At 41.8% G+C, this 72,089-nt stretch overlaps 2 protein-coding genes across 3 annotated transcripts; both read left to right on the top strand.

Annotated features, from left to right (window-relative positions):
- The first annotated feature begins 8,654 nt into the window (after positions 1–8,654).
- On the top strand, positions 8,655–10,091 carry LOC139916275 (shaker-related potassium channel tsha2). The gene has a single exon (XM_071905088.1). It carries the CDS (start codon positions 8,655–8,657, stop codon positions 10,089–10,091), a length of 1,437 nt encoding a protein of 478 aa, XP_071761189.1.
- Positions 10,092–51,554: 41,463 nt separating this feature from the next.
- Positions 51,555–53,039, top strand: kcna1b (potassium voltage-gated channel, shaker-related subfamily, member 1b). Of its 2 annotated transcripts, XM_071905091.1 has the most exons (2): positions 51,555–52,712; positions 52,804–52,836. In XM_071905091.1, exons 1-2 carry the CDS (start codon positions 51,555–51,557, stop codon positions 52,834–52,836), a joined length of 1,191 nt encoding a protein of 396 aa, XP_071761192.1. The 2 variants fall into 2 exon arrangements, with proteins under 2 accessions (XP_071761192.1, XP_071761190.2); XM_071905089.2 differs by having other exon boundaries at positions 51,555–53,039.
- Positions 53,040–72,089: the final 19,050 nt, after the last annotated feature.

Here is a 72,089-nt window from a genome sequence, read left to right as displayed (position 1 = left end):
ATGTTGATATTTTTCATATTTTACAAATATATTGTCCATATTTATACACATATATATAGCAAATGTGAATAAACTATTGACAGCTTCAAAATACATTGTACTCAATAGCTGTCATATGCTGTCAGTGTTTGTGTCAAGAACTCTGTAAATCCGTGATTGTGAAAAAATGTCAATGGAACAAAATAAACATAAAGAGAGCCAGTGGTGGGGCGATCTTTCTGCTCGAGGCAATACATTAAATTCTAGAGGTGTCAAAATATGTGACAAGTGAGAAACACATCATTAGCCTATTTAGGAACTGAGATTATGACTAATCAGTGTCCAATAATAAATAATTTAAATACAAAAAAATCCCTTTTAGGAAAATGTTATGTGATTTTGTTTATGTTATGCATTTTAAGGTTTATGTACTGTAAATTGTATTATTATAGATTCCTTAATTGCATAATTGTGTGTTACATACAATTACATCAATGCTTAATTTTTATTTAGGGCTTTCCTCAAGAGTCCCAAGAAATTATCAACCACATAACATGGTAACAGATTTTCTTTTCCTTTTCCTTCCTTGTCCTAATCCCAACCTTTGCTCCTGCCATAAAACTGATTACTGGAAACACATTTTCTTTCTTTCACAGCTCTTTGATTGGATCTGGCCGCGTTGTTATTGCAGTGCAGTTAATGTTCATAAGGAGGAGTACAAAGGTCTTTAATGAATCCAAACATGTCAGTGACTTTAATTAAAGATTAAGGCCAGGTAGTGATGGAGTTCCTCCAGATTAAACAGGGTCTCTGTTCCCCGCCAAGATAGCAGGGAATCCCTCTGATGCGTAGAAGCAATTATTTAGAGATATGAAAGTCTTTCACATAATACCTAGAACTAATAACATTTACAACATCTTATTTTACATCTTCGAATCCCTTCAAGAATCTTTCCACAACTGAGATCTTAAAATACAATCACAGATTTGGGCTGCAAGTAAATCAGCGAGTGAGGCCAATGATATTAACCTGGGTATTACCTTCTCTTCACTTAAGCTTTCTAACTATATGTCATTTACAAAATAAACAATGTCTATTCTACAACCCAAAACACCTTTACAAAACACTCTTCAACAAAAAGTTTCTTCAGACTTTTTACATTTAGAACCAAGCTACTTAACGAAGTCAAGGCACCACAGGTGAAATTGATGATTTTGGATTGGTCAAATTTGAGATATTATAATATTTTGCTTGTATAACTTATGTGAGTTCATAAAATATACAAAACAATCATCAAACAGAACTATAAATAGTTAATTTATACATTTTAATACCAGCTGGTTGAGGTACACCAAGCACAAAATTTGCCTTTTTCTCAAAATTATGTTTTTTTTCAACTTAACTTAAAGATATGGCCACCAAATTTGACCTGCAGCTTCTTAACAAAAATAGCTTGTAATTTATGAAGGCTTTTCTTTGTTATATGTTTTGTCATTTCTATTTCATGTGGCATTTTACATGAAACAAACAACAAATAAATCTGAGATGTGTGCCATTTACCTAGCATTTTGTAAATAATTAATCAAGAAACACTATTTTTGCAAATCCCTCTGTAAACTACCAGCTATTTGTTTATTCATCAGAATGATGAATGCACTCTGCCTTCATCCACTGAGAAAGCATTTTTTTTTAATGAAATATTATCTCATTTGAATATGTTAATCATCAAATAAATAAAAGTCATAATACAAAGATTGTTTGTATTTGTGTTTTACCTACTCACCTGTGGTACCTCACCTTAAGATCAATTTCTGAATTCACATGTTCTTAAACTGTACACTAACTGACTCTGAATGAAACTAAATGTAACTCAAAATATTAAGTCATTATCAGTCATTAAATGCACATCCTAGACCACACTTAACACAATACAATACTCTGAAGGTTAACAGTATGCAAAATTAAATTTTACACACAAAACACAAGTGACTGAGCTCATACAGTACATCTCAACACATTTCAGACATTGCTCTATCTATTTCAGCGTTTCCCCTTGAAGTTGAAATGCAAATGTCTGTGTGAGATATGACAGAGGAGAAGCCCCCCTGTGGATCGCCATATGACAGAGATTCCCCAGAGTGTCCCACCCACTCCCTGATACATTACCTACTTTCTGGAGACATCCCTCCTGGGCAGATTATCAGCAGCTGCTACACACAGAGTTGGGGTAAAGTATTCCTTTTTAGAGATTAGATTATATTGCAATTCCCCTCGACTAATTATATTGCACATAAATCACTCATTATAAAAACCGAAATAGAAGCTTTGCAGTTGTGTCACAAATCTCCCAGCAACCACATCTGGCGCCCTCTTGGAGGTCCAGTGGATAATTAGCTGTCCGCAAATAATGGCTAAATATATAACAACCAGGCTAAAGAAACAGAAATAGGCTCCCTGAAAAAGATTGATGCGGTGTGGCTGTAGGTCAATTCACTAATGTATAAGTAAAAGTGAATCGTCTGATAAGGTGGATTTGTTATTGTGACACAGTAAACTGTCTTGTCTTTAGTCTGAATCACAATACTGATTCAACCTATGGACAGTTCTTAAAAGCTTTTACATTTGCTGTTCTAAGCACCGGGTGTCTTTCCTGGGAAAACTACAGGAAGTGAGTGCGTTTTATGTTCCTGTTTTGGAATAAACCGAAGAAGAACTGGGTAGTTAGCATGAACAGCGATAACCACCATGGCTGAACAGACAAAGAAAAGAGCGTCACCTACAGAAACTCAAACTTCATCAACAGAAAATGTAAAAAAAAAATCACAGTACTGGCCACACTGTTTGATTGACAGGTGATCTCTGGGAAGTGCAGTACAGAAATGACTGCTTAGCACCAAAAATGGAGACAAAATCAACAAAACGAGGATCTCGAGGATTACCACTTTAACAATACATTGAATGAAACTCATTATCTTGTATGAGGCCTGTACAAAATCGACAGCTAAAAGATGAAATTGCTCATTCTAAGATAATAAGATTACATAAGAGTAACATGCCACTAGGGTCCTTCCAAGAATATATGACATGTTTTTGCTGTGATGTTGGCAGTCAGAGGGACCAGGCCTCCACAGGGAGTTGAGGCATTTTTCACGTCAAACCCTTGCAAATGGTCTATGAGCTCTACATTTCAAAATTCACTTTCAATAAGATAAACAACTAGAAAAGGCTAAATTTTCTAAAGAAAATTTAAAGTGTGCTTGCCGCCCTTGCAATGCCCCTGCCCTTAGACTTGGCGTTCACTAGTTTTGCTAAGCGGTGCAGCATTGCAATTGTTAGCATTTTGCTCCGTAAATATGTAAACCAATTGTATTTTGTCCAAACTGTGTCTGATCACAAAGAGTTTTAATAATAATGTCCTAAAATATTTTTTTTATTTCCTTTATTTAAACAGGTAAGTCCCATTGAGATCGAGATCTTGTTTGCAAGACAGACCTGTGTACACAACTACAAGAAAACAAAACAACAAACAAAATCCAAGACAAGTTATTTCCAGACCATCCACATGCAGACAAAATAAGAAAGTCTACTAAGAAAAACAAGAGCAATCCCTATAAAATGCATCACCCAGCAGCACCTTAATCAAGCACTGATAAAAAGTGTTGCTTATACAATCTGCATCCTACTACTCATGGTAAGGCATTGCTTATTTCTAAACAAAACACCCAGTTTAAATTTTACTTTCTTAGTCAGTTCATTGACATGGGTTTAAAAGACAATTTTTCATCTAACCAGATACCTAGGTAATTGTAACACTGGCCCCTTTTGAATTTGACAGACTAGACTCAGTAAACAGAGCCAGTTGCGTTCAAAGGCACTGGGAAACTTTTCTCATCACGCCACAACAACATGTTTGGTATCGAACGAAAATACAAATTCCCAGCTTTCCAAGGACCCTAAACGCATCACAATCCTAGAGCTAAACATCGCAGACTTTGGAGCTATCTTACGCCCGCTTCCCAGCGAGCTAGCATAGCATGGCTGGTACCTACGTATTCGTCTGGATGTCTAGTTTCCGTTAATAAAAAAAAGCTCCGCTCTAGCTTAAAAACTGAGCTCGTGAGCAGCTCCGTTAAGCATCGGCCGACGAGCCGAAACCACCATACTCTGTGTGTGTACCTTAGCTTCAGTTAGCTTCAGCTACTGTGTGTGAGAAACCAGCTAACGTACCTCCCGATCTCCGCGGCGCCGTCCGTCTGTCCCAAATGCATCAAGCCAGCCATTAAAAACTCTGCACTAGACTTTTAATATACAGAATAAAAGTCCAAATACATCCATACTGATCTGATTCTACCTTAGCTTCAGCTACTGTGTGGGAGCCTCCCGATCGCCGCGGAGAAACAAGGACAAAACCAATCTTCAATTTCTGGCTCTGTGATCCTGTGATTGAGTCCACACGGTTCTCAGGTTCTCATCCTTTTACAATGTCCCAAATGCATCAAGCCAGCCCATGTGGGGAACTCATGGTCTCTGTCGCCATCTGCTGGCTGTGTCGAAGCACTGACATGAATGAGCTCGACCATTTCATTTTTATAACCTAGTAAGCTCATGCTACTGTTGCTTGCTAGTTAGCTTCAGCTACTGCGTGCTAACGTACCTCCCGATCTCCGCAGCGCGATTCCCTCTGTCCCAAATGCATCAAGCCAGCCGGTAAGCGGCCCCTCTGTCCCAAATGCATCAAGCCAGCCGGTAAAAAACTCCGCAGTAGACTTTTAATATACATAATAATAGGCCAAATACATCTATACTGATCTGATTCTACCTTAGCTTCAGTTAGCTTAAGCTACTGTGTGCTAACGTACCTCCCGATCTCCGCTGCGCGATTCCCTCTGTCCCAAATGCATCAAGCCAGCCGGTAAAAAACTCCGCAGTAGACTTTTAATATACATAATAATAGGCCAAATACATCTATACTGATCTGATTCTACCTTAGCTTCAGTTAGCTTAAGCTACTGTGTGCTAACGTACCTCCCGATCTCCGCTGCGCGATTCCCTCTGTCCCAAATGCATCAAGCCAGCCGGTAAAAAACTCCGCAGTAGACTTTTAATATACAGAATAAAAGTCCAAATACATCCATACTGATCTGATTCTACCTTAGCTTCAGTTAGCTTCAGCTACTGTGTTGGAGCCTCCCGATCTCAGCGGAGAAACAAGATGGCGGACAAAACGAAACTTAAATCGGACAAAACGAAACTTAAATTTCTGGCTCTGTGATCCTATAATTGAGTCCACATGGTTCTCATTATTTTACAATGGGTGTGTATTGCCTCTGCCTACGGCAAGCACACTAATAAGTATGCAAGATAGTAAGAGTGTGCTCTGCCTACGGCAAGCACACTAATAAGTATGCAAGATAGTAAGAGTGTGCTCTGCCTACGGCAAGCACACTAATAATAAACAAAATGGCCGACAGTAACAATAAGAGTGTGCTTTGCTTGCAGCAAGCACACTAATAAGTATGTGAGATAATAAGAGTGTGCTCTGCCTACGGCAAGCACACTAATAAGTATGTGAGATAATAAGAGTGTGCTCTGCTTACGGCAAGCACACTAATAATGTTTAAAAAAAAAAAATTCGGTAACCCTTCATTTTACAGGTCCCTAATAACGTATGAACTATTTCTAAGTAGACGTTAACAAAAAAACTATTACACAGTAACGTGGCTAATAATCATTCAACAACATATTTGCGTTCATATATAATTACATAGTACCTGACCTGTAAAGTGAAGCGTGTCTATTTTCTATAATTAAATAGTAATTCCTATGTATTTACATGGCACTGGTAAATCCCAATTCCCCTAGACCATTCACAGCCAAGAAGCATTACATCCAGAAAACTGTGGTTCTGTGGCTCCGCCCATTAAGGGTTAACTCAACCAATAACATTATTTCTGCCTCCAGAGCAGTTCAGCCTCCCAGAAATATATCTAAAACTCCTATCTGCGAATTTGACCGACGTTCCTCTGAAGCCAGTGTGACATTTGTCAAGTGAATTTGACATTTACTGCCAGGTATAACTGTACAACTATGAGTGTTATTACCACATGTGACACTATGAACCCAAGCTGGACGGGGGGTGACCTCATCAGAGATGCTATGCAGCAGGCCGGGCTGGGTCTGAGCCAGAAGCCATGGAAAAGTCCTACAGTACCAGCCATGCCACGAAATCTGGATAGAATGGGAGAGAGCGGTGCCAGGTCATTCACAAGGGAACAAGTCTGACATTTTAAAACCTCACAGCAACATGTGTTTATATGAGCAAGAGAAAAAGAAGCAGAAAACAAAACCTGGTGTGTGTGCATGTGTGTGTGTTATGGGCAATGAGCTCACAGGATATAGGAAATGAGGTAGTCCCAAACTGCCTGATCGCAATTCCTTTGAGGCTGAGTGATGCAGCCAAAGTCAAGATTTGGGTGTGAGTCAGAGTCAGTGAGACTATCAGGGACTGAATTATTACCCAAGCAAGTGAGCAAGACACACTGGGAGGGCATGAATAAGAGACAATAAAAAACCTGGAAAGATTGTAATAATCATAGCTATAATACTAAACACAAATCAGATGTCATGAAGATGTGTTTTAATCCAGGACTAACCCATGCACAAAAGGCATAAAAAGTCCCTTAATTACTAGTGCATCAACCCATGAATAAATCCCTTAAAAACCCATGATAGTAACCCTTACTTTTTTAAAGCAATGTTTTTTTAATGGATAATTAATGTTTATGTAATGGAGAAATTAAGGGAATTAATTTCAGGGATAAAATTAAGGGGTTTGGTTTCTTAGTGTAACCCTAAAAGAATTTCATGAGTCTGACTTTCAGTGGAGAGTTTTAGTGTCCCATAATGGTGTAAATGCTGTTTCAGAGGCTTTTCCACCCTGACAAGAATAAAATCTGGGAGGAAACACTGGTATACTTCATAGCAAGTAGTGTCAAACTAATGAAAGTTATATGGGGATATGGTATTCAAAGGGGAAAAGGCATTAAATTAATGCTTTACTGGAAATATAATTGATTTTTGTTCATGTTAGTGACTGTTTGCCTTACGATGATGACAGACTGGAGGTCATAGTTTGCCTTCATTTATGTTTATATTTACATCACTGATAATGCAGAAAGCCTCCTTATGCTTAAACACTTTCAAGAATAATTTCTGAATGAATCCTAAAATTGCCTATCTGGACTGGGTTGAGATGCAAATTGATATTTTAAAACATTTTTTTTTTTAAATATGTCATCTCGTTTTTCCTCGAGCAGCTCCCCCAGGCATTCCATGGGAAAAGAAACTTTCCTCTGGCCCTGGGAGAAATCCAGCTATTTTAGGAATAGACGTCACCGGTTTGTGCTCCAGCCCAGAACTCTCCCTATTTCCATCCCTTTTACTTGTTGCACAGTGCAGGAGTGTTTACCTTCCATTCAGACTCCTTTTCCAAGAGCCAACAGCCATGTTTGAGCACCGCTGCTTTGAAACCAAGTATTTCCTCAGCTGCTTCTACTGACATTTCCAACGTTTTTACAAAGAAAGAAAGGAAAAAACAAACAAACAGTAGGCTTTTCATGCGTGCTGCACAATGCAACATGAGCGCAACAAACAGAGCAGAAACGCGGGGCGCGTTGCTGTGGAAGTCATGATCGGTACCACAGACCGGAGCGTAGTCGTGCACAACTTGTGGAACAGAAAAGCAGCGTTGGCTGGGAACGTCAGCAGGGTTTCGTCTGAGCGGCGGCAGCGGCGTGACATTGCAGAGCCTCTCTCCTCTGTGTCAGGATGGATGGAGGAAAGGCTGAGCCACAGGTAACGCATTCGCTTAGACCACCCTAAAATTAATAACGACTCTGTATCCAAATTGCATGTCTCTGTTAATAACGGCTGAAATTGCACGCCCTGCAAGTGAAGTATCCACGTTTCCAAATGCCTCGCAGACATAAACATGTTGACATACTGTAGCCTATATTGCTCGTAATGTGATTCGTGTGTATCGTTCATATTTGTAAATAAGATGACAGATCATATATTTATGAGCAACTAGTCAAATGATAACCTTGAACCTATTCCACGTTGAGGACAACAGGTACATTACGCACGACACTTTGGAGCAAAGTATCCAAAATTTTGCAGCTTATATCTCCATATTTAACCACTGAGACGAATAATCTAGCGCATTTATTCATAACGAGGTGGGTCATATTCATACAAAGCATATGTGTGTGTGTATGTGTGTGTGTGTGTGCGTGTGTGTGTGTGTGCGTGTGCGTGCGTGCGTGTGTTTTCTCCTCAGTGAGAGAGCGTCTACACACGTCAGCTTGGGGAGGGCATTGCCTGCTTAAAATGCAGTGAATGTGACAGCCGATAGTCCAGACTAGCAGCGTGTGGAAGGTAAAAGGCGGAGGAAAAATGCCAACAAAACCAACGCGCCCGCGGACGTGACACCGACAGAGGCACCGAGACGCAGAGGGGGGGAACAGGAGAGTGGACTGGACTCACTGGGTTTCCAAATAGCGCGGACAAATACGCACGGTGTTGGAGGCAGAGAGGGAGAGACGGAGGAGAGGGAGAGACGGGGGGGACACTAGCAGGGACTGAGGTGCGGGAAGCGTCGCCCTTTGGGGAGAAAGATGACCGTAGTGCCCGGAGAGAACCTGGATGAGACTGTGGCACTGGCAGCCCTGTCCCAGGATGTGTATGACCCGGAGAGAGCCGACCAGGAGTGCTGCGAGCGGGTGGTCATCAACATCTCCGGGCTGCGCTTCGAGACGCAGCTGAAGACCCTCGCCCAGTTCCCCACCACCTTACTGGGCGACCCGAGGAAGAGAATGCGCTTCTTTGACCCGCTGAGGAACGAGTACTTCTTCGACAGGAACCGACCCAGCTTCGATGCCATCCTCTACTACTACCAGTCCGGCGGCAGGCTCAGGAGACCCGTCAACGTGCCAGTGGACATATTCATGGAGGAGATTAAATTTTACGAACTGGGGGAGGAGGTGATCGAGAATTTCAAGGAGGATGAGGGCTTCATCAAGGAGGAAGAGCGCCCGTTGCCGGACAATGAGTTCCAGCGGCAGGTTTGGCTTCTGTTCGAGTATCCGGAGAGCTCGGGACCCGCCAGGGGGATTGCAATAGTTTCTGTGCTGGTTATTCTGATATCAATTGTGATTTTCTGCTTGGAGACTTTGCCCGAATTCAGAGAGGATGGCAGAACATACGACGACCACCTGGCCGTGAACGGAACTGTACGCGCAAAGAAGCCAAATCCGTTCACAGACCCGTTTTTCATCGTGGAGACGCTCTGCATCATCTGGTTCTCCTTCGAGCTGCTGGTCAGGTTCCTCGCCTGTCCGAGCAAGCCCGCCTTCTTCAAAAATATCATGAACACCATCGACATTGTGGCGATCATGCCATACTTTATCACACTGGGTTTGGAGTTAGCGGAGCACCAGGGGAACGGCCAGCAGGCCATGTCTCTGGCCATCCTGAGGGTCATCCGCCTGGTCAGGGTCTTCAGGATCTTCAAGCTCTCCAGACACTCCAAAGGTCTCCAGATCCTCGGGAAAACGCTCCAAGCCAGCATGCGAGAGCTGGGACTGTTGATATTTTTTCTTTTCATAGGAGTCATCTTGTTTTCCAGCGCGGTGTACTTCGCGGAGACCGACGACCCGGACTCGGGCTTCAACAGCATCCCCGACGCCTTCTGGTGGGCGGTGGTGTCCATGACCACCGTGGGCTACGGAGACATGTGTCCGGTAACAATCGGGGGGAAAATCGTCGGCTCTCTGTGCGCCATAGCCGGAGTGCTGACTATCGCGCTGCCCGTCCCTGTCATCGTCTCCAACTTCAACTACTTCTACCACAGGGAGACGGAGCACGAGGAGCAGTTCCAGTACACTCATGTGACTTGTGGCCAGCAGCAGCCTTCGTTTGGCGAGTTCAAAAAGAGTGACAGCAAGCCGTCACTGTCCAAATCAGACTACCTGGACAGTGACGACGCAGACTCGATCAAATACACCAACTGCAGCCCGCATAAAGCTTACACCGGGAAGCTCACCGATGTATGATTGCCCGCATTACGCATCAGTGGTGCGCTGAGAAACGTGCGTTTCTTTCAGTGAGTACATCCCCATTCTGCGCTCTGGCTTGAGTAGACTGGCAAGCTCTTATTTCTGGCATCACTAAAATGCAAAAGAAATTATTTAGTAGAATATCATAAGCAGCGGATGAATCGTGGTTTAAGAGTATTCCCATTCCCCCCCGAAACTGTCTTCCATTACGCGCATCATTGTTGGTGATGAGGGGTTGGAGAAAAAAAAAGAAGCAAAGCTTAGAAATAATTATCAGCCTAGCCAATTGTAGCACTTTATTAACGTACTCTTAGTACTAATGCGTAATTTATTCCTCTAATCGCGAGTTTAGGGTTTCAAAGTTTACATTTTGCTTTACTAGAGACAATATTGGACCAATTCATCTAAATTTACAGAATGATGTAGAAGGCACATGGTGGCAGTGTTATTATGGTCCCTCAGTGGTTCACACACACACCTGTTATTTCAACCTCATGTATTTTCCATCCACGCTGGAACACTGTCAGCTCTATAGTGAATCAGCCCGTTTAGAAGGACTTTTGATAATAAATTAGCTGCAGTATAAGAATCAATCATAATGAGCACCAAACCTAAAACGCTAATAACTTTGCTTACAGATTTTTGTTTTACCTATGTCTTTTCCATCAATGTAAGCTAATGCTCCCCTATTGTGTAGTGGTCTACAGCAAAACAAAAAGCAAATTTATCACTATTGGTAAGGTAAAAATCCCCTTTCACTGAAACATGCAGCGTCACATTTTGCATTATAAAGGTATGATCCTCTTTCTAGTAGCCTATGTGTAAAATGCCTGAGCATTATAAAAGCAGATGCAGCACATCCAAAACAAGAGCGCCACTGTGTGGATAAAAAGGGGTCCTGCAGACTTCTATGGATGCAGTTTCTATAGCAACCTTCCAGACTTTTCTGTATTGTCTGCCACTGGAATAAGAGGACACAGGCCTAAATTGTAAAGAAAAGGCTACAGCGAGGCCATAATCCACCATGTTGTAAAAGCCCTTCTTGTTACTTTATTTCACCAATTAAAATGAATATATCATTTACACCATATGGAGTGTTAATGGTGAAATACAGTAATATGTAGAGCCATGTCTTAGGTCTAGTATCCATGCACCTTAGTTGACGTATAAATGGGATTTTGCAAACAGAAATTCATCCAAATGAAAACTAACAACTAACAAATCGGTAAGCAGCCCCCTTGTCAGAGCTCCCACTGATTAAACATTAATCAGATGAACTCGATATTGGAAATTCATGGCACGATGAAACAGGTCACCTATTTGAAGTCACGCAGCCATAATTAGCCTGCCATTATAGCACCTTATTCACATGGACTCCAAGGACGACGCACTCAATCACCCACTGAAAAGGGAATTTCACGACGGATGGAGTTAATAGTCCCAACAGACATTTCACTGTGAGGTGAAGATCACCTACTGACCATCCTATTGGTTGGATTTAATAGCAGAGGCCCCATGCTGATAGATGCAGACCTGACGAATGAGAGTAACTGCTCACACCTCTGGCCTGGCCATCATGACAGACAGACAGACAGACAGACAACTCTTCCACTCTGAACTGAAACGACCATTGGAATCATTATATCGGAGGCTGGTCACCTTGTGGGCAATCCTACACAGAGGTGAGTGGTGTTCATGCTGCACAAAGGCACCAATATGAAGCTTATTCATTCCAACGTAGGAGCTTTATTCATTCTGTGGGCCTGTGGCACAATTAGAAATACATGTCTGAGATTTCCAGGCTGTGATGCAAAAGTAACATTTATCTTCATGCACACATTGTGTTGCTTCTCCAGTGGCTCTGTTCCCTGTTGATTGGATAAAAATGAACAATAATCCCTTTCCTTGCCCTCCCCAGCATTTTGCTTTGTTCACTCTTATCAAGGAGGATGATAATCTAGTCTAAATACCCAGACAGAGGAATGCAGAGCGATGTTGCTGTGCAGGACAAGTCAGCTGGTAGATTTTGTAATTAGCGTCTGAGTCCAGCCTTTTGTGAGGGATGAGTCATGCAGAGGCGCAGTACCGCGTTCCGCCTGCTAGGTGGCAGTGTCCGCTGCTGGAACGGCGGGTCAGAGGGGGTTTGATTGCTGCTGTTGTGCAGCTCAGTCTCTGATAGGTGCAGTTACAGCTGGATCCTATTCATTCTGTTGGCTGTTGGTTCAGCCATATTCTCTCTCATCCTTGCTGTGACTTCAGAGTTAGAGCTCAGGCTCCAGCCAGACTGGGTTTATTCACCATAAAGCATCAGCGTTTGGCACAGCAGAGCAGAGCATTTGATAATGGTTGATTGTACAAAAAATCAATTCAACCAAAGCTGCATTTGTATGAAAAAGAGGGTGAATAAGGAGAGAGATATGATAAGATAAGCTGTATTGTTGCTGTGGTGAAAATTGTCTTGGACAGCAAAGCCGCAGTACCAAGGACATTAAAACAGTCTATGAGAACAGCAGCATAGGACAGACATCATACACCCAGCAGAGGAGCTCTTTGCAGCTCTCTCACCGCTCCCTTTGTATCTCTGGCTCTGGGATGGTTGGTGGCAGTACAGGATTCAGCCAGTCAGCAGCTTGTTGGTTTTTTTCTCCAGGCAGAGGAGTGTGAAGGGGAATTGGAGGAAATAAGTCATGTTTAAACTATGCTGTACCTACCACAGGCCACGCTGCACACATCTACCATGCACACGGTTGCATAACGTAGCAAAAGGCACGACAGTAGCGTGGCTTCGGAAACGAGTGGCACGCTAAGTGCATCTGCTAACCCCGCGCGCCGCGATTCCCCCGGGAGGTTCGGTGAAATCTCCTCCGAAGATGCCCCTCCTGCCCTACTTGTCCTGACCTAGCATATGCAATCAATGCCAGAAGAGGTAAACAGGTTTCCCCTTGGATAACACTGCTGTTGACAGGGCAGGGTTACACTCTGACAGCTATTGTTAGTGTCTTTGTCACTGCTGAGGGAATCTGTCCTGAAGCCTCAAGTGGCCCACAGCGTGTTACCCCTCTCCATTTTCCACTTCATGAAAGACAAACAGGCACAGACAAAAAACAGTAGTGCAGAGGTAGATAGAGCAAAGACGCTGCAGAAAAAGGGAAGATATAGGATGAACCATCTAAAACCATCTACCCATGAAAGCCTTCCTGGCTAGCGTGTGTGTGAGCAGGTGAGCCGCCATTGCTGCATCCACGTGCAATCTACCAGCTCAGTGCCTTCGACATGTGACATGTTCATTTGGTCCAAAGGTCAAAGTTATTTAAAGAAGCAATGCATCGATTCCCTCTTAATCCAAGGATTTATGTCACTTATGTTTGATGAATTCCCATCATGAGAGCCTTCTCTTGTGCCCCACCTTGACCCGCACCCCACTGTCCTTTAAGTGGCAGGTACTTGTGAGTTATGGCTGCCATAGTGACTTGATCACAATAACATAACATAATGCCAAAGTGGTTTATTTTGCTTACCTTATCCGTGTAATGTAGGCACATCATGTTATACGTGGAACAATTTAACAGTAGAACTAAATAAAACAGAGCAGCCAGGCATTTTTTATAAAGACTGGAATCCGGGCACAGTACTTAGAGCCATCCTTTGTTAATTTTTTTCTGTTCAGAAAAGAAAAAGGATGAGCACTAAAGTATTAACAGTAGTTTTTGTGATAGGCAGCATTCTTATCACATAAAGGGATTATATGTGACTCTTTCTTAATGGGGAGGTAGTTAGTGCCACATATGTACCACCATTTTTTGTCCTTGGCCCGTGATTTGTACCCATTGTCGCATTTATACTGAAAAAAACAAAAACATACAGTGAAACTCTGCAAATTGCATCACATTGTGAAAAGCCACTGCAAAATCAAGCATTTTTGGTTGCTATAATCACAAAAAAACCTCCACAAAATACTGGAGGGGCTGAAAATAGCTCACATTAAACTTGACATAATATTATAATAGTCTGGTAGAGATCAAAGTGTACGCTGGTTAGGGTATAGTGTCATAGAGGGCCAACATCAGACATAAAAAAAAGAAGAAAACATCTCATAATAGAAACAACAGTATCTCAGCAACTCTATCCTTTATTTTAAACCTGATGTTAAAGCTGCGCTAGGCAACTTCGCACTTTGGCGACTCCAAGTGGCAGTGACAGGTAACTGTTTGAATTTTGGCAAGCTTGAAGGACTTCATTACCCAGAAATCATATCCTGTGACATCAGTAAACTGAATGTCTTCTTCTTAGTGTGTGGAGGGGTGGAGGTGGTGAAGAGGTTCAGCCATCGTTGGTGAGTCCAGCTTTCTCTGGACGGAGCACCGCTCATTGCTGTTTAGGGGACACTTCGATTTCACTCTCAAAGTCACTATTAAGTGAAAATTGAAATTTTCAGCTAATTCTCCATGTCATAACATACACCTATTTAACAATACATGCCCAAAAAATAAAAAAAATTCTATTTTCTAGTATTTTTTCATATCAAAATCCCATTACTTTTACTTCCTGAAAAACAGTGTATTTTTTGTGATTACATAAAATTCATTCATTTTGAAGAATCTGGAATTTGTGAAGCTCAAGATTATAAGCAAAGAATTTTACAGGGGATTGCTTCACCAACTACACCGAGTATGTAACGGGTCTCACTGCCTTTCTCTTTCTATGTTTCTTCTGGTCTAACCTGCCCACTTTTGTCCCTCCCTGCATTATGTCCCACCTTAATATCCTGTTTCAACCAGAAGCAAGGCACCATTGAAATATTGTTTCCTTATGAATTTCATTTTAATTTAATTTAATTGTCACAGCCTGTGTGTTGAATAGATTACCTACCAGTGTCCATGCCGGACTCCAGAATTTAATTTGGGCAAATAGGGCCAATCTACATGTACAGTGTATTTTTGGTGTGGAGGTATGGCAATTTTCTGGTGAAACACATTCATCCCGGTCATAATCTTGACAACACTTAACATAATGCTTTTTCCTGGATTGTCTGTGCAATTCCTGTCTTACTGTCACCATCTAGTGACTGAAAAACCTTTGATGGAATAGTGTTGTGTTGGTGGTTCGCAGAATTTTTCACATCATCATATCAGCTACTGGCAGTAGGTGGATAAAGGCTTATTGAGGGTACAGTAGCCTATCATGACCCTTTAATGTTTGCTGGGTGTTCTTGGTTGCTTTAGCGGGCTTCTCAATGCTGCATGGCAACAGCTTGGCTGCTCTCTGTGTGGGGAATCAGGAAGCAATAAACAGGAAGTGATGGCTGCTGCTCTGTCCTGTCCTTGTTCTGCATCCTCAATATGTGACTGTGGTGATGGAGATGGCCTGGAGTGCTAGGCAGCCCTGTGACAGTGTGTGTGTGTGTGTGTGTGTGTGTGTGTGTGTGTGTGCGTATGTATGTGTGTGTTAGAGAGACCAGGAAAGGAAGAGAGGAGCAAATATGCAAATAAATGTGAGCGCACTCATTTTTATGAATGTGTAATGTGTGTAAACAAGGATACATGTTTATAGTGCGTATGTACAGTATTATGTACATATGTGTGATTGTAATACATGCATTGGTATTCACAAGGGTTTAAGAAACAATGCTTAGGAGGCCAGCTACAGTGTGGCAGTATAGAGGACACCTTAAGGGCCCAAACGCAATGGACGTTGACTTTTTTTTTTTGACACACCTTTGATGCTCCTTTGGTTCACTGCAGGCAGGAGATTTGAAGTGTCAACACCAAGAATACATTTTATCCTGACATAAATTCCATATCCTGGTATATAGTCTCTCTGTTCTCCTTATTTTTATTTTATTTTGCCTTATTTCTAATTTCCAGTCATATGTTACAGGATGATTTTGGACTTTGTTAATTTGTTTTTTTAAATGAAATTTATCAAGTTAGTCTGTTGTCACAACGTTGACACCTCAGGATTCTTCTAGATTGATTAAACTTTACAAACTAGCCAACTTGACAAGCAGCCAATGGGTGCTCATTAACAAAATCCAAAAAATACCCTATAATTTATTACTGCAAATTAGAAATTTATCAAAAAATATGTCATAACACAGACAAACCTATCTAGATAATTATAAAGTTGAGACTATCGCCTCCTGGAAAAATTGCATTATCTTTTGCACTGCAGCTCCTGAAACCACGAAAAACAGCCATGCTGGTCTCTGTTGACGCTCCCAAAATCTAAATTTGGTCATTGAAAACAATCAGTGTGTTTGAAAATGTGTGTATCTGATGCTTCCAATGCGTTTCTGGCTTAAAGGTTGAGAAGGCAGTCTGTGACGGTTAGACTGATATATGACTTTGCTGTTATATGTTCAATATTGCCCATTTATAAAAAAAAATAGATCTGGTCCAGTCAGTGTCGTCCACCTCTGATATGATGGATATGATGCAGTTTGATTGATTACATATTTATTGTAGAATTGATCAATACTACACTGGTTGTCTATGGGAAGCCCTTAACCTGAACTGATTCTAATCAAGTATGCATGAATATCTTTTCCTCCTCTTCTTCTTCTACTTCTTCTTCAATGGAGAGTTTTAGTGTCCCATGATGGTCTAAAGCTGTTTCAGTGGCTTTTCCACTGTGACGAATACAAAAAACATTGAATATTTGTCATTTTTGGGCCTGAAGATTGTCAAATTTAAAGACACTGAACATCGGCACAAAAAATATCAGCCATCAGCAACTTCAATCCAAAAAATATTACTATCAGCCTTCAAAAACCCATATCAGTCGAATCTTGGTGTATTTGTATACTGTATGCTTGAGCCAGACAGAGAACAGGAGCCATTCTGTACTGAAGCAGTGAAGAGATGAACAAAGATACTCCATACAGAAAGGGCAGAAAAACAACAGAACTCAGGATTTAAGCTTGTACCTTTAACAAACACACAGTGGTCTCTCCACTCGTGGATTGACAGTGAGCGGTTTCATGAGAGGACATTTTGGCTGTTTGGTGTTTCGGCGTGGTGACAACGCAGTGTGTCACTTTGAGGGCGGCATGTGTCGGTTATTTGTTCTGACAGTCGTTGTAGCAGAAAGCCCAGAGCCCAGGAGAGCTCAGGGTCTCCACTGTCAACAATACAGTATGCTGATGATTGCCTGCCTGTACTCTCATGGTTATGTTTTGTAACATCCACTACAGTCTGGCAAATACTAGTGCTGCTAGTGTATCTCTCAGTGCTTTTTTATTTAATAACGCAGTGTTAAAGCTGTGCTAGGCAAGATGTTTATGTGAAAATCCACCCATCTTAGCCTAAGTTACAAAGTGGGGCTGCAACAGAGAAGAGCGTTGCATCCTCACTAACTCAGACACTGTAGATTGACCCTATGAGTTAAATTCTGGTGTTGGGTATGGTCACAGGTAGGAAATCTAGTCACAGGTTGGAAAGATAAATTGAAAATTAAAGGCAAAATCCACCATAAAACACTTTAACACTGGCTAGCTAGCTATATTTATATGATCACACGCTTGCCTTTGATTGAAAGCAACAAGTTTGCTCTCCTTCTCTGGGTTTGTCAAAAGGCATTCTGGGAAACGTAGGACATCACTAACTGACCTAGAAGCAAACAAGCCAGGTTGAGGGACATGGGGTACATCAAAAAAGCAAATTACATCACTGCATAACAAAATTACTCCTGGAAGGCATTGGACATCACAGATTGATGATATCTAAGAGCGGAAGAGGAGCTGGGGGAGGGATTTTTCCTTCAAGAGTGAAATCCAAAAGAGCGCTCCCTCCAGAGAAAGCTGGACTCACCACCATTGGATCTTTTGCCTCTCTTGTTCCTTTGGTATCCTTTGGTATAAAGCATCTCAGACTGGCTGGGTTGGTAAACATGAGTGTGCTGTGTGCAGTTTACTGACGTCACATTACAGGATTTCTGGGTATTGAAGTTCAGAAGTTACCTTTCACTGCCACTTGGGGCCGCTAATGTGCAAAGTTGCCTAGCTACCCTAGGCAACTTTGATATAACCATATAGCACATGCAATGTATTTTTGAAACTTACCTATGGATTGACGCAGACATAAAGGAGAGTACTGTAACCAAACTGTCTACTGGAAATAGATTGTTGTTTTTTTTTGGTTTTCAGGGGAAGAATGATGAGCAGCCCTTCTCCCCTCCCTTCCCTCCATGGCGGCATGTCAAACCAAAAACAGTACAAGGTCAAACCCAGCGAGTGAGCCGCTGTGTCGGCCTTCACTAGAAGCTGAGAGGCACTGGCCCCTCATGGTGGCCCCTCGTGGCCCTTCATGGCTAACAACACACCTGCCAGAGGATGACCCCCCCCCACCCCCCCTTCCCTTCCCCCATTACCACCCCTCCTTTTCTTCCGTCTTCTGAGGGGGTGAAATAAACCACAGACGAAAAACACTGACTCTCATAAGAAGACAGAGCTATGAGATGCCTTTCCATTACAAACTCATACAATAGGACATCCTGGCTGACTTTACGCGGAGCAAAGCTAGGAGTCGGACGGAGGCGGCGAACCGGGGTACGAGAGAAGTTACTTGAATCATCTACTAGGTATATTTACAGTATATATGCTGGCTATGGAATCCTTAATGTATTCAAGATTAGATGTTCTTTGGGAAATTGCTCCTCTTGCTGTAGAGAAACAGGCGTGTGTGAACTTGTACTATTGGCACACAATAAGAGTATGTTCTGTCTGTATATTGCATATCATGTTCTATACCAAAACATATTATTGCATGCTTGAAAAGTAGAGCATGTAAACAGGACAAAACAAGTTTTACTTTTGTGTCGACAGCTCAAAACCGATCCAGCACCACTCGTTTGAAACGTGGGAACAACTGCTCATTGGTATAAAGTTTATTGAAATAAAATTTATCTGTTCTGTTTGACTGGTAGAGTTAGTTGTTAAATCTATATTTTTTAAAAGTATCATATATGTTTTATATGGAGAGGAATTGGTTTAAACTGGTGAATTATTTTTTAGATTTCTAACATTTTTGCTAATGTGTTTCGATTTGTGTTTTTTCAATTTTTGCCTTGATAAAAACACAGCAGCGGGCAGCTCCAATGAAAACGGCTGCCTGCCAAAAACACTTAAAACCCCTTTTGTCCTAAGAATGTTGGTGCAGGAAAATACAGTTGAAATGCATTTATTGCAGGCATTCGACATCTGATTTTCTTTGAATAATTTGAATGTTTCTGATTGCTTTGTGTTTGGGTTTGATCAGAATGCTGTATCTGTTATCGATAACATCTACCTCAGTGTCCACTCATTTCTACAGAAGCTTTAACACCTGAATGACATTGGTCTTCTTGAAACGATGTCCCTCCACTATCTGAACGTTGTCTATCTGTCATCAGACGTGGGTCACATGCTAGTAGAAATCCTTTCAAATGCCTCTCTGTGATTATCAGAACTTATCTGGTGCAATGAAACAAATTGAATCGCTCCGTAAACTGCCATCTAATCATCTAGAGAAGTCCAAAAAATGCTTGAAATGCTACTGGTTCAGGTCTGCCTGCCATCTGAGCTGCCATGGGAGAAATGTATCATGACTGTCTGCTTAATACACCACTGTATTAACTGGGGTTAGACCAATATGTCTGTTTGCCGATATACCAGGCCGATATTGTCCTTTTATTAAATATCAAATATATGTTGGAGGTTCCTCCCTGATTTCAGCTACAGTAAAACTGGACAATTTTATTGCATTTGCAAAGATTATTTATTGATTTAATTGTTCAATTCTGTTTTTCCCAGAGTTTCCATACAATTGAATAGGTGTGGGAGCTGCTAACCCTAAAAGAGTGTTATTAGTCTGGGATTCAATGGCGAGTTTTAGTGTCACATGAGGGTTTAAATGCTGTTTCAGAGGATTTTCCAACCTGCCAAGAATACAATTCTGGGGGAAACAGTGAATATTTGGAATTTTTTGCATGAAAATGATCAAATTGAAAGATATTGAATGTTGGCAAAAATATTGGTATTGGAATCGGTTGTGAAAAAAACTATATTGGTCGAACCTTAGCATTAACCCTGCTGTTTCATTCATTGTCATCACAATTTGGGCTTCATATGATCCTGCTTTGTGTAATATAAAAATGTCATACAGTAAAGCCAAGGGAGAATAATTTTTTTTAACAAAGGCACTGATGAGCTGTGATTGGATATTGGTTGTGGTGATCAATATATTCTGCATATGTGCAATACATATATTTCTGAGTGCAGCAATGACCCTATATCAACTTCTTAACAATGTCCTGGCTTCGGTTAGTCAACTTGGTCAGTTGCTGCGCTGCCTGTGCTTCATGCAGGGCAGTGAATATTTGCGTGGGCACCTGTAAACATCCATATATTTAACCTGCACTTGATATTCACACATTGTAACATCCATTGTTTCAGCCTTGGAGGACATTTCCATGCTTCATTCTCAACCCCAGAGTTCAGGCTTGCAAACTTGTCACCGCCGTCCCATTTTCATGCGAGAATAAGGAAAGCAATAGACTAGTGTGAGAGTGATTACTGTGCTTCGGAAACTTCAGTGTGGAAGCAAGATGCATTTTTTCTTCTTTTGTCTTTTTTTATTTCCCTGTTATTGTTGTCATGTTTATTTGGATGATTTTGGACGATCTCCAATTGTGATCTATTTTTGATAAAATAAATCTTTAATCCTTATTGGTTTCAGTCTTCACGTGGCTGCTTCAGAGGACTGAGCATGCAGATATGTGTTTTTTTTTTGTGTGTGTGCGCGTTTGTGTGCCATAAACATTTCCACCAAAAACAAGGCTGGGTTTAAACTGTATGCCTGCAGATGTGTGAATGTGTGTGTATTTGTGTGTGTTGTTGTCACTGAGGTTAAGACACCATCACATTGTCCATATTACTGTCATCCTGTGGTGCCTCCGTCAACTCATCAGTGGAAAGGAAGGGACTGGTGTTCAAATTTGGCCTAAAAACAGAAAGCAATGTATTGCCAGTGATGGTCAGAACTTTGAAATCATAGTGATCCCATTTAACAAAAATAACCATCAGGCCATCAATCATAATATTCAAATCTATGTGTTTTATACTGTAGCTTTCCATTAATCATCAGAAATGTAAGCCACTGTAGCAGCTGATAGTGTAATAACTGCCGGATTATGTAATAACTTGTCAATTTTGGTTGAAAATGTAACAAAACCTCAATGTAATAAATTCCATTGCATTGTTATGCTAAACGGCGATTATTACTTAAAAAGAGGTGTAAAATTTTAACTGATGATGTCATAATGACTTTTGTTATTACATTCTTATGAGTTATTACATTATCGGTACATATTATTAGGACATAATCAGTTACAAATATGTTGCACCTTTATGAAGTAATAATCCAGTTAGTGTATTCATGTGATGTTATTACATTATCCAGTAGTTTATTACATACTGGTTTTATTACATTTTCCATGCAATTTTCATGTTATTACATTATCCAGCAGTTATTACATGTTCAGCTGCTATATGCCCTGATGCTACCACAGTCAAAACAAACTCAAATCATCATAAACTTCGATCTTTAGGAACAGCTTTGCAATATTTATTAAAAAAAAAGTGATTGTCTGGAAAGAGTGCAAGCCAGAAAGGGAGTTTTGGCAGCTGGAAAGAGTCATTGATATTGAACAAAAACCCTATCAACACCCCTGAAGACATATTATGGCCAGAGCAGAAGAATCTATTGCACCTTTAAAAGCAGTCTTCAAAAAACAAGGGTTGTATTTGGATTCGAACAGAGAAAAAGAGATTTTCTAACTGTGAGGCACTAAACCATCCTGACCCAGTTAGGGAAAGTGGGTTGGTGGGGTGTCAGCAGCCCTGGTACTGCATTACTGGACTGATTACTGAATTCATATTTACAAATTCATATTTAAAATTATATTCTACAACATAGCCAATGACAACACCGCCCTCAGTCTACTGACCGATGCCACTTGATCACTGGGCACAAACCACAGTCAAATTGCACTTTATAGGTAAAGAGTGTAACCCAGTGTAACTGAATGGATCAAAGACTTGAGATTTAAACACTTTCATGCATGTACTGTGTGCTGGTTGCACATCAAATCCTTTTCCTCGTCACATACTAAAGGTAATGTCAGTGTTGTCGGAAGGGACGTGTTCCCGCAGATTCCCTAAGGGCGACGGAAAATGGATTTTCTTTTGAACGTTTTCTTGAGGTGTGCTGAATAGCAACATATGCAAGTAGGTCAAATCCTGGGAGCATAAGAATTTCCGATCTTTCATCTCTACCTGTTCCTCTACGGTAGAATGACTGTGTATGATTTGCACATCCTCAAATGAACAGATACAGTCACGTCCGCTCCTGGGTTTGCAACTTGAGAAAGCTCCCGTTTCTTTGTTGGATGAAACTGTTCTTTAGCATGCAAATGACTATTCATGACTGAAGGGATGTAGATTTTAGGAGATTTACTGAAATGCTATGTAGGTTATGAAATGCTACATATAGCTGCATATTACCTGCAGGCAGAAAACCAGTAGATGTCACTTAGAAACATGCAGTAACCAGTTATTCATCAATAAGCAATAATGCATGATACCATAACAACCATCTGGTTGTTCATATCTGTGCATAAACAATGAATAGTGCCTTAATCATAACTATTATCCTTTTTTCAGTTAAATGCATCTGAAGTACCATAGATGAAGAAAGTGTATATTTAGATTAGCACTGTAGAGATGCAATCAGTTGGTTGCACAGAGAAATAATGTATTGTAAATGTATTTATTGAATGTACAGTAAGCAGTCTTCCTGGTTGGTCTTTTGAGAGACAATATGAAAAACAAAGTAAAAAGAGAGCTCCATCTTACATTCGTTTTTTCTTTTTTGTGTGTCGCACAATACAGATGTTCCTTGCCCTTTCCACTTTACTTTTCATTAGTGGCTCATAAGGCTAAAGCTGTTGATTGTGCTCTTTAACATAACAATTTTGTGATTGTGATACAGTCTGCTGTTGTTTACATCATCATTTTTAATTTACAAACCTTAATGCGCACATCTTGCCAGGATGTGGTTCCAGAACTGTTTATCTCCACCATGTGAAAGAAGGTATATGTACTGTATGCGTGTCACTGTCTATATCTTATAGTTGGTGTAAAGCCATGACATTTGCTTTTAGTTGAGATTGCTCATTATTATGCAAGCCTAACCTTCAGGACCTTATCGAATGCACATGATCATACAGTATACCACTTTTTTTTACATTACTGATGACTAAGTTTAGGTCCAATCAAAATAATACATTTATTTAGACTGGATGCCGCAACAGCGTTTTGTCTTTACTATCAACTGGAACATTCCAAATATATTGCTTACTATCATTGTTCATTAAAAATCCCATAAACCAAATCTTGAGCTTGGAATTATAAGGTTGTACCATTTTTAAAAAAAAATCAAAATTGAGTTATCCACATATTCTTAATCTTTTAATGTTACTTTGTGCTTGAGTGGTGTTATTAAAAAAATGGGGGGTTACATATTTCAAAAGATAGAAAGTACATAACAGTTTTGCCAGCTGGTGTGTCAAATCTTGAATCTCCTTATAAATCCAAGCACACTAAATTTTGAATTTCAGGCTAAACTGAAACATCCCATTTCTGTTTTGTTACAACACTAATAGAATTAGATGAGTGAAAGAAGGCCGAGTGAAAAAGACAGATCGTAAAAAAAAAAAAAAAATCCACAAACTCTCAAGCACAGTAAACATACCGGAGTGAGGTAACATCATTTCTATAAAATGAACAGAACTTTAATAGCAACGATCCTCACTGGCATGTGTGAAAATAACACTGCAATTTGTCGCCATGTATTTGAGATCAGTCCTGTAACCACTCACTGAACTGTGCTTGTCTCATGGTGTTCCTTGCTTCTGCATTGAGTCATGAAACATCGCTAACTGTTGTTGTAAAACAGCTACAAAAAACTTCTGAGTGTCTGTCTGCGAAACCTCAAACTGTGTCCTCTGTGTTCTGAATCTTAAGCGATATAACTTTTTTGTTAAATTGAGTAACTGTGTGGTCTAATGTCTGACAGGTATGAAGTAAAATAACAGAAAAAAGTTCTCATCATAGAGAATAAACACGTCTTTAATAATGTATATATGTATGGCTTGGAATCGTACATATATGCACAATAAAGTCATCCTGAATACTAGTTGTGACTAAGTTTAATGTGGCCTTTTCTTTCTCTTTAATGTACTGCAATGTTGTAAATTATTTGTAAAATATGATATAATGTATATTAAAGTTAACAAGGCTTTATGTTTCTACCACTTATGTTTAATAAATAAATGAACTGTGCTCAACTGTATTGCTCCCTCTAAATGAATATGTGGAAAGAGTGGATGACTTGTCAAATATGCATTGCTTGCCTCCATTAGAGCTGACATAGTCTAGGATCTTAGGAAACTGAAACATTTTTAGTTTGTAAGTTGTTGTTATTTTGTGAATCATCAATGTTGTATGACTTACTTCCAGCAGAAAAAATATAGGCATACACATATTTCTGGCATCATAGTAATGTCCACAAATATGCGTTCAGCCTTGACAAGCACGAGATCTAGAGTGTTGATTGTAGTTTTAATTCTACAAACAATTCTCATTGGTTAAAGCTCAGTGGGCGGAGCCAAATAACCACAGTTTTTCACAGCGCAAGTTAGCTTACTTGAATGGCACAAAAGGAATATATAAAAATATAAATGGCAATACATTTTTTTTTTATTAATTCATGACCATGACACTCATGATCTTGGAAGGTCGGCACCTAGCTAACTAGCTTAACTAGACTACAGTAGGCTATAGGCTAGTATAGCTAGTTTGAATTTGGAAGGTCAGCTAGGCTAACTAGCTAACCTAGATTATTTTTTTCTTTCCTCCTCTCTCACCCCTTGCCTTTTTCACTGGGCTTAATCAGTCTAACGTTACTTAGTCAGAAAAACTGTAGTTCTTTGGTTCCGCCCTTTGAGATGTAGCTAACTCAACCAATGAGATGATTTCTGTCTCCGAGAAATGTTTGTATTGTAGAAGTGGCAGGAAAGTTGAGACGGACAACTTCTCTAGTTGACTACACCAACTCGTGTGTCATTTATTTTAACCACACAGCAAGACAATTTCCTTTGCGCACAAAAACACAACATTACGTCGAGCAGACGTCAGACTCAGAAAACCAGACTTTCTTAAAGGGACCGTGTCTCCTTAACCCTGAGAAGCACACAATATAACTGTGTGTGTTAAACATACCCAAACCACAGATTATGGTGAATAATGTCTATAGAGTCCGCCACATACGTCCCCCCAGAATTCACCATAACAGAGAAAGTCAACGTGGAGGGGGACGGATGACCCGGCCACAACGGCTCCGCAGAACGGGAGCGGGGGCTGGGGTGCCCGCAGGAGGAGCCTTGGGGACCCTGCGGCGGCGTGGGGGCAGGGTGGGGGGTGGAGGCGGGGGTAGGGCCAGGCCAACGGGTTGGTCCAAGTCCAGGTGAGCTGGTTTGAGGCGGTCCACAGAAACGTGCTCCGGCTTGCCGCCGACGTCCACCACGAAGTGCTTGTCCCCGGCCTCCAGGACGCGGAACGGGGCGTCGTAGGGAAGTTGCAGGGGCCCACGGTGGGCGTTGTGGCGGATGAAAACGTACCCTGCCGACTGCAGACTTGCGGGGACGTGAGACCGTGGGAGGCCGTGATGCGAAGTGGGGACCGGTGTGAAAACACTGGCATTGTCCCGGAGCGTGGCCCGTTGGCGGGCTGCAGACCAGGGAGCCGTGGTGTTAGGGACGAATCCCCTGGGACCTGCAGCGGCTGGCCGTAAACCAGTTCGGCAGACGAGGACTGGAGGTCCTCTTTAGGGGCGGCCCTGAGGCCCAGCATGACCCACGGGAGCCTGTCGACCCAGCTGCTGTCCTTGAGGCTGGCCCGAAGAGCGGCCTTCATGGAGCAATGAAACCGCTCGCACAACCCGTTGGCCTGTGGGTGGTACGCGGTGGTGCGGTAGAGCTTCACCCCCAGGCCCTCTGCGACTGCGTTCCAGAGCTCGGACGTAAACTGTGGGCCGCGGAGAGGAGGAGGAGAGGTCAGATGGGGTGCCGAACCAGGCAACCCAGGACCCGATGAACGCCCGGGCCACCTCAGTGGACGTCGTCAAGCGGGACGGCTTCCGGCCATCGAGTGGTCCTGTCCACCATGGTGAGGAGGTAAGTGAAACCTTGGGAGGGGGGAAGGGGGCCCACCAGGTCCACGTTGACGTGGTCGAACCTCCTTTCGGGCACCGGGAACTGCGCCAGGGGGGCTTTGTTGTGGCGGTGCACTTTAGAGTGCTGGCACTCCATGCAGGTGTCAGCACAGTCTCTCACGTCTTTTTTGAGCCCGTGCCAGACGAACCTGGCCGCCACCGCTTTATAGACGGCTTTTTGGGAGAGGCCATGGACACGCCGTCTCCACCCAGAGACGGCCAGGAGTGTGGTGCCGGCGTCGTCGAAAACCATCCTCCAGCTGCAGCCCTGTGACAGCCGTCCTGTAAGCCTGCACGTCCAGGTCGGCGGCCTGATCAGCTGCCATGCGAGCGTAGTCAAGTCCCAAGTGAACGGCCCCCACGATGGCCCGGGAGAGGCAGTCGGCGATGAGGTTGGCTTTGCCAGCGACATGCTGTATGTCCGTGGTGAACTCCGAAATGTAGGAGAGCTGCCGCTGTTGGCGGGCGGACCACGGTTAGGCCACCTTAGCCATGGCGAACGTCAGCGGTTTGTGGTCCACAAACGCCGGGAACTGGCGGCCCTCCAGCAGGAAACGGAAATATCGAATGGCGAGGAAGAGGCCAAGGAGCTCCCGATCGAAGGTGTTGTACTTCCGTTCACTGGGGCGTAACTTGCGGCTGAAGAAAGCGAGCGGTTGCCAGGCACCGCCCACCCACTGCTCATGCACCGCGCCGACGGCATAATCCGAAGCATCCGTGGTGATGGTGATCGGGGCCGTGGGAGACGGGTGCGCCAGCATTGCGGCGTTAGCCAGAGCAGTCTTTGCGTCCGTAAACGCCTTGTCCCTCTCTGCGGACCAGTCCACTGCGTGTTTGGGGGCCTTGCCTTTCAGAGCCTTGTACAGGGGTCGCATGAGTCGAGCAGCTTGGGGGATAAAGTGGTGGTAAAAGTTCACCATGCCGAGGAACTCCTGCAGGGACTTGATCGTGAGCGGGCACGAGAAATTTGTGATGGCGTCCACCTTCGACTGGAGGGGGACTGCCCCGTCTTTGGTGATGCAGTGACCAAGGAAGTCGATGGTGGTCAGCCTGAACTGGCACTTGGCTGGGTTGACGATCAGCCCATGCTGGCTGAGCCGCTTGAAGAGAGTCCGAAGGTGGGACAGGTGTTCTGCTTTGGAGATGCTGGCGACGAGGATGTCGTCCAGATAGACGAAAAGGAAAGGCAGGTCCCGTAGCACCGAGTCCATGAGGCGCTGGAAGGTCTGTGCATCATTCTTAAGGCCGAACGACATGCACAGGAACTCGAACAGTCCGAATGGGGTGATCACCGCCGTTTTGGGGACGTCCAGCGGGTGGACGGGCACCTGGTGGTATCCACGAACGAGGTCCACTTTGGAAAAGATGACTTTCCCCGCCAGGTGGGCGGAAAAGTCCTGGATGTGCGGGACCGGGTAGCAGTCCGGCGTCGACACGTTGTTGAGACGGCGGTAATCGGCGCACGGGCGCCACCCGCCGTTAGGCTTCGGGGTGATGTGGAGGGGTGAAGCCCACGGGCTGTTGGAGCGGTGAATGATGCCGAGGCGCTCCATAGTCTCGAACTCCGTCCTGGCGATGGTGAGCTTGGCCGGGTCGAGGCGCCGGGCCCGGGCGTAGACCGGGGGGCTGGTGGTGGCGATGTGGTGTTCCACCCCGTGCTTGGCGGTGGATGACGAGAAGGTGGGCTGCGTGAGGTCCGGGAACTCCGAGAAGACGGAGAAACTCGTCCGCGACGGAGAGCATGCTAGACAGTCTGATGGAGTCTGCTCCGCTGAGTGTACACGCGTACGAACTGAAGGTGACAGCGTCGATCAGGCGGCGGTGTTTGACATCCACCAGCAGTCCATAGGCGCATAGGAAATCCCCGCCGAGGAGGGAGACGGACACTTTCGCCGTGACAAAGTCCCAGCCAAACCGCTGTCCGCCGAAACACAGCGCCACATACCTCGTGCCGTAGGTGCGGATGGGGCTGCCGTTAGCGGCTACCATGGGGGGGCCGTGTCCGCCGGCCCCTCTGCGTGCCCGTGTTGCACAGGAAACGCCGTCCGGAGATGGTGTCCTGGATGAACAGCAGCCTGCCTGCTCGGCCGACGCTCAGGGCCACTACTGAGCGCCGGCCCCAGCGTTTCCCGCCACACTGAAGCTGCATGGCAATCGGCACCGCTTGGCTTTGGGCCCAAACTTTGCGTGGTAAAAACACAGGCCGGTGTCCTGCCGCCGACGAGGAGCTGTTGCTATGGCGGCGACCGTTGTGCCTCCAGGCAGTGGTGAAAGAGCTAGGGCAGGAAGCAGCGCGGCCGTGCAGTGTTGTTGACCAGCCAGGAAAAATTTATCAGCCTCCTCGGCCAGAGCACGGCAGTCAGTGATGGCGGTGTTGGCCAGGGCAGCCCGTACCTGGGAAGGCAGCTGTCGCAGGAACAGGTGGACGAAGAGGAAATCGGGTTTGTGCCCACCCAGGAGATTCAGCATCCTGTCCATGAGCTCAAACGGCTTGCTGTCGCCAAGGCCTTGCAGAGAGAAGAGCTGGCTAGCCCGCTCGGTGTCGGAAAGTTCAAAAGCTCTCAACAGATGGGCTTTGAGTGTCTCATATTTATCCTGCAGCGGGGGAGTTTTGAGGAGGTTCACCACTCGGGATGCAGTTGAACTCCCGAGGGCCAACACCACGTAAAAGTACCTTGTGGCGTCCGCGGTGATCTGGGCGAACCAGGCCAAGGCCGACGATTCCCAGAACTCCGGTAGTTTGAGGGAAACTGCGTTAGTCGCCATGTTCATGAAGAGCTGTCACTGGAAACGTTGCAGTCAAACGTCGGGGTCACCAGTGTAGAAGTGGCAGGAAAGTTGAGACGGACAACTTCTCTAGTTGACTACACCAACTCGTGTGTCATTTATTTTAACCACACAGCAAGACAATTTCCTTTGCGCACAAAAACACAACATACGTCCAGCAGACGTCAGACTCAGAAAACCAGACTTTCTTAAAGGGGCCGTGTCTCCTTAACCCTGAGAAGCACACAATATAACTGTGTGTGTTAAACATACCCAAACCACAGATTATGGTGAATAATGTCTATAGAGTCCGCCACAGTATAACCAAAACTACAATCTGTGCTGTTTGCATGATTGCATTCATTTGCTGGAGGACATGGAAAACCCATTTCACAGAACTGTTAAAATCAACTGTTTGATTAGTCAACAAAAACCTATGACTATTAGTACAGTGAGACTTTGTCTAGATGGGAATATAGTTAAGTATAGTTTATAGAGTAATAATAAGTAGAATATAGTAATATAGAATATAGTTTAAGCCTAGTTGAGATAAAGGTATCAATTCATTAAAACAAATTTTAGTGAATATGGTAAGCCTAGACTTATCCAAGCTATGTGAGAAAAAAAGCTACTGATAGAGACAAGGTAGAAGATTTACAGTTGTGGATTATCTTTCATGAATGTAAGCCCATCGTCAGTGATCCTTGACAAGTAATGTAGATCCAACAGATAGCTTGTTTCCTACATCACCTGACCCTCTGCCTTCCTAGCCCTCATTCAAAAGTAATGACTCTAAGTTGCAAGCAAACAGGTCCATTACATGAAAAACCTTGTCTGGAAGTCAATGAAGACTGCAAAGGGAAAAACCACAAGGTAGGTTGGCCGAGTTTAGACCTATATTGCCTGTTAGTATGCTAGTTATTATGACATCACACCATAATAATTATCTGTAGGAAGAAGAACTATAGTAATTGTATAATAGCTTAATAATATATAAATATCACAGCAACACTACGATACCATACGATACCATACGATAGAACTTTATTGTCAGATTTCTCTGAAATTTGTTATGCATCATAGAACTATGAATTATAGCTAATATCCTATAGGAATATTACATGGGGGATAATAGAAAACCACCACAAAGTATGATAAGGTCACTATAAACTCACAATTGAGTACCATATACACATTATAAGACGCTATAGGAATATTACAGTGATTTTCTGTTAGGGTACACATGTAAAAAACAGATTATGAAGCAAGAAAAAACAACAATTTAAATTTATGGAATAGACCCTCAATCTAAATCAAATTAACACACTCTGATGATCAAAGAATAATACCCACTATCTATTTTGCATAAATAATTTAGGCGTCATCTTTAAAATAAAATAAAATAGACATGATCTGTCCCCCTTTGTCCTATAATACGAAGAAGTTTATAGCTAAAGCTGATGGTTACATCATTAAGGAAGATTTATATGTTCTTCTGTCTCCCTGTTACTATTTCCCATTCACATGCTAAGGATTCCTCATAGGGTTCAGACTGTCTGTTGGGCAAGTAATGTTCACTCTATTCCATTCATCATTTTAATATTTGCTAACCTATTCACTAATTTGAATAATTATTTGAAAATGTATATTAATGTTTGCCAACCTCCCAGATCTTACTGTGCAAAAATTGTATATGTAAAAATATTGATATTGCCAAGGATGGAAATAATGAGCAGCTTTTTGTGTACTTTTACTTTTTTGGACTATTTGAAGTCGCCTATGTTCTGATTGAAGTATACTTTGCCACATTTTAAATCACATTTATTACAGAGTTTCAATTTTGTCGTCTCACCATTAGCATTGCATTACAAACTGACCAGTGGTAAACTCCATCTACATCAAACCTTCACAAACATGTGGAGGAAACATTATGTGAACCAAGTGGAACGTTAAATGCTCAAATTTACCCATGATAGTATAGCTACAGTATTATTGGTTTGTGTTAGCCTGGTTGTTGTCAAGCTAGTTCATTAGCCTTGCTAGCCACTTGGTTAGCTAATAGCAACATCAAACATTATTAAATAACAAGGATGTCCATTTTCAGTTTTTTAAATCACAGATTGAATGACAAGAATTTCAGAATCTTCATTTTTATCACTCAACATAGTCTATAAACATGTACAGTATCACATTTTGAACTCTGTCCTCTCGTCCTTATAGCATTGCATGGGAATTATCACATATAATAATGTCTGGGTTTTTTTAAGGAACACAGAAGCTTTTACACTGAGGAAATTTTATATGAGCTATTTTTTACTTTAAAACCTAAGTAGATTTTTACACCAATAATTTTACTACTTCTTAAGTAAGATTTCAGCAAAGTAACAGTACTTCTACTTGAGTATATTTTGGTACCCCTGGATATTGTACACAGTAATTCATATGCCCACTCTCGCCACAGTGTTAAACAGAACAAAACTCCTCTTTTTATGAAAGGAAGTCACTGAAGAAAGAATAAAGAGGGCTGTTACATAAGTCCCACAGGCAGACTGAGCACATGTGATGGTCTACTGTAGAGTATTATTCATAAAGAAACCATCATTCCATATAATCTGCAGCATACATCTAACATGTGGCGAGACTTTGTAATGAAACAGAATGTGTAAATCTGCAGGGATTGTACTGGCACATCGGGGAATCTTTAGGGAATCTCTACAACTACTGTGTTCCTAACAAGGTTGAAGAAACTCACTTCAAAATCCTACGCAATATTTACACCTCTCCTATAACTGATGGATGTCTGTGATAGATGTATATTTTGTGGAAATGAAAAGGAAACTGTCAAACATGCAATGAATGTAGTTCCATTAGCACTTTGGTATGATATTCAGAATTGCGTCTCCTGTTTTTCTGGATTTATACAGTAGTTGTAATTTTACAATGAGATATATTTTGCTTAGTTTATCACAAAGAAAAGGCTGTCAAATCTTTCATTATCTTCTTTATATTGTATGGAAAATAGTTTATTCATGAATGCAAACGTAAATCACAACCAAGATTCAACGTATTTCTAATAGAGAATAATCACTTGATAAAATACTGAACTAAGAAATGCACATTATTTATAAATCACTTTTTTTTTTACCTAATTTTTTTTATCCCCTAGAAAATGTCATTTTCATCCTTTTTTAATTTAAATTTAAAAAAAATCACCTTTTTCACCTTATTCTATGTCCTTTCCTTGCATAAATATATGAATTTATTTGATGTTATGATAATATCCAGTGACCCAAATTTAGATTTTGCCAATATGTTTCATGGGTTTTTGTTCCTTAAATCCAATGTTTGTAGAATTTTATCTTTCAATAAAGATGTAAATGTAAAAAACAAACAAAAAAACAACCTTTAGGGAATCCCCTCATGCTGCTAGTGAGTGACCATGGTGTGTATGTGTGTGTGTGTATGTGTGTGTCTGTGTGCTATTTTTAGAAAGAGCCATTTTCTTTGAGGGGATTCTCGAATCTATTTTTGAAAAGGCTCCTGGCAGCCTGTACCATTTCAAAAGCGAGGGGTGGCGGGTGATAAGTGATCCACACAAAATGAGAAAATGCATCAGCAGCCTACCCAGCAGAGCATGACAACTTGTCCAATTAAGCCAATTAAGCATATTAGCTAATACTACCGTCTATTTATGTGTGCATGGACTCCATGTAGGCCAACATGTACTGTATTGTATTTGCTTGCCGCTCCCCTTTGGCTCTGTTTGACAGTGGTAGGACCCAGAAAAAAAATCACCTCACTTTCTGTTTGAGGGGAATCTGCCTTGCTTTGCCCCTCAGCCTGCACAAAAGCACATATCAAATTCCACGCTGGAATATTTTACATTGCATTGTGGACTTTGACACCCACAGATGGTAAAGTAGTAAAGTAAAATATATTCCTCTAACAAACATCACACCCACATAACAAACTAAAACCTGCTTAGCCATGCAGAACCTTGCAGACAATGACTATGATACATACACTAAGACACACCAAGCGTGCTAGTGTGCTACGTTGATCTATAACATTTACATTACAAAATAGTATGTAAGGTATGTGGTGCATACATTTGTCAGTACCAGGCAACTGTGGGTGCACTACTTCTGTAAGAGTACTAATGTAGGCTACTGCTTCCTAAGTAAGATAACAAATGCTACCTCAGAGGAGAGCAAACAAGCCCTAGTGAAGAGTGGTCACACTGTAATGTGAATGATGTGACTGATGACACTAGATTAATGACTAGTGGCCACTAGCCATCTTCGAATGGGATGGGAATGTCCTTGGATTACTGGCTAATCCCAGTTGAGATTTGAGAGATGAGAGAACTTTCTGTGGCCTCTCTAGGGCATGATAAAGCCGAGTAATGGTTGTATGTGAAGCAAAGGTTATAGTATAACAACCTCTCTTACATGAACAGGTCGCACAGACCCTTGGTTAACTCTGTGTGGTTAGGCCCTCTGATCCTGATTATACTGATTGGTTAAGTGAATAGTTTCTTATTGACAGTACAGCCAGTGTATTCCAGAGGCTATGTGTGCATGGAACCAGGAAAGCCTTGTTTTTTAATTGCCACATGCTGAACTCACACTTCACAACCAAAGCAAATTTCTATGTCCAAGCCATGGACATCAGAAGAGTGTACACAGTATAGCAGCACAGACACCTCCACCTAAATAACCAGCTCACAGCATAGACACTTCCATCTTAATACATAGCTAACAGGATAGACACTTCCACCTCAGTAAACAGCTAACAGTATAGACCACCTTAATAAACAACAGTTAACAGCATAGACACTTCCACCTTAATACATAGCTAACAGGATGGACACTTCCACCTTAACAGCTAACACCTCACTATCCTAAACATTGGGTTGGACATTACATGCAAACACCTCTGCCCCACAGGAAGTGAAGACGTCATTATATCAGCTTGCGCTACTGTTTGCGTAAACAAAACAATGTGAAACTGAAGATGGATGGGAACTGCCGACCAGAATGTCGGAATTGCCACAGTTTGTACTCGCAAAATACTACCCCGGACTGAAATTTTGGCATCTCTGCATTTTTTTCTCATATGTTCAGCCAGTGCCAATGTTTTCAACTAATAATCTCAATCTCAGTTTTTTCCAAACAAATTGAATAAACAATCGTCTACTAACTGTTCTTTCCATCTTTTAGACACTATCTTGGAAGTACCTACCGAATATGAGTTGAAGCAGCTAAAACATTTCTCTTCAGTTAACGTCACTGTCTGTGGTGCAATGTTTGGTCATGGAAATGCATTGTGTCTATGGAAACGGAACAGGAGACAATGAATGCAACAATGAAAATGTGGCTCCTTCTGCAGAAAAAAAAAATACTTTTTGTATAATATATCACTGCATACCTCATAAATGTTCATACCAGCCAATGTCATACATGGTTAATATGTCATATCATTAATAAAGATATAGAGTTTGGATACAGAGGTAAATGGTTACTGTTATATGGCACTTGGGGCAGAGGTGTGCATAGAGTCTGTGTAGGAGAGTGCTAACACCATAGACACTTAATAAACCTTAATAAACGAGGCTTACAGCACCTTAATAAACAACAGTTCACTTAATAGCTGTTAGCACTGATTTAACCAGGTCATGTGAAGAGTGGAGGAGGACGTGTGTTTGTGTGTGTGTGTGCGTGTGTGTGGTGTGTGTGTGTGTGTGTGTGTGTGTGTGTGTGTGTGTGTGTGTGTGTGTGTGTTCGTACGTTGTCTGTTGGTTCATAACATCACACACTGTCTCTTGTGTGGAACTTTAACCATGCATGGCTAGTGTGTGTCATTGTGCCATTGCTGCACACATATCCTCTATATTGCTGCCCCATTTTATTGCTAGCCACATGGGAGAGGAGATGTGAAACCACCTTGCATTGATCAATTATTAACATGGGCTAGAGCTGTGTTTCACCGAATGGAGGTTGCAATGGTAGAAACACAAAGGCAAAGCATTCTCCCTTCTCACCTGCCTGTTCAGTCACTTGGACAGCTGCTGATCAAATGTTAATGAATTCAAAAAGTTATGCTAATGCCTGCAGCATACATTACAGTGTGATTGCTTCCCTAGCAACTGTGCGGGGTGTGGTGTACAGTCATTGCTCTCTGGGATATTCAAATGACAGAGGAAATAAGCTTTGGCGACAAGTGTGCAATGGCCGAGGCACAAGATGCTCTCTTTGGGTAGAGCACATAGCACAACTGGGGTTAAGATGAAGACACAATCACTACAAGGAAAAGGAGAGGTCAGTGAGGATGTTAAAGTGGTAATTTGCGGGATTCTCATTTTTTTTTTTTTTACCTTATTTTGGTGATATTTTTGTTGCTAGGTGGTCATTGCTGTGGTGTTTTTGCACTGCACTTCCCAGACATCAATTGTCAAACAGTGTGGCCAGTACCATGACCTCTTTTACCTTGGATTTTCTGTTGATGAAGTTTGAGTTTTTGTAGATGGCACTCTTGTTATTTGTCTGTTCAGCCATGGTAGCTATCGCTGCTACTACCCAGTTCAACAATTGTAAAACACCAAAACATCTAAAGACATCCTCATGTTGAATGACTGTGAGTCGTGGGACAAGAATCAGGGTGGAGGTAGAAGTGATCTTGCAACTTCATTTCAGCAGATGTGACGCACCCGTCAGCATTTGTCTTGAGTTTGACAACCCAACTGTGTGTGTGGCAATTGCAGATCCACTATCATCACCATTGAATCCAAGGTAAGGCCATCAGCTTGCTGTTGTCACTTGGGAGATTGCAAGGTGGGGAGATAGTGGCATGTGGAACAAGATCATAAGTGGTCAGCGATAGCGTGGCTATGGCGCCACCGCCGTCAGGTCAGTGGCTTCAGAATATAGGTGAACTTGAAGCAGAGTGACACCTGCCAAGAAGCATACTGGGCATCACGGGATCTAGATCTGTGACATCCAAGGATGCATACCTCATGGGCTTGGTATTCAAGATGCCCTCAACCTTCATCTTAACTGTGAGCGAGACATCCTCTGAAACTGACTAGCATGTTTACTTGGAGAGCAATATTGACCAATCTGATGTTCCCATGCGTCAATGAAATGAGGATTGTTAGGTGGATTAAGCCTAAAGGTGATCTGACAATCTTCTCAGCGATTTATGTAATTTAGGCTCAGGGCTGCACAGGACACCTCAGCTCTCTCTGCGCCCTGAAAATTAATTCCTTGGTTGGAGAGGATTTCTAACATGACTGCTGGTTGAGACAGGCTTTTCAGCTACAAGGGCTTTCAGCTCCTCTGGGAAACAGCCACATGGACAACTTCTTAACAATAAAACTCAGTGGTCTGCCTTGCATGCATTATCATTCAAAGTTGTGCTCTCAAAGTGTATGTAAGGTGGCTAGTGCCTGCCAGATGGTGAACTGCATGATGCTAGGTTTTATATGTTTCATGGTGACACTGCAAAAGTCCTCTTAAGCTTGGCAGGGTGCTCACTGTCGTCAGGGTTGGGGACTGCAGGCCACTGATACAGTACACAGTTGTGTACAGTGAAGGAAGGGAAGGCCCCTGACTCCATTGGCTCAAGTTAGCCACATCAGCCAAGGACTTCCTCCTTTTGGTATTTTTGGCAAGATTATCTAGTGAGTCTATGTACCTTGATTATTATTGGTTGCAGGTGTAGCTCCTGCAACTCCCCTTGTACCAACAAAAACCTTTCATTGATAAGACTCAAATTGCAACCATGTCAGGACTTCATGTCAGAGTTCACACTTTCCCTGTTGAGGGTCCATTTCTGATGGGACAGAACACTGTGGTAAGGTGATGCTGGTAAGATCTGAGAGCTCTTCTTCTCAGGTGATCCAAGCTTGAAGAAACTCAGCTGGGAGATTTGGGTCACCTTTGCTTGAGTAGTGAAGGAAATAATAAGTTCCAGACTATCATACTTGGTAGCTAGGGCTCTCTATATGTCACTCATTGTTGAAAGGCAAGGTTCCTGAGATCTGTGCTTGACGTCCAGCATGCCAGTTGGACAGTTTGTTCTGAGTGAACCACAACTCGATGCAGCTATTGGTAGATGCTTGTGGCCAACTACCTGAAGCCGACAGCTTTTCCATCAATATTGGGCAGACAGTGCTGATGCTAGGCTTTGAGTCAATCATCCACATAAAAGCACTGCTCAACTGACTGCAGTACATACTTGTTCTGAACTTGTTGGTCCCATGTGTGCCTCTGTAGTGTGAAAATCACGTAGCACAGATTGCAGGTGGTGCCAAATGCCATTTGCCATTTGTAGATGTTTGTCTCATGTTCCTCCAAAAAAAAAATTGACACATGTCATGACACATGACACTGACACAGTAAGGGTTTGTCCTCTAGCAGCAGTTGTACCTGGCGAATCATATTTTTGTATGAAAGAACAATTAAACAATGGACTTGCTTCGATAAGCTTTCTGCATCATACAGTTAAGCCGTCATGTGGTCCTTACTCAGCCACTTTTCTGTACTTCTGAGGTTGGGCATGACTGCCTCCAAGACAGTAGGCAATGGCAGGTATGCAGAATAGGCTGCTGTGGCAGTGTTTTGAGCTGTGGCTTGAGGCAATATAAAGGAGGTCTCACAGATGTAATCATGTGCTGCAACAAAAATGTCAGAATATAAGAATATAAGTGGCAACAGATCACCAGGGCTTGCGATAGAAGGTTGCTGTGTGAATCCAATCCAAACAGAGTCTAACACTCATACTATTTGTTGGGAGGCCAGGGAACCATCCTTGGACTGGTTGTCCTACATTGGCTTGGTGCTAGGAAAGCCACAGGACATCCTCATACTGACTGCTGTATTCATCTTCATCCCTGACACCTTAAATTATGACATGAAACTTGCTGCCTTACTTGCTGATAGCACAGACACTGACATGAGCTGTGTTGCAGATGGGGACGGCTCACCCTGCCTACTGTATCCTAAGTGTATAGCTGTGTCAGCCATCTTTATGTCTCCCTGCCTAGGGAGACCCTGTGTAGCAGTAAGTATTGTGGCAGTGTTTCTTAATAGGTTAGGAGATGTGATGGAATTTGCCATCTCCTCAGTCTGCATCCCCTGGTACTAATCTATGTCACCAAGGTGGAATGAGCTATCTGACTCAAAGAACCATATAAATTACATGAAGCAGGTGCCAGTCTATCTGGGTGCCAGGCTAGCTGGCTAGCTGGTTTACTAGAATAATTAGCACATCATATAACAATGTAATACTCAAATTAACTATGATAATACTATGCAAACATATACAGTACATACAATTACATATGTAACAACAGGTAAATACAATTATCAGAAGTTCTCTCATGCAGGGATACCGTGACTTGACCCAGTGATGAAGTTACTGCACTGTCCTTCCTTGCGGCACAGCTATGGACCCAACTACACTGGAGGTCGCCCTAGCTATACATGACCATGGAGCTTGGTACAGTGTGAGCAAAGCAAGAGCCTTGGCTACAGTGGCCGTGCAAAGAAAGTGTAGGCTCCTATAGAGCCTAATGAGACTGCTAATGCTGCCTATCCTCCAGCTGTGTGGGTTGCAGTCCCATTTAAACAGCGCTCCTACATCAGAGAACCATGAGTACAGCAGCCATGTCTCCAGGAGGATGTCCCAGTGTTCTCTCTGTGTTGTAGTGGCTAGTGTGGAAGGCCCTGCCAGGGCCTCATTAATGCTGCTGTGCACCCGCTTGACTGCCTTCATGGATGTGTTATAGGAAATAGTAAAAAAATGTCTCCTCTTTTAAATTCTGGCAACTGATGTGATGTTTTCTGATGTAATTTGATGGAGGAGTGGACCATTCTCAACCCCCAATGGGCTCCAGGTGTTTAAATGATGAAACTAATGAAAAGAGTTAAAGGCCAAATGACTTAAATTTACAGGACCTACAGGATGTTTGTATAGCTTTTTGGGAATCAGATAAAACTGAAAAAGACTCAAAGACTCAAAAACACAAGGCTTGTCTAAAAGTACCTGGATGGTATGATTAAACAATCCTAAGAAGTGACTCAAAAGCATTTTCTGATGTATCTTCTCAAACCAACCATTTGAAACTACATAATGTACATCTCATACTGTTCCACCAGGGAGTTTAAAAACCTCTCTGTAACGCCCCACTAAGAACTGACCTGTGTGTACATCCTCTGTGCAGAGGATGGGCATGTGCGTGTTTTAACAGGGTAACACTGTGGCACTGCTGTCTGCACTCTTGCTGTAAGACTTTGCAAGCCCACGTGCCATGTATCTGAGTTATCATCTGCATCATTTATTCATGCAGCAGTGCCTTTTATTCATAGCAGGATTGAGCATGTTCTGCAGTTACAGTATGTTCACTCAACTGTGTTTATTGTCAACTTTGCTGCTGTTTCTCTGGCTAGGGCTGAATTGGTGGAGGGCCTACACTGCTGGTTTCTGGGTCAAGGAGAGTGTTTGCAGTAACAAGAGCGATGCACATGGGATTTGAACCTGCAATCTCACTGACAGCTATGGCTACACAGCTTCCTTGTTATGTCTCGCATCCCAACAGTGCATAAAGCTGCACTAGGCAAGATTTTTATGTAAAAATACACCCGTCTTATCAGCCTAAACCACAAAGTGGCACTGTAATAGATTCACCCTATTTGCCCAGGAATGGACACTGGTGGAAAATGTTCTCCACACACAGAAAGTGACAAATTGAAACTTAAAAGTGAAATCCAAAAGTGTCTCCTAAACAGCAGCAAGGGAGTACCTGATCCTACATATTTTCCCTCTCTCGTCCCTTTGGTATCCTTTGGTATAAAGCATCACAGACCGGCTGGGATGGTAAAATTTCTGGGCATTAAAGTTCAAATTTCAAACAATTACCTAACATGCAAAGTTCCCTAGTGCAGCTTAGAAAAGCTGTTGGAATAATAGTAGTAATTTATTTTCTTTGGTTTGCTGTCCTAATTTTGTAAGTGGTACACATTTGAGTGAAGTTATATATCATATCATATAATATCATATCTATCATATCAAATAATTTAAGAAATCACAGTTAGTAAAATGTATTATGTGTCAATGTATTTTACTGATGTACCTTTTCCCCGCCCTATTTTCTCTGAGGCAGGCAGTTATTTCAAGACATTGAATAGTTGTCAAAGCCTGCCAGCATATCTTTTCTTGTCTCACCCTGTTTGGCTCTTGTAGAATCTCCTTTCGCATCACTGTCACTCTGCCAGCTGACTTACTGCCATCTGAAGTGTTCATATTGATTAGCCCATTGATGAGATGTCCCATTTAGGTCAACGTTATGATGATGAAACTGCCATTTGGATATTGATGTGGTCAGCTGATGTGTCTTTATTTACACTGTCCTCTACGGCGAGCGTCAAATTACATTCCAGTGACAACACCCAAGGTATACAGGAGATGTGTTTTTTTTCTGTGATGCCGTATATTTCAAGATCACTGCTTCTATGATTTAGTCCCTAAACCTACACAGTGTATCAGGCTATTTCCTCACTCTTTCCCTATATCCCTCATGTGAACAAATACTACACTGAAGGGATTAGAAATTCTGCATGTTTTGTATTCATCTCTCACAAATGGACAGGTCACACACTGTCATCAGCTATTTTTAATATACTGTAGCACTGTACACACACACTGCACTAACACTTTAATGAAATATTGGATATTGGCCAGTCAGTGTTGTCCACCTCTGATATAATGGAGGTTCCTCCCTGACCACAGCTACATAAAAACCTGCAATTCAATTTTATTTTCTTTGCACATTTCATTTATCCATTTAATTGCTGAATAATCTTTTTGTAAATGAATTCTTCATTTAAAGGCAATAATGTATCTCCTTACTTTCAGTGGAGAGTTTTCAGAGGCTTTTCCACCCTGCCAAGAATAAAATTGTGGGGGAAACACTGAAATACACATTTTTTGGTATGAAAATGATCAAATTTAGATACATTGAATATTGTCTGACACCACAAAATATTGGTGTCACCCATATCGGTCGTACCCAAACTGTTAACCTTCGGCATTATGAACTTCCTAGGTAGTCAGCATTAGTCAGAACCACTATATGTCTTGTAGGCAGAACCACTGCACAGTGTCTTTCACTTTGGAGACCCACACTTGTGGGTTTGCTTAATTAAACCTGAATCATTGACCTTGCTGTTTGTCACTCTGGGTCGAATGGTTTTCTAAGGGCCTGATGGATCTACCATACCTTAGAGCCTATTCTCTCAGCCTCTACAGCACACACCTAGCGAGTAAAAGAGCTACTTTACATTCCCTCCACTCCCCCCCTCTACCATCACCACCACTATGTTCTCTGTCCGTTCCCTTCCCCTCCCCCATCTGTCACTTTGTCTCTCTCTCTCTCTCTCCATTGGCTCTCTCATGACGCGACTCTAATAATAGCTCCCTGAAGTCGGGCCCCGGCAGCCCCAAGGGCCGTGTGTTGGTCTTGAAGGGCACTGCATGACTTGGCCACGCTCTTTCCCTGCATGCTATGGGGCTTATAAATAGCAGTGGAGAAAACGGGGGGGATCTGCATAGGCATTATATAAGGAACCCGTGTGTTTATGAATGAGGATGGTGTGTGTGTGTGTGTGTGTGTGTGTGTGTGTGTGTGTGGGGGGGGTTACATTCATAACTTCTCGCTGCAGCTGCTACTTTGAACTCCCTACCTCCTCCTCCCCCTTCCTCCTCTCCTCACCCATCCCTGTTTGCTTTGACATCCAAGTGCGATGTCACTAGCGGGATAAGCAAATATGATTTTTTTTCTGTTTTAATTACCCCCCAACCCCACTCCCACCATCACCGCCACCGCATTAGAATATATATGCCAAGAGACCGGTGAAATGACAGATGAATCAAACGGGCATGGCACTGTGCCTCTGCAACGCTCCTTGAAAATGTCAGAGGGAATCCAATGTAGACAAGGCGCTGTCATTAGGAGAATAAGATCGGTGCATTTACCCCATACCCATGGAAATATAGTGACATTTGTATTTCTCTCCACGGTTCTCTTGTCTGGACATATCTATGTATTCAGTATTGAGTAGTGTGCATGTGCTTTTCCATAGATTGCTTAACACTAGCTTTCAAAAATGTCTCTCCATGACTTATACCAGCATTGTAATAAACCAGCATTGTAAGAATCACACAAGGAAATAGTATTTATAATTATATTTACCCCTTCAGTTGGCCTTCTCGTAGACCGCCCAAACCCATTGGCCTGTCTAGTGTTAACGCCTGATTTCTCAACGTCATTGATTATCAACGCCGAGATGCACATCAGTGTCAATGAATAGTGAAAAAATGGATCCCTGGACAGCTCATTAAGGCTGGCCCTTAACTAACAAATCAATTACCAAGGGTATCTCCATCACCACAATAAAACTTCCCTGAGAGTAAAAGGCTGCTTAATCCATTTGCTTATTGTAATAACATATACTCAGGCAGAAACATGATGGTGAGTCTCTTGAGCTAGCATTTGCATTTTGGTCTTAACTGATGGTTAATAAATAAATATTTGATGCGGTTACATTTGATTTTCTCTCCTCTTCATCTCCCTCCCTCTCTTGAGGTTTTTGCGAGGAGGTATACGCTGAGCCGAGAGTGAAGGGATAAGAGGGACGTAGGAAGAGATGATGGCTGTCGAGAGTGTAAAGAAGAGAGGGAGGGGGGGTTGGGATGGCGAGAGAGAGAGAGAGAGAGAGGGAGAGAGAGAGAGAAAGAAGAGGAGCCCCATGGAGAAGAGGCAGGCTCATAAGTATGTTGCCCCTGATTCGGGCACAAGGACTAAGCAGGAGATGACAGGGCTGAGTGTTGCCCTGGGGGATGCAGCGCCATCCCTCCTCCTCCTCCTCCTCTCTGCTGCTCATTGCATGAAGAGTGGAGCGCAGAGCGAGTGGTGGAGTGGCTCGGCCATCTACGCCGAACATGGCAGCAGGGGGTTTCTCTTCGTCCTTCAGGCCCACACAAAGCCTCCTGGTCTGCTGGGACAAAGACCCAGATACTCACAGCTTCAAACTGGAGAGGCACTGGAAACTCAAAGCACAAGAGAGCCTCTCTGCAGAGCTGGATAACTGTGTAAACTAAAGGGATCTAATTCATTCATTCATTTTCTCTACCTGCTTATTCCATTTCAGGGTCATGGGGGGCTGGAGTCTATCCCAGCATGCATTGGGACAGGTTGCCAGTCCAACACTAACACAGATCGACAGACATTCACATTCATACCTATGGGCTATTTAGAGTCTCCAATCCACATGTCTATAATGTCTATAATACATTATAATCATACTTATAACACATTATAATGCAACCATAGTGAAGTTGTAATCATGCAATAGACAGTTATAATGTTTTATAACAATATTCATAATATCTTATAAAGCTTTTTCATAACGACTTATAACATCACGCATCATAACACTTTATAATTACAGCCAAAGATGATAGTGTATTATAATACTCATAGGTGTAATACATTATAAACATTATAAACATTGTGGATAATGAGCAACACAACTGTCATAATACATTACAATCATTGCAATTCCACCTTATAATTATGGTTAAAAAGCCACTCAAAGTGAGTAACAATCAATTTATAATGAATTATAACTGTTATGATGTATTATAATGTTATTATAAGCATCTATAAGCAACTATAAGTGGTCTCTGTCTGCTTTAAGTAGGCTCAAGTAAAAAGTAAAAGTGTAAAAAAAAAATGCTAGCTAGCTACAAGCGCATGACATGGACAACTCAAACTGTCATGCAATTTGCTAAAAGTTTATGTTAAACAATTTATGGATAAAAAGAAGAATACCGAAAGTGTAGTTTAGGCGTCACTATCATCTCCAATGGATATTTCACATTAACAGGGGTCAGAAGTACTGTATCAACAAGCCACCAATATGTCCTTGTTGTTCACACTGAGACAAGGTCTCGACCTACATGTGTTGAGATACAATAAGTAACTGGAACCGCTAAGCACCAAAAGCATCAAGGTTTATACTGTTTATCAGTTATGTTCAATGGTCAAAAAACCTATCTATCCTCATAAACAACAGCAGGTCAATGGTGAAAGGTCAAAACAAAGGTTTGTTGGATGACAGTTCAAGTGGGTCTCAACAGACTATTATGTTCCCTGTGACAAGGTTGCTTTCAAAATAACGCTCTGGTGCATGCAGCGCAAATTAAGAAACTAATCCATGTCTATCCTTACCAATCATTGCTTTCCAGTAGAGGATATCGGGGCCTACAAGAGCTTAGCGACTGCGAATATCAGCTGTTGATTGGCTGAGCGACGAACGGAAGAGAAGGGTGAGAGTGGTGCTCTCAAAGTTCAAGAGTGCATTAAACTTTCCGCCCTCTCTGAGTAGGGCTTTTAGGCGTGGCTCTGTCTTCCATCTTCAGTTTCAGTGCTGCATCACTCTGATAAAGCGACTGTAACCCAACCCTCGGCCAGTTATACCGGTGGCTCTCATTTGTATTGGAGCAGTCCGCCTATATCATCTAACAGGGGATAAAACACACTTAAGGCAGCAAAGTGTTTGGTGAACACCAAAGAGATGAAGTCACGTGTATCTGCTCACTTGTGTCAATGTGACAGTATGTATGTTTGTTCAGCACTATTTGCTTATTTGAGCTTTTTCAGCGCTGTGTGCTCTATGGATAGAGGACAGCATCTCAGTTGCTCTCTTGGGTCTCCTTTTCAAGTTTCAGCTTCAGATGTTTGCATGCTTGCACTGATGACTAAGTATGCAAACGCGTACGCCTACCTACCGGATAACTGCACATGCTTCTAAATTGGATGTGTACATTCTTACAGAGACATTAGCCTCAACTAAAGTCAAACTGGATTAAAATCTTGCCCATTAAATCTCTCAGGTCAAAGGTCACGACAACATATGGATCGAGGATGACGAGGCTCCGGCTCATGATTAGACTTCGCCATGTGTGCAGATTGGCTGTACATGCATGACTGAACAAGTTCATCACAGGTGCACAAACCCATTTTTCCTTTTATACACAGTATATGTGTCTCATTTAGACCTTAGGGCCAAACGTGCAGTCTGTATTCTGTGTTCTTTGCAGAGCACGTGGTTGCTATAGGTGTATTGCAGGCATATGCTACCGACTACCTATGAAGCATAGAAGGTTATGAATGAACTGAAGCATCTTTATCGCCCAGAAAATAGGTGTTTTACTAGCACTGGCACATTTTCACACAACAAATGGAGTACTCTGCAGGAATTCACCGCCATCACTTTCTACCAGTACCCCACATTGGGTTTGGCCAGCCATGCAGTTACATGACCAGCTGTCAGACAGTTACAGTGACAAAATGAGACTGCAAATATAGTGCAGTCACTCAAATAAAAAGAATCTTATTGCAGAACGGATTCTTTCATACATTTTATTTTACTTTTATTTTGCCAAGTTATATCCCGTTGAGATCTGGGGTCTCTTTTCAAGACCAATGTGAGTGGGAGAAACAGAGAGAGACAGAAAGCGAAAAGGTGAAAAGCTGGGGCACATTCAATGAGGATTATGGTGTGGAGCACAGGTTTGCTGCATTAAAGAAATAACAAATATTACTTAAAACTAGGGATGGGACGAAAATTCACTGTATTGCGCTACAAAAATGTGACAATACGTATCGTGGGGCAGAAAAATGAAAAGCGATATTGTATATCACTATATACGTGTGTTAATGTGACAAGTAGGGATGGGATGATATATCGAAATTCACTGTATCGCGATACTTAAATGTATGACTGTAATTGCGAGACATATGGTATTTGTAAATGAGTGTAAAAAAGTAAATTGCTGTCACAAAAATATAAAAACATTCTTCCAAAGCATCGCTGAAATGTATTTACTACATTTTTCAAAGAAAAATGTTGAGATCATTTTTCAAAGAAAAATGTCATAAATATTACACAAATAATTGATTAAAATGTGAGGAAATGTCATTTAAGAATGATATTGGTGGAACACGTGTTGACCTTCAATAAATCCACTCCTGATTCTACTTTATAATAGAAAAATAAGAAGAACATACCTTACAGACCCCAGTGTTTTCTTCCTGAGGTAATGGCATCATGTGGTGCAGTTCATGTGTTTATGGAACAAACCATTTCTTATTGAGAGAAGGTTTTTGAATAGGTAACTTAGCTGACAATGATGTTGACATTGATGATGATGTATTGACAATGGCTGTCTGTCATGATTATCTTGTTGATAAAAGAAAAATAAGGAAAAGTATTTATTAAGTATTTCATTGTTTTTTGGCTAATTAGAAGGTTGCTGTGATTATAAATGGATAACAGGGAAAACAAGGGTTTTTGTTGATATCCAGCTTATTTTTTTTGTAAATGTATGATGGTTGCAGTAATACATAATGATGATACTCAAACATGTCAACACGTTTCATACATCACTATATACGTGTGTTGATGTGACAAGTAGGGATGGGATGATATATCTACATTTACTGTATCGCGATACAAAAATGTGACAATACGTATCGTGGGGCAGAAAAATTAATTGCGATATTTTATTTGGCTTTAGTAATCACAAATGAGACGGCTTGCCCATCACAATTTCACAAGCTCTCCATCCAAATTATATTATTTGGACTTTGTAATGACATTTTTAAATTGTTGTTTACATTCTAGCGAGCCAATGCCATTGCTAGAAAGATTTGTGTCTCAGAAATAAACATAATTCTGCACATTCAGACTTTGTTGTCATTGAACTTTTATTTATTACATCGTATTGTGGTTGTATCGAATCATGAACCCCATAACGCGTATTGAATGGTATCGTGAAACAAGCATATCGTCCCACTCTTAGTGACAAGCAAGGGTGTGTTTTCCTTCTTTTTTCTACTTCAGTCCCTCCTGGCTGCTGAGGAGGATAGTGCTAACCATGTTGTACAGCAAAGAGTATCTCCCCTCTTCCTCTTTCCCTTATTTTACTCTTCTTGTCTGCAGCCAAGGATTGGTTCCCCATTCAGCACTGGGACGGGTTCCAGCTCTCCAGCCAGCTGACCTCCAGCTTACTGCCATGATCGCCCACTCTGGATCGGTCTGCTGTGTTTTCATTCCTGCTGCCGCCCACGGACTCTTTGACCGTCCTGCTGAAGATTTACAGAAACACCCTCACACTGACTGTACATGCAGGAAACTGTAAAAACTGTACACAACAAAGCAAGATAGATTTGGGATAGATTTGGCTCCAACTGTGTGCCATTGAGAGCCATGTGTATGTAGGTTTCCATCGCAACCAAACATTACAGCAGCTGATGAAGTGATTGGTTGGGATGAAAACCTGCATACACATGGCTCTCAATGGCACACGGTTGCCACTGAGACTGCTTGCCCATCACAATTTCACAGGCTCTCCATTCAAATTATATTATTTGCACTTTGTAATAACATTTTTAAATTGTTGTTTTCATTCTAGCAAGCCAATGCCATTGCTAGAAAGATTTGTGCCTCAGAAATAAACATAATTCTGCACAGTCATACTTTGTCATTGAACTTCTATTTATTACATCGTATTGTGGTTGTATCCAATTGTGAACCCTGTATCGCGTATCGAATCGTATCGTGAGACAAGCATGTTCCATCCCTACTCTTTACTGTAGTACATGTGAATTAAACTTCACCTAACTCTGTTATGTCATGAATTAACATTTCAATTCACCACAGCCATGATGGTGACTGCAGCAACAGGGCTAACATCGCAGCATGTTAACAGTGTCAAATAAACCCCCCTACTTAAAGGTTGCATATTATTCAGTTTCATAGTTTTGTTTTCAAATATACTATGGCTCAGGAGAAGAATAATGTGAATTTTGAATACATTTCTAAAGTTGCTAATCAGGACCAAGTGCAGTTGTGGTGCCTCTACCGGAGGAAGGAAGGATTTTTGAAAATGCAATAACTTTAAATTCAACCACTCAAACAACACTAAATTTAAATAAAATTCCTATCGAAGGGTCCCTTTAAGGGGGATGAGAGTGTAGAGTCTATATTGTTGCCTGTCTTTATCAGTGATAAAGTTGGCTATTAGATACATCCCAATTGGCAGTTTATCGGGGAAGCCTCATTTCGGCCAAGGGGAAGTGGCCTGCCAGTTCCCTGGAAAGCCAGGCCACAATATATGGCCTCATCAGTGTCCAATTCGATCAGCCAATCCTCCAGCCGGATCCAGTGAAGGCATTCAGAGATTAAACTGGGCTTTTGAGCAGGCAGGCCGAGGGAATGCAATATCTTAAAATGGTAATGCCTAATTAAGATAGGCTGGGCTCAGAGCATCGGGAGGACAAGTGGGTTTAGATCAGTGGTTTTCAATCATGTGCCAAGGAGGGCCAAGATTCTGCAGGTTCTCATTCCAACCAAACACTACAGCAGCTGATGTCACTGATGAGTTCCTCTTCTCTGGTTGAAGGTGTGAAATCAGCTTCTGCTGTGTTTGGCTGGAATTAAAACCTGCACACTCTTGAGTCTCGATGGCACATGGGTAAAAACCTCTGATTTAGAACAATTTTGTGAAGCAGCTTTATAAAACAGTGTTGATATCTCTCTATTCACAATGCCAAAGGTCCATGTAAGAGACAAAGCACCAAATTCCCGCAAGGAAAATTCACAAAAAAGCTTTATTGAAAGTTCAGTTAGCAGCTCAGACTTTATTACAAGTGTTAACCTTTTACCTCCTAATACAGATGACGCCATGTCTGATCTTCAGGATTTAGAAATAATGCAAGATGGTGTGAATGATGATTCTCATGACCTGTGATACCTAAACAAAAAAATGCACTGGGTTGGACAAAATTGCAATGTAAGTATTATTATTATTATGTGAAAATGATATGATAGTAATGTGAAAGAGTACGGAAACACAATAGACTGTTCAAACAAACAATCCTTAATCAGCTGATCAGACTATTTCATGTCAGTGAAGTTTAAGATGCGGAGCTGTCCGCGGTGCTGAATCTCATCTTTACCATCCGCATCTTCCGTTTTTTTTGTCGCTCTCTCATGGCCTTGACGACAATTACTTTTCATGTCTATTTTTGTACAATTTCATTGTTTTGTTTTTTTTTATGTTTTTTTTTACATCAGCTCATCGTAGCGTAACCGCACACGAATGAGCTCCCAGGGCACAAATTCTAATGAATGAGGAAGGAGGGGGAAAAAAAAATCTTTTACCAATCTTCTCTAGCCTATTGTGAAGCTAAAGCCCGTGGATTTCCTCTCACTCTGAAAATCCGAGTTCTATCTCTATACTTCTTTCTAAGCCTTTTAAACACTTATCTATTCCACATCTAGGCCAAGTATCATGAATTAATAAGACAATCCATAGGTCCAGCACACATAGAAGCAAAGATCTGCTTTTACGCTTATCTTCTTTTCACGTGTTGAATATTTCATCTATGCAAAGTCTAAGTCGCATTGGGTGGTTTAGCCAATCCACTCATATGGTGAGATCATTTCCAGGCTCAAATGAATTCAGTGCTAGTCTCAAATGAAGTAGCTAGATAGGGACAAAGTATGCCTCAAGGCTCCAAGTTTAGTTTTTTTTTTTGTATCCATTATACACCCAACCAGCTAAATCCTGCAGCATCTCACTTATCGACATATAAATGGATGCTGTAGGCCTGTGTTATTATCTCTGGTAGGGTAAGAGCTTCATATCAGATGCACAATGCTTATCAAGGCCAGGCCTAACATGCACCAAATCTTAAGAGGAATGTGAAAAAGCTGTAGGCGACTCCAGTGTGTTTGGTACCATGGGACAAACCATGAGCAGAGATAATATTGAACGAACCCAACTGCCTGATGCGTTACATAACACGATGCAGTAAAGGTCTAAATAGGCCCGAGAATGTCTTATCAAGAGATGTTCTCCTCAATTGGCCCCATTATCTCTATATATACATTTTCTTTGAATCTGCATAAAACATACAATACATTTTTTTTGCATATGTTTGTCTTATCACTCGATCCTATTCCAAATGTCCAGCTCTGTCTCCGCACGCTCCAATGAGACGCAGTACAACAGAGCTGCATACTGTATTTATCTGTTGTTTTGTGGTTTGGAGAGCACTAGTGGCAACGTGTTTTACAGTCTGTCTGCATTGCGTCGAAACCCCCCTCCTCTCTCTCCCACTCCTCTCACTCACTCCTCTCCTGCCCCTCCCTCCCTTTTTTTCCCCCTCTACATGAAATCCTGCAATATGCCTCCAAATGATCGGAGACGGATCGTCTCTCGCCCAGCGGATCTTACAACCGGTTATTTTCGAGCCGCGTCTTTTTCTCCTCTCGTCGGCTGCAGCAAACGGGAGAGCCGGTCTTTCTGCTGATGCGGCAGCACCCGCTCTCTCTCTTCCCCGTTATGTGTCCAGTCCTCCCAGTCCCACCATCAGAGCCGCCCGGCACGCCGCTGCTGGGAGCTTGACAGTGGATCCAGCTCTCCGCTTTTTTTTTTTTTTTTTACCAGGTTTGCGTCCTGCTCCGGTTCTTCTTCCAGCATGATTTTAAATTGCCTTTCAAGAGATTTGCTGAACCGAGGTTCAAAGCTGTTTGATCCCTCCCGGTTGCTCCGATCGACGCTGAAAACCTACACCAAGAGGATACCGTGGATGTTGACCAAGACAACATAGTCTATTAATATTTCAAAGACGCTCATACTGTAAAGTGATATCCGTATTAAAACTAACTTGTGGTGGTGACTGGCGGTTCGCACGGACAGCAAGACATTCCTTGTGCATCTGCTCTCAAAGTCAGCGCAGGTAATTGTTGATTTCTCATGTAGCCTATTAATTACTGACAGACGTTTGCTCATTAGTATGAATGTGAAGCAGCCTTTTCTGACTGTAAGATACATTGGCTGTGAGGGGAAACTGCGGGTCCTGTGCGCAGAGAGGGAGGGCAGTAGGACTGCAAACTTGAATACTGATGTATGCGGTAAAAATACAGCAAATACAGCGCACTGTACAGGCTCCATACTATGGCAATTTCGCATAGGAATTTTTTGCTGCGCTATTCCCTATGCATGTCAGTGTCCAGAGCGTTTTCCGACTAAGCTGTCAAATAGATAAAACAACCGCGCAGGGAAATATTAGACTAGATGCTGTTTTTTTCTTTCATCATTTCAGGTGATAGATGAAGCAGAAGCATCGCTGAGGGAAATGGTCAGCTTGGAGAGAATGGAGCGGGAGCCTCTGCACAACTCCCAGCCTCAATAGGATCCTGTTCGCCCGGGCTGGAGCGACTGCTTCACCTCCCGCATCCCGACCGCCAGGATGACCGTGGTGTCCGGAGACAACATGGACGAGACCTCCACCCTGCCGGGGCACCCGCAGGACCACTACCCCCCCGACCACGACGACCACGACTGCTGCGAGAGGGTGGTCATCAACATCTCCGGGCTCCGCTTCGAGACGCAGCTGAAGACCCTCGCCCAGTTCCCCGACACCCTGCTGGGCAACCCCAAGAAGAGGATGCGCTACTTCGACCCGCTCCGAAACGAGTATTTCTTTGACCGGAATCGCCCGAGTTTTGACGCAATCCTCTATTATTACCAGTCTGGGGGCAGGCTGAGAAGACCGGTCAATGTGCCGCTGGATATGTTCTCAGAGGAGATAAAGTTTTATGAACTCGGGGCGGAGGCCATGGAGAAATTCCGGGAGGACGAGGGGTTTATCCGGGAGGAGGAGCGGCCCTTACCAGAGAAGGAGTTCCAGAGGCAGATATGGCTCCTCTTTGAGCATCCAGAGAGCTCTGGGCCTGCCAGGGGGATCGCCATTGTCTCAGTGATGGTTATTCTTATTTCAATAGTCATATTCTGTTTGGAGACATTACCAGAGCTGAAAGAGGACCCCGGTGACCGGATGCACACAGTGGGGAACACCACTATATATTACAAACCAAATATTCTCACAGACCCCTTCTTTGTTGTGGAGACACTCTGTATAATCTGGTTTTCTTTTGAGTTGATAGTTCGATTTTTTGCTTGTCCCAGCAAGGCAGCGTTCTTTAAGAACATGATGAACTCTATTGATATTGTGGCTATCATCCCCTATTTCATCACACTTGGAACAGAGCTGGCTGATGACCAAGAGAACAGGGAGGGCAAGGGAGGAGGAGAACAGGCTACATCTCTGGCTATTCTCAGGGTTATTCGTCTAGTGAGGGTGTTCCGGATCTTCAAGCTGTCCAGACACTCCAAGGGACTTCAGATATTGGGGCAAACTCTAAAGGCCAGCATGCGGGAGCTGGGCTTGCTTATTTTCTTCCTGTTCATCGGTGTGATTTTGTTCTCTAGTGCTGTATACTTCGCCGAGGCAGAGGAGAAGGAGTCATTCTTCACCAGCATCCCGGATGCTTTCTGGTGGGCTGTAGTATCCATGACAACTGTGGGCTACGGGGACATGTACCCCGTGACCATCGGAGGCAAGATTGTGGGCTCCCTGTGTGCCATTGCTGGAGTGTTGACCATTGCGCTCCCAGTGCCTGTGATTGTGTCCAACTTCAACTATTTCTATCACAGAGAGACGGAGGGAGAGGAGCAGGCCCAGCTGCTGAACGTCAGCAACCAGAACCTGGCCTCGGACACCAATTCCAGCCGCCGGAGCTCATCGGTTGTCAGCAAGTCCGAATACATGGAGATAGATGAGGATATTAATAACAGCATTGATAATTTTAGGGAAGCAAATCTTAGAACTGCCAACTGCACTGCCCCCAGCCAGAACTGTGTCAATAAGGGGAAGCTGCTGACTGATGTGTAAGCTCCGGGCATCAGGTGACAACAAGGCACAAGTGTAAATATTGTAGAAATATCTGAATGCTTGATTATCTTCATTGATGATTTTTTTTTTTTTGCATTGCTTTATTACATTTGAAAATGTGCGAGAAATGCGAGAAAAAGAGTTCGACGCACACAAATCAATATGGGTAGGCTTAATTATTTCATCAAAATTCAAAGTGGAATTATCAACGACAGAGATCTATTTGGCAATAGACGTAACTTTCAGAAAAACTTGATATCAAAAAAAAAAAAAGCCCAACTGAGATTGAAGAACCTGTGCGCAAGAATGACTCGCTCCCTGGAGGAATGGTTTTTTGAATGGATTACAGTGAACGACAGACAGCACATCCGGGGAAGTTAAGAAGAAATCTCAACACTGCCTTGCAGGTGCTGATCAATGTTCTTTCAGGCACCTTACCAGAAACAAAATGAAGGGTGCTGGGCCTTTTTTTTTCCTGAGATGAGGAGGTTCTCTTGTGGAGGACATCTGCACTGCTGCTACAGGCTATAGGTTCCCTGTACAATGCCATGCAACACACCTTTATATAAAGCTCGGAATACGCATGTTGAGACTCTCTTCTCTCTTATATTGGCATGCACAAGACATTACCTCATTTTTATGTTTTTGTTTTTTTTCCTGACATTCATCTTCTCCTATTGGATCCCAATATTGAGATTTTTTTCTCTCTCATTTGGTTTCACCAAAAGTGCACTGGTTATTTATTGTTTAAGTTGTGAATTATTTAAGAGCATTTAAGTGCTGAATGTTAAAACATAAGGGAACAGGAACACTTTTTTGAAGATCATGGCATGTCAAAATACTAAGCATTATGGCCTAATTAGCTATGGTACTATGTATCCTAGTATACTCAATGCATGACGTCAGTATTAAATTGCTTGCGGTTATGGAGGGACCTTGGGAACCGTGGACGATTCTCCTCATTATTGTCAAGCTAACGACAGGATATGGTGCATGACGGAACTATTGTATAAACTGCCGGAAGGGACAAATCTGCTCTAACAAAATAAGAGGAGACATATCTGATGATTCCTAAAAAAGACACTTCATAATTACATCCCTCCTTTTCGTTTATTAAGGCTTTGATGATGGGAGCGCATGGACCTTCCTCGAACTAGAGATCTGAATAATCATTATGTGAATTGTGACTTCATTTTGCATTTGATCTCAGAGTGTTTATGGTTTCAAGAGAATATAAAGGAAAAAAATAGTATGGAACAAATTTCATAGAATAACTAAAATTAGTTTCTAGTGCCTTGAACCCTGTCTCATAGAATTGATGAAAGTGCCTCCCTGTACAATAGACAACTAAGAGCTGAATATGTGCAGTTTCTCGTTACCTGCCATAAGATGCACTATTACCTGCACATTTGGAAGAGGGTTATAGTCTAAAACGTAATGGTTTCGACCAATATATTAATATATTCTGGGGCCAGAGTTAGTGTATCCACATAAACACAGTTGTCCTGGAGGATATGAGCATGACACATGGCTACAGTGCACAATTAGTGAGACCGAGAAAATCGATATGTAAAAAGTGAAGATTAAGTTCAAAATGGATTCTTATCGTGTGAGAATTCGAGAGAAATCTCCGTTCCTGAGTTCATCATGCATGTACTTCTGTGCTGTGGACACTCTGTACATAGGCCTCCTTAACGGCTAATCATCATCAGATAGTAAAACGATACCAATAAGAAATACTTAGCAGATCTACAGTGTCTGGTCACGAGTATCCGCCACTTTGCTTTGAGTTATACCATAAGCCTTTCTGTTGGTTTGTCTACCTCGGTGTGGTCGTGCCCTGAGTGCTTGAGTCTAGCAATGCATCCTCTGTTGTCGTTCACATCCACTTTTTTCCCCATTTGCTAGTCTGCTTATAAATCGAGTCACAAAATACCATATGAAAAGAAGAACAGCTATTAACCACTGCCAATCATAGCATTCTGCAACGTGATTGACATTAACATCATCAGGTTGCATGCAGTTATAATCTCCCAGCTATGTGAAACAGCATTGTCATCTTTGAAGTACTAGCGGTATGAAATGGTTGATTAAGGCTGGCATTGTCCAACATGTCCTCAATGTAAAAATAATTACTTGACACTTAATAATTTTATTTTGTATGGGAGTGATGAGTTGCACACCGCACTGTAAAGGGATATGTTCAGTCTTACCACGACGTCCCCACCAGAATAACCCCACGCACAGCATCAAGCAATTCAGCATTCATCTGAACATTATGTTAGCCACAGGCATTAGTCACTCTGCATGCAAGCAAAATGGCGCTGCTGCTGTTTTGGGGAGGGAGCACATCGCTGTGCTGGGATGAGGGGTAAGAAAAATGCTTCGCTGTGCCATTGCATCTGCACAGGCTCGCCTGCAAAGACGGGGACTGTATGGCATGGATGGCTGGACAGTATGGAGCAGAATGGGCTTTCTATCTAGCTGCTGTTAAAAATGATTTGGCAATGATTAATGACTCGGGATGATGTGGGAAGCATCCAAAAGAAGCAGTCTATAGTGTTGAGCCGGTCTGAGCTGGCTGTCCAGTCAAAAGACCATTGAAAATATGTTATATTTTCAGCTATTTCATTTAAAGCTGCACTAGGCGAGATTATTTTATAAAAATCCAGCTGTCTTATCAGCCTAAATAACAATAGAGGCTAAAACAGAGAAGAGCCCCACTAGTTGAGATTCCATAGATTCGCCCTATTTTCCCAAATTAAATTCTGTTGTCGGGTATGAACACTTTTCTGCCCACAGGAAGTGATGAATCGACACTTAAGAGTGAAATCCAAAAGTGTCTTTGATCTTTTGTATTGAAATCCTAAAAATTACCTCTAAACATACCTCTCGCCGCCATTTGTAGTGGCCAACATGTGAAGTTGCCTAGTGTAGCTTTAATTGAATGTTTCTTTGCGGACAAATGTATTACAGTGGTTATTATATAGAGGAATATCCCTAAATCAGCACACGCTCTTGCATTCGATTGTCAACATCGGCTTCCATTTTTTCCTGATACTACAAGGCCAAAAAATGGGTCGTCAGCTTCTACAAGTAATTAGCATTACTCATGCCAAATGTGAGTGTTGTTTGTTACAAAGAAGGAGATCAATCATAGACACCTTTATGAAATAATCTTTCTTACATACTAAAGGTACTAAAGTGTCGTTAAAGGTTGTATATTTTTTTTTTTAAACTTGTGATTGTTTTTACTTACAGCAGTTTTAGGTCAGGCACAGAAACATGGCACAGCCCTAGCTTGACACTGGATTTGCTTGAAGTTCTCCCTGCAAGCAGCAAACAGTATTTACTACTTAGTTGTCTTTGGTTTGAAAAACAGAGGCTGCCTTTCTTTGTGAACATAGATCACACATATCAGAATTTGGGGGATACTTCTATAGACAAGAAATGCACCTTGTGTAGAGCAGCTAAATACAAGTAGTTAAAAAAACAGTAACAGTACCAGCCGTCCACCATCTTTGTGGAAGCTGGCGTATGATCTTTATTTGTCAATGCAGTTGAGCCCACACAGCAGATAAGAGCCACTTCTAAATCAGTGGTTCTCAACCATGAGCCGTGGAAGTCTAAAAGTCTGCAGGTTTTCAATCCAACCAAATACTATTGCAGATGATTTCAGGGGCGAACTTAATGATTTGGGGGCCCTACGCAAAGGCAACAACGGGGCCCCCTGCATCCCAACCCTTTCCCTTTTTAATCCATCCTTTCTATACATTGCATATGCAAAGTATGCATGCAAGGGCAATTTTTTTTTGTTTCTCCGCCCCCCATGGATAGCTTTGCTTATTTATTTGTTTTTTACTTCTCTCTCAACTGCGAGGAAAATGAGCTTAAAGTCAAGTGGCAAAATCACACTAATAGTAGGAATAGCCCACCTGAATGAGTAGGGAGGAGGGGGACTCAAGATTGAAATAATTCATTGTAACAAAAAGAGGGGTGTTTTCAATTAGTAAGTACATTTCTTTTAAATTGATTAAAAATAAGTTTAAGTGTGTTAACAAGATTTCACTGGTTAACACACCCTCAGTGAAATCAGCTGCTGTAGTGTTTGTTTGGATTGAAAACCTGTATACTCTTGGGTCATGACGGCACATTATTGAAAACCACTGGTCTAAATTATTCTAGACTAAATAGCCACTTTTGACATCTCACAGTATTTGTATCTGTGAGGAGGCCCATTATCTAAAAAGCCTTATTTTTGTTTACAGTGCATGTGAGTAAGTGTACTGGCTGTGTGTCATCACCCCATTAGTTTAGCCCATTTCATAAATTGTTGTTGAACGTGTGGAGAAATATCCCTTTAACTTCACATCACTATCAGGCATTTCATGGGGGGAAAAAAATGCTATGAAAGGTGCTATGTGTAAAACATACAGTAAGTCCTAGAAGGAACATTACAAATTTCAAACTTTTTTAAAGTTATAATTACATAGAATAATTATATTTTCTTGACAGGTATTGAAATTAGCGATTCTCTTTTAGCGATGGAAACAACATCAGGGTAGTTAGTAGTCTCGTAGTTTTAACTTCTGTTTGTTCATATTTCTAGTGTTTACTGTAGGCCAAAGTTTTAGATATATCTGTACTTTTACAAAGCACCAGACACTACTAAAGGGACCAAATGACGTTTTTATAGTTGTTGTTTCATATCATATGAGCGTAGCCTAACAGAGGGAACGATACACAAGACGCTCCATTCGAATGAAGCACATTTTGTAGACAAGGCTCATAACTCTTTGAAAACAAATCATTTTACAGTATACAGTTATATTTCTCAACGCATATACTTTGTACATAACCTTTAAGTTTCATATGCGTGTATGAGTGGCTGGGAGAAACACTTTTCCTTCCCAATTTGATTCCAATTTTTAACTAAAACCATTTATTTTACTTGCTTCCAACTGCCAAGTCCAGATAAAATGATCCAAAATTCATTTACAAGGAATAATAAGAGGATCACATGATCTCCAATGGTCTTAATATCAACCATTTCACTTAAGGCATATAATCTGTGTATTTTCCACAACAAGCTATATAAAAAAAAATGTGTCTCATAGTTTAACAGAATTATCCTTTGACTACAGACACAAGCCATTAGTTGATGTTTCAGAAGTTTTCATATTGTCTGTGACTTAAAAGCCATGATTACAGTGCTGATGCATTAAGGAGTTTTACTGAGGTATGAATTATTTTGGAGTGCAAAGAGAACTCCTGTATCAAAAGATTCAGCTCTAAAAGCGTCATCATGTTGTGGTGATCTTAGTCTACATTGCAGGGTGACATTTTGCTTCTGCTGAAAGTGCATGGTTGGTGGAAGACTGCATGATCTTAAACACTCAAATAAATCTATGCTGGCAATATAATTTGCTTATACTAATTATTATTATTATTATTATTATTAAGTTCCTCCTTTCAGGATATAATAGTATGCTCTATTTTCAAATGGAGGATTGATGATTATGGGACTAATTAGGTTCAGTTTATGATTCTGATTTAGCAGTATGTCTGCCTTCTGTTCCCGTCCTATCCTAACTTCCAGTCCTAAGCCAAAGCCCTGTCCCAATCAAGAAGACTGAAAATCCTAGTGCTGGAACCAGATTTAAAAAAATAAATAAATAAATCTATTCCTTTACCTTCTACTGGGCTGTTGCTAAGATCCTCCCTGAACCACAAGTTGTTAACATTGCAGTATGTCCTTTTTTTATTTTCCTTCAGGATTCTGCTACAGTATGCAATGTTTGTCATTTGTTGGTGAGGCATAGTCTGTAACCTATGCAAGGGTAGTCAACATTTATGTCCATTATAATTTCATCATATAGCAACCATTTCAATAAATTTGTAAAGATACGACTGTGCTGTTTGCTTATTGGGAGAGCGCTGTGAAGCAAATTGGTTACAGGTCAGTGTGGGAATCAAGCTGTCACTGTAGTTTGGGTTTGTTTTAAGGGTAAAGAGAATTCATCAACCTATAGGGTTAATTCCAACAATACTGACCCACTGTTGATTTCCTACTGTAGAATTGTATAACACATCATTAAAAGGGGCAATAAATAAGTGTCCCATAGCACAAAATGACCATAATATATCTGTGGGGGTTAATAGGGTTGTTGATCAGTACAAATAACTCAATGATTACTTGGTCAGGTGCTGAGAGTTCTGGCTTTCAAAACTCACTCTATGGCCTATACTCTGTTTTGGCCCAAAATCTCCCCACCCACTGAAATTTCAAGACACCTTCCCCACATACAGTACATACACTCACACACCTACTGCCATTTTCAACTGCTCAAATATGGAGCACAGTGCTACAGACAAGCAATCAGCGTTAGAACGCATTTCATCTAGGAAGGAAAAAAGGCCTCGTTTTCAAGCCTAAAAAACAAATGACAAAGCAGTGTTATTATTCCAGTATTTAGCATGGTGATATATTACCTCTTCACTATAAGTTTCTATTGGATCTCTGCTCAAATTAGCTAGCTTACATGTCTCTATCATGAAAATGTTATTTTATTATGTCAAATACAGACCACCGTAAAGCTGTGCCCGAGACCTGTTGACAAGTCCTTGGTCGCTGATAGGTCGATAAAAGCCATAGACTACATAATGCCCCTTTAACATAAAAGTTATCAGCATACTCTAGACTATTCCTAAGGCTGATACTTGCACCAATGGATGGTTGATGTATTTTCCAGAATTCATTCATACTTAGGGCATTGCTGGAAAAGAACATGCTCAGTTTCCCTGGATAAATAAAAGTAAAAATAAAAATTTCACCCATGTATTGACAAAAGTATAATATTTTCACATTTCAGGGGCCAAATTGATGGATAGCCAACTGTTTGATAGAAATATGTTTGTTTTTTTCAAAATTCTATTCTTTGCTTTAACACTTCAGGACAGCACAAGATCAAGCAGTCCAAGCAAACAAGTAAAACACCAGGAGCAAACAAATGGGCGAGGACAACAGTGGCACGTGTAGTAGATGGGACATCTCTAAAATAGCCAGGCATCTGAAGCGGCTAGCTGGGTCCCATTCCTCTTCCTGCCACTGTGTCAGAACATGGTGACCCTGCCTAATGGCACAACATCACTCATACTTGGTAACTGATAAAGTTGACCAGAGATCAGCCAAATCGTGCATCGGGCTCAGATTTAGAGATTGGTCAGCTTAGCCATTATGTGATGAAAGCATAGACACAAAAATCATCCATTTGTCCCTGGTAGATTGTTGGCTTACACTATGTTCAGTGAGAGTAGACTCCATGCTAACACTTTAGCATGCACTATGTTGAGTGATAGTAGGCTCCATGCTAACACTTTAGCATACTCTATGTGGGGTGATAGTAGGCTCCATGCTAACATTTTAGCATACACTGTGCTGAGTGACAGTAGGCCACTAGCATTATTCCAAAAGTGAGAAAATGAAAACTATAACAGCTCTAAAGCTAAATGGTGAGTAGCCTTTTTTTTTTTTTTAAAGGAAATTAATAAAGTTTACAGGCAATATAGAAAAATAAGGTAGTGTTTTGAACTAGCAGGCACTACTTTCTTGGAGTGTCACTTATTTTGTTTCCATAGGAAGTGAAGGTGGTGAGTGATGGGAGACTGTGTACAGCTAAGTCACTTCACAGTGGATAAATACGTGGTTGCTCACCTGAAATAGTTCAAAAAATAAAGCTGGCTACATCAGCTACATCGACATGATTGTTACATTTTTTGAACCTACAAGCCGTATACTAAAACCACAAAAAATGAATTGGAAAGTCACTCAACATAGTGTATGCTAAAGTGTTAGTATAGAGCGCCAGAGCCAATGATCTACTGGGCACACATGGATGATTTTGATGTTCTCATCACTTTACGGGTATGTTGACCAATGTGACAATCTCCAAAATACACGGTGTGTTCCTTTAAATACTTTCACACTGCTTGCCCTCTGATCTCTGTCTCATTGATCTCTGTGACTCCTGCTGTCCATCTGTTTGCCTTGTGTCGATTAATCAAATGCCTGGCTGTAAGAGGCCTAGAAGACTGGAAGGGTAGGCCGGTGGAGAAGACTGATGGAATGTAGGAGTGGAGAAAGGAGAAAGAAATCAAGGAGAAAGGAGAGGACAGGAGGTGAAAGGAAAATATATTTGGGCTTGAGGACGCAATGCAGAGCGGAGTGTGTGAGTCACAAGAGTCCCGGTTCAGCACTGGTGACCTTAATGCTAGAGTCCACACGTGTGTGTGTGTGTGTGTGTGTGTGTCACCCCCCCCCCCCTTCCCCCGGGCCTCCTGTGAGGCAGGTGTTCATGTGTGTGGATGTTTGTGTGCGTGTGTGGACTGTTTTTGGATACAGGCTGTTCTGTATGTAGTAGACCATATACTCACTACATGTGCAATTGCCAAAATGCTATGTGGGCTGTACTGAAAATTCTGACTCAGAGAGAGGCTATTCTTAACTGGCTAAGAATAATACGTGCAGCAGCATCCATAACAGCTCCAACAGCACAGCTACATTAACACATTCACTTGTGCTATGGCACTGCAACAACTGCCACCAACGCTACCATTACACTAACCACCAAGATGGCTCATGCAGGACTGACTATAAATAGCCATATTACCAGGATAACTTAGTAATCTTCAACATTTTCATATGATTTAATATCCATTTTGCTACTCTATGGCCGACTGCTATAACACAATAGTGATTCAACCTATAGCCAGTCCATGAAAGCTTTTACATTTGCTGTTCTAAGCACCTGGTGTTTGGTAGGTTTTTCCTGGGGAAAATATTCTGTGTGATGTGTTTTACGTTTCTGGTTTGTTTGGAGTAAATAGAAGAAGAACTGGGTAGTTATAATGAGCAGCGCTAGCCATCATGGCTGAAAAAGAAAAGAGCGCCACCTACAGAAACTCAACCTTCAACAGAAAATGAAGGAAAAAGACATTACAGTACTGGACACACTGTTTGATTGACAGGTGACCTCTGGGAAGAGCGCTGAGCACCAAAGATGGCAACAAACTAGAAAAAAGGATTACCACTTTAACTATGTATGCTTGTAACTTCCAGTGTTATAATGCTTCTGGTTTCTCAGTTAGTTTATTCCTCAACAGTTTCTGTCCTTTCTTCCACTGTACATGATCTCATGAACAAAAGGAGTGTCCAGCTGTGTTATCAGGCCGCCCAAACTGGCAGCATGCATCCAGCTGTACATCTCTCACTAGCATGGAAAAACATATGAGTTTGATCAACAGCAGGCTGCTCTGTAATCCTCTGTCTGCCTGCTGCTGGAGACACAGACAGACAGAAAGCGAGTGATGCTAACCCTAACCTCCTATAACACTAACCCCCGCTTGAGCAAATTCCACTGCATATGCCATGTGACTGCAATTCCATTGCAGATCTCTGAGCATGGCCAATGATGGAGTTGCTGTAGATTCGGCTGCATGTGAATTTGTCCAGAGGTGGGTAAAACAGAGTCTGACCTGGGTTAATATAGCCGGGCAGAGGCATCACACGCCCTTACTGCTGGCCTGTCAATCACAACATATGTCCACATGCAGCCAGATGGCCAGGCGCTGTAATTGGGCTTTGGCATTACAAAACCAGAGAAGAGAGAGAGAGAGAGAGAGAGAGAGAGAGAGAGAGAAAGAGAGAGAGAGAGAGAGAGAGAGAGAGAGAGAGAGAGAGAGAGAGAGATGAACAGTAGGAATTCTGACACACATACAGATCTCCAACAAGGCTTCCAAGTTGAAACTTGGGCAGCGTTTCTCAGCCCTAAGGTTTCTGAGATGCAGTTATCTGACGTCACGTCAACATCCCACTGATATAAAGGTGTCCATCAGAAGTAGGATATTGAGCTAAAATAGTTGAAATTGCTATTGCTCAAAAAAGTTGAGGAACCAACTGCCATAGAATGCTAAAGAAGAAGAATGAAATTTGAGGAAGCACATTGGGCATGTGCGAAACGTTCAGCTCTTTTGCAGGCTGCAGCACCGTCAGCCGGCGTTCTTTTCCCTGCACCAGCATCAATGGATTTCAAAGAAATTTGATTTCTTTTAAATCCAAGACGATGGAAGTCTGTGTACAGCTTAAAATCACTACACAGTACATGAATACATGGTTGCTCACCTGAAAAAATAAACCTGGTTACATCTGTATTGACTTGGTATTTCATTTTATAGATTTCTGAATCTACAGGCCATAGAATAAAACCCCTTTTTTTTTTTTTACTAAAAGTCTTCTTGCTAATGCCAGTAGCCTACTATCACTAAACATAGTGTATACTGATACTATCACTCAACAATGTATGCTAAAGTATTAGCATAGAGCGCTGGAGCCAACAATCTACTGGGGACACATAGATGACTTTGGTGTCTATGTTTTTATTGCTTAACGGCAAAGTTGACCAACGGGACAGTCTACCAAAAACTATTACTCCTTATCCCTTAACAGAGGCACATGCACACACACACACACACACACACACACACACACACACACATATGCTCACACATATAGGCTACACACTGAGAAAACAGCCATTAGTGGTGAGCGGGGTGATTTGTCATTAATGTATCGGTCAGAGTTGTGACTTGGCCCCAGCGCTCGTGTCTCCCTTGTTCTGTGGAGTTGAGGGCTGCCCTCTGGCTCAGGCGCCTTATGAGACAATGCTCAATTAGTGGCCTTCCTTAATGAGCCCCCCCCCCCCCCCCAAACAGAAGCCACATCAGGCCACGAATAATCCCTGTCCTGTGTATTATGTGCCACGGTAAGCATTCAGCGAGTCATGTGTCCCAAACACTGTTGATTGAGTTAATTGCATGTGGCATGTTTCATCTCTACAGAAGGACAACGGTTACTCATCTGTCCCTTATCTCTCTAGGATGTGGTTACTGTTGATTTTTCCGAGGCTAATTCCTACACTGTTTTTTACATTAAGTTATTTCTGCATGAATCACACTGACGCTAGAGAACACTGGCATACAGTAAATGCCAGTGTATGTGTGTGTCTGTGGATGTCTGCGTGTTGAAGATGAGAAGAGTTGTTTCTGTGTATATGCAGAGAGAGAGAGAGAGAGAGGGTGCAGAGTGCATGTAAGGTTAGTGTGGGTGGAGCGAGAGAAAGATGGAGGGAGCAGAAGAGAGGGAGATCCAGAGAAAAATCCAGCAGAGACAAAGAAAAATAGAAAGAACCAGAGGAGGAGGTAGACAGCCAAATACTGTAGCCTAGCTATTTGAGGAAAGAGAAGAGAGAGGGAGAAGGAAACATGGAAATAGGGATGGAGAAGAAGAGAGGGCGAGGGTAAGAGAGTGGGATTGAATATGTCGAAGGAGGAATGTAAAATGTACAGTATAGGTAGATGCAGTTAGGTTTCTTTAACCATTTGTTCATAGCAATGTTTAGAAATCAACTGTCTGTCGCGTCCAACTCTGTCTGTGATCACTTATTTTGTGTTTCAACATAGCGTATAACACAAAAGTGTTGTCATTGACATATCTTTCTATTTCTGTTGTCAGACGACTGCAGGACTATAAAGAAGTGATTTGATCGAGGCTTAGAAAATGCTAACAGCCAGAAATTACCGTTAGCCTTGGTTAGCCAGTTAGCGTTTTGCCAGTTAGCAAGTGTTCTTGGTAGCTATAGGTGGCACTTGTTGCATTTATTTTTATAAAAATGATGCAGATTATTCCTTTAACACACCCTACGATTTGATCCTACGATTTACAATTTGAAATTATCACTGTGATGCGATGCGATGACAGCAATCAAAACCATTTTTCAACAAGCATCAGTGAAAAAGGAAGTTGTTTAAGATACAGTGATGGGAGACTCAGAATTAAGAATCACTGACAACCACACAACTTATTACAAAACTGTACGTGTAACCTAGCATACACACACACACACACACACACACACACACAAACAAACACACACACTGATGCATACAATTGCAAACACACATACTGACATTTTTAAATAATACTCAATAATTACCACTTCATAATTACTTAATAATCTGCCTATGCTAAATAATTATCAATTTACATGTACAGTTATTCTTTTTTGTACTTTCCCGCTTCACTTCCACACACAGAGACAGACACACACCAAACTGGGCAGTGTGAACCAAACACAAAAATGCCACGAGGTAAAGTTCTCCACTATGGTTAGGAAAAAACCAACTGTAGGTGTGATCACACCCTCTGAATAAACTGCAGGCACAGTGCTTTAGCCCACAAGAGCATAACAGATCAGCATCAATCTCAACAACATGCTAATGAGATGGCTGACCCTCCTGGCTTGAAAGAGCAGTTCAGAAACGGAACTGTACCAACTATCAGACACTAATGGGATGGCTGACTCATACAGTAGTGCTTTATGTCAGTGGTTCTCAACGTGGGGTCCGGGGAGAGGTTCCAGGGGGTCCACAGCAAACTGATGAATTGTTAAACATCATGATTATTTCATTTACAATAAGTTAATGCAATTTGAGAATGTAGAAGAGTGACTGTTTTGATCATAGTTTGACTGTTATCCCTCTACAGATAGTCATGGAATTCTGGACAAAATCATATCTAGAACTAAAAATATTCTCAGATTTGGGTCCCGAGAGATAAAATCTCATGAAATGGGCCTCGTGGCTCTCATGTGGACTACATTAGGGTTCTTGATATGGAAAAAGGTTAAGAGTCACTGCCCTACGTAAACATGTAGACATTGAATAGATGTTGAAATGGTGGCTTGCACCGGCATTGAAAACCTGTAAATATAGCATCAAAATGAAAGTTGAGATGATTCCCGTAGATATCTTTATGATATCAGTTCAAAACAGTTTCCAAAGCTGTTTTAATATGAATCTTTACTGTGCCATAATGATTGGATGATTGGTGTTGAACTTGGCCACCTCCTGCTGTTGCCGTTTGTGAAGTGGTTGATGGGTATTCTGGGGTGGAATGCAAAATGCAGCGGCAGGGCAACATATGTTACCACACCAGGAGGCATGTCAGCAGAGGCAGTGGTTTACTGTACATACAGCACTCTTGGGTAAAAAAAAGTACAGCTAATCCATGAGCTGCCAAGCACATGTACATTAAGGCCCCTGCAGTGGCTGTGGGTCTAACTGGAAAACACTGGCCATTGGTAACCCAACCTGCATGATCACAGTACAGATATAGACAGGAGCTGCAGAAGTAGGACACACACAAAAAAAAAATTATGCGTGTACTTTCAAAATTCTGAGCAAAGATGGTTTCTGTAGATTTCATCATGCATGGGAGGATGCAAAAGACCTGCCAGAGAAAAAGAGCCATCTCTGTATACCTCTCTAAATTCCTCCCTCCATTCCTCCCACACATCGCCCAATCTCCCCCTCCCTCCCTCCCTCCTGCAAACCCATGTGCTGCTGGATGGAGAGTGCTCCCCCCCCTCCCCTCCTCCTCCACCTCCCCCCTCCCGGCATGCAGGCCCACGCTGGTTGCGTAACGTCCACTGGAGCAGAGTGGCGAGCTCCAGGGCCGAGGCCTGCTCAATTATTGAGAGCTCCTCCATCTCTCTATTGTTGGAATGGAAATCTGCCAGCGAGCTGATCTCAGTGAAACCTGAGCCCTTGTGAATATGCCTCTTTCCTGCACTCCTGGCTATATTTGGGGAAAATGATAATTCTTCAAAAAAAAAAAACTGAACACCACAGTACGGTACAGTGTCCCGGTGAAGTGTGTCAGCGGACGCCAGGGGAAGGAGAGGGCATGTTGTGGTCAGGGATGAGGAAGAGGTACCATGCTGCACCCACAATGTTACAAGCAGCGAGTTCAGACAACGGCAGCATGGGAGAGAGGACTGGTGTATCTCTGACTGGACAGTGTCTTCATGCGTAGTAGATTTGTAACACGGAGATGAAAGATTTGCAGTATTGAGATATAAATTAGAAAATAATAAATCTGAGAGATGAAACACAGCCAATAGGAAACAGACTTAAAAAATGTATGAGTTGATGAGGTTAGAAAAAGCACTCCATGATTTCAGCAATTGACGAGAATGATGACGAAATACATTAAGTTTAACACTGTATAAAATGATGTTCTTTAGTTAATTACTTAATTAGCCACAACAGCTATTTCGGTGCCCATCCATTCCATTATATTATGTATAGTTAGAAACAGACATTTAACACTAGAAAGGCCAAGCACACCGCTGTTTTAGTGTTGAAATATTTTTTAGGTGTCCCTCCGTTACTTTTCCACTTTTCTGTACAAACCGGTGTTGATAGATTTGCAAAATCATGCCAAAAAATAGTAGTTATAATCAATGATGTAGAGGTAAATAACATGATGTGTATTAACAAAAATCGATTAGGTGAAAATGGCATGTCAGGTGAAAATGGCATGTCCAATTCCTGCTATTGCCACGTAATCCTTTCATGGTAGAGGAATGCTATTTGTGTCCACAACATGTAATCTACGTTTCAGATTTCGCGCTCATTTTCCGAAATTTTGTGACAATTTTGGGGTTTCCAGAATGCATGAGGCAGCCTTGCTGAAGAAGACATGAAGATACATTTCTAAATAATGCTTAAGGAGTTTCTTAAGGAGATCAGAGATGTAGATCTATCTGCAGGAGCTTTGTACTAAGCCAACTAATCACTGCATAGGATTTCAACTAATTAATGCTTAGGATTTTGAGTTACATTACATACTATACACTAATCCCTTAAATAGTTTGCAGCGCTGGGGAGAAAATAAACAAAGGTGGACCAGGTGGAGAAAAAATATGGAGAAATACCTTAAAGAAAACACTATCTATGGAGAGGATCGTTTTTTCTTTTTTTCTGCTCAGTCAAATCCAAATGAAATGTCACTGTACCTATACAGACTTTTCATATTTTACAAATATCCTATGAGATAAAACGTATGTCAGTCGGTACCAATCATAAAACTTTTATAGTCTAGATCCTCTTTATATTTTTAGAAATATTTGATGAACTTCAGGTGTTGATTTTGTTTTCCAAAATGGATATACACCTGCAGTGTTTTGCAAATGAACTATTGATGCAAAATAAAACATAATCTAAAATCGTCTGTCCTGTTTTCCTGGTGTCTACAATTTATAATTTCTGCTTTCCAGAGGTGTTCTAAAATATGAAAGTGAACAGCATGAAAGTGAACTTTAACTACAATACAGTAAATCCTATGCAGTGCTACAAGCAAGAGTGAGATCGCTGCTCCAACATACAGCAGAATCCATTGAAAATGACTGACCTTGGAAAGCAAGGCTCGATGATGTGGGCGCGCTGTTGGCACAAACTGCGAACACCCACTCAGATCCACCCATACGCATAGTCTCTCTCTCATACAGACGCGGCTAACCTAATAGCCTCCCCGTCTCCTCGAGTTTCATTTTCCACTGGTGCGTTCCAGCTCTTACCTGAACCTGCATCAATCTATTCAAGCAGAAAGGACTTGAGCTGGGGGCGGGCATCTTCCTTTTACACAAAATGCCAGACAGCTCCATACAGCAGAGAACAAATAGTTGGCTCATTGGGTTACATCTCTTCCTCTCTCTGTCTCTGGCTGCTGACAAAGTGCTCAGAGTGCCAAACCCAGCATCCATATGGGCTCACAGTAGGAACTGTAGCCTGCTTCAATGGACAGGACCAAGCTGTACTGAAGGAAACCATCATTATTTCTGTTGAAAGCATCATTATTTCTGTTGTTATCTTCGCAGTACTAATGTCTACATAGAAGTCTGCTCTCTGTTCTCTTGTATGTGGAGATAGGGTCTTGAATCTCTCTTCCTTTTGCTCTCATTAACATTTACTGGTTTACCAGAAAGATGTGGCAGTGTCCTTTCCACTGTAGGTTGCATATCACTCCACGGTTAGTGGAGGATGACAACACTCTGACCAGCTGAGATATATCTTGTTCAGCAGTAAATAATATAAATATACTGTGTAGGTTTCGACCAATACAAGTTTTTGAAGGCCGATACAATACCAATATCTTTGGATTGAAACTGTTGATAGCTGATATTTTGCACAAATATTCAATATCTCAAAATTTTACCATTTTCATGCCAAAAAATCTTTTTACAAAAAGAAGCCCAAAACACATTTCCACCATGAAATATCGGTACAAATGTGAAAGATTACTGCTCATTTTATTTTGTTTTATTCTATTGTACTTTATAAATATTGTACAATATAAATCACAGTGGCTCATTGAGGTTCACTGAACTGCCAGGTTTGACCCACCAAGATTCATCTGTTCTGCTGAAACGTCTAATAGGGCATCTACGGGTTTCAGAGAGACAAATTTAAGCCTTTAAGTCTTAAAGACCTTTGCCACCTAGAATTAAAGTTCTGAAATTATAAATGAGCAGTATAAGAAAAAGGACACCAGAAAATTTAATGTTTGGGACACAATCTCCAACATGTTTGCCATATTGTATTAACCCTGTAATATATTAATTTAAGAGTGAACATGCATATGGGTCAAACTTAATGTGACCAACTGGAAGTGCAGTAATTTAATACAACATAAGAAAATCAAACCAACTTTTGGTGAAACGACACAATTCATGGTATTTCTCTTATTTAATTTACCGTACTGTCCAACTCTGCCTCGACTAAATATCACTAAAGAATCTGTCAACACCACTATCTAATTTTATAAAACAAAATAAAACTTAAAAAAAAAACAAAAAAAAAACCTCAATGGTGAAAATTAAGACCTCTAATTTACAGCATTAAGACATTTCAAGTCCTGAAATTTAGATAATTTAAAGGTTTTTCAGACTGTTTAAGGACCTACGGATATTCTGTCCAGCATTTTAACTATTCTGCATTTAGTGCAAAGGAGGACCTGGTGGAGAGTGCCCTGTGAAGAAACACTGTCGGAAGTCTACCTTTGTCTGAGTGGACGCCGTGGTGGAGGGATCTCCTGTTAGTCTGGTGTCCAATTTCCTCTTGTATCATATTAGGTTATGAAATATTTACATCTCCACTTTCTTGAGTGTGCTGCTTCCACTATATAGGCTCTGGAGTGGGAGAGGGAGTTATCCAAGGCCACAGAGAGTCACTTTAACCTTTGAACTTGAGCGCATGCTACAATGAGCTCTAAAAATGTCCCAGTGCATTTTCTAAGAAATTCACATAAAAAAAGAAGACCAATGCAAAATATGCTGACCACAATGACCGTCTCAGTGTAGATAATTTTTCTTGTGTCAGCCTCTGCTTATCATTTGGACAAGTATTTCTATGCACCAGAAAAAGATGTATCTGTAGATATTTGTTAATCTATAAAATTAAGAAATAACGACGTAAATCCCAAATGCATTCATTTTCCCCCCAAGTATTGTGTCTGACCATCCGGCACTGTGTTCTGGTGTTTGAAAAAGTACACTGATTGGTCCAATAGGGGTGCTATAATTAAAGATCAAATTTTATATTCAAACATGATATCTCAGACATCACTTGATTTTGGTTAAACTTGGAGGGATGATGCATTTTGGCACTGTCTTCTGGTGTGTAAAATATTAAAGATTACTGGCCTGGTGGGGGTGCTATTTCTAAGTTTGAAAGTCCTTAACCCGAAATTCCCACCAAGAGCAACACGATCAACAAGCCACCGGATGTCCATTTAGAGCTGAACGACCAGAGAAACTTGGCTGATAAACTGTGCATAAAGGCTAATGCCTTTATGCGCAGTTTGTCCTTAAGGGCTTCCGTCGCCCAGTAGCTTTGCTGTGTGTGTTAGAAAATGTGTTTCGGTCACCCTCTAGTGGTCGGAAAATCGCTTAGTGTAGCTTTAACTCGCTTAGTGTAGCTTTACTGATGTAATGTCATAAAAGGCGTTACCAAAGCAGCAAAAATATTTAATTTGCCTGATCAAAACTTTGTAGCTGCAGAACACTACATTGATGCAATTGGAATCTATGGCACCGCCCACAATTGGTCAGAATAGAGCAACCCATCAATCAAGTTGCTGGTAACTCAGCATGTTGAAACTTCAGAACAATGTGGAACAATGCAAATGGCGTAGAAATTGAGGTAATGTGAAATATATATACTGCCATCTAGTGGGCAATACTAGTCATAATGGCAGTCTACCTGGACAACTTTGCCCCCTGGACAACTTTGCCCCCCAAAACAAAGACTCTACACCAAATCCAACACATTGAAGAGCGCCACTATAAGTCTTGTTTAAAAATTTAAAAGCTCTTTACACTTTTCCGGGGAGGCTGTAAACTACAGTCTACAGTCTACATCAGTGAGGGAAGGGCTAGTGGCAGAGTGTATTATATTGAGCAGTACCCTTGGATTGTGACGGTTCAAGGTGAGAGTAATAGGCCGCTCTTGCATGTTTAACCACCTTCTGATATTTTTTCATGAGGTTTTTCAGTATGTCATAAAAGATTTCTATTTTATTTGAATTCAATTCTCCCCCAGCTCTCCTACACACTTGCCTAAAAGCCCTTGAGTTTTCATTAAGCCATGGACGTCCTATCCTTGAGAGGAGCAACAGAATCCAGAATATTTAAACAGGTACTCTTAAAAAGGGAGACCAGCGCATCAGCAGTACAGTGCAATGCTGCAGTATTAAAAGATGGGGTGGCTGTAAATATAAAGATGAAAACACATGAGTGGACAGGTAGGTTGGGGTTGGATGAAATAAAGTGCATTGAATAGAATAGCATTGTGGTTAGACACATGTCACTAAACTATTTAGAGACAGACCGAATGAATATGTTCCTTAATATGTGTTGGTCCTCGTACAGACTGAACATGATTAAAGATTCAATAAGATTGATAAAATCAGTGGTGTACATCTGTGTTTGGCAGCAAATGTGTATGTTAAAATACCCTAAGATGAGAATTCTGCACATTTGGGCATAAAATAAGAAAATTCTTGAATGAATCTATGGTTCACCTTAGGTGGTCTATAAATTAGTGCACAGTGAAGTGTGAAGTGACCACTAGGGGTGGGTGAACATTTGAAAT

Source organism: Centroberyx gerrardi, chromosome 24, assembly GCF_048128805.1.
Source record: "Centroberyx gerrardi isolate f3 chromosome 24, fCenGer3.hap1.cur.20231027, whole genome shotgun sequence".
NCBI classification, from domain to species: domain Eukaryota; kingdom Metazoa; phylum Chordata; class Actinopteri; order Beryciformes; family Berycidae; genus Centroberyx; species Centroberyx gerrardi.
Note: the sequence above shows the minus strand (reverse complement) of the source record. Positions and strands in the feature narration are given on the sequence as shown.

Excerpts from the sequence above, each read along its gene's own strand:
- LOC139916275 (XM_071905088.1), top strand. The coding sequence starts at position 8,655 with ATGACCGTAGTGCCCGGAGAGAACCTGGATGAGACTGTGGCACTGGCA.
- kcna1b (XM_071905089.2), top strand. The coding sequence starts at position 51,555 with ATGACCGTGGTGTCCGGAGACAACATGGACGAGACCTCCACCCTGCCG.